The sequence below is a fragment of the Lissotriton vulgaris genome, chromosome 8, assembly GCF_964263255.1.
Source record: "Lissotriton vulgaris chromosome 8, aLisVul1.2, whole genome shotgun sequence".
Taxonomy (NCBI): Eukaryota; Metazoa; Chordata; class Amphibia; order Caudata; family Salamandridae; genus Lissotriton; species Lissotriton vulgaris.
The window spans coordinates 584,701,341-584,773,429 of record NC_141696.1 but is presented as its reverse complement, the minus strand read 5'-3'; positions in this window follow the sequence as shown (position 1 = coordinate 584,773,429).

Below are 72,089 nucleotides of genomic sequence, written 5' to 3'. Positions count from 1 at the left end.
GGGGTTGCCACGACGGATTTCCTGAAAAGCAAATGCAATCAAGATTAGAGTGTCCCAGCAGTGCTCCCAGACCACGAAACTCACCCACAAACAGACGGAACCCCCCCTAAGAGCACCTCAAAGGCAAACAAGTCATCAAAAACACACAAAAAATTCCGCCTGGCATTTGGCCCAAAACACTTGTATCCGGTATTAGAGCTTCCCAGCAATGGCCCCAGAGCCGTCAACCCAGGAGAAAACGAGTAGAAGACCCCCAAACAGCCAAAGAGCAAAAGAACAAAAATGGAGACTTAGTCAATTTTTCACAAATTTCCCAAATCACTCCGCGCACGCTCTGCAGCTAGGCCCTAACTCCCCTCTGCCACCATGGATTTGCTTCAAACCTCTTGCAAAGTAAAGTATATTTAGCCAGCAGTGCGCCCAGACCCCGAAACCCACCCACAAACACCAGGAAGCCCCCCAAACAGGCCCACGAAAACGCTACATTGAGCAAAATGTCAGAAATAGCCAAAAAAAAATTGGCCTGGATTTTGTCCCAACCACTTCTACCCGGTATTAGACCTTCCCAGGAATGCCCCAAGACCCGCCAACCCACCCACCAAGAAGCATAACACCCCCAAACAGGCCAAAAGCAAAATCTCATACTTGCAATATTTCTCGGCCTTCGGTCCAAACGCGCTGCGTAGCTAGGCCATAAGTCGGGGTTGCCACGACGGATTTCCAGAAAAGCAAATGCAATCAAGATTAGAGTGTCCCAGCAGTGCTCCCAGACCCCGAAACTCACCCACAAACACCAGGAAGCCCCCCAAACAGGCCCCCGAAAACTCTACATTGAGCAAAATGTCAGAAATAGCCAAAAACAAATCGGCCTGGATTTTGTCCCAACCACTTCTACCCAGTATTAGACCTTCCCAGGAATGCCCCAAGACCCGCCAACCCACCCGCCAAGAAGCATAACACCCCCAAACAGGTCAAAAGCAAAATCTCATACTTGCAATATTTCTCGGCCTTCGGTCCAAACGCGCTGCGTAGCTAGGCCATAAGTCGGGGTTGCCACAACGGATTTCCTGAAAAGCAAATGCAATCAAGATTAGAGTGTCCCAGCAGTGCTCCCAGACCACGAAACTCACCCACAAACACCAGGAAGGCCCCCAAACAGGCCCCCGAAAACGCTACATTGAGCAAAATGTCAGAAATAGCCCAAAAAGAAATCGGCCTGGATTTTGTCCCAACCACTTCTACCAGGTATTAGACCTTCCCAGGAATGCCCCAAGACCCGCCAACCCACCCGCCAAGAAGCATAACACCCCCAAACAGGCCAAAAGCAAAATCTCATACTTGCAATATTTCTCGGCCTTCGGTCCAAACGCGCTGCGTAGCTAGGCCATAAGTCGGGGTTGCCACGACGGATTTCCTGAAAAGCAAATGCAATCAAGATTAGAGTGTCCCAGCAGTGCTCCCAGACCACGAAACTCACCCACAAACACCAGGAAGCCCCCCAAACAGGCCCCCGAAAATGCTACATTGAGCAAAATGTCAGAAATAGCCCAAAAAAAAATTGGCCTGGATTTTGTCCCAACCACTTCTACCCGGTATTAGACCTTCCCAGGAATGCCCCAAGACCCGCCAACCCACCCGCCAAGAAGCATAACACCCCCAAACAGGCCAAAAGCAAAATCTCATACTTGCAATATTTCTCGGCCTTCGGTCCAAACGCGCTGCGTAGCTAGGCCATATGTCGGGGTTGCCACGACGGATTTCCTGAAAAGCAAATGCAATCAAGATTAGAGTGTCCCAGCAGTGCTCCCAGACCACGAAACTCACCCTGAAACAGACGGAAACCCCCCAAAGAGCACCTCAAAGGCAAGCAAGTCATCAAAACACAAAAAAATTCCGCCTGGGATTTGGTCCAAAACACTTTTATCCGGTATTAGAGCTTCCCAACAATGGTCCCAGAGCCGTCAACTCACCTGCAAAGAGGTACAACAACACCCCCACAAATGCTGAGTCTTTCTTCATTGGGCGTAAACCAGCCCTCTGGTTTCATGGAAATAGGAGTCTGGAGGAGGAGGATAGAGGAGCATGTTCTTCTGAACTTGTGAACCTGAGGAATGCAGACTGCGGCAACTTCAAATCAATTAGCAAACCAGTGAAGACAGTTCTGCTGATGGGCTTGATTTTGTGATTATCTGATTAAAGTTTGAAATATATTAACTGTGCACAACAAAGAAAGACAGACACACAGGAATAAAAGTGAATAAGGACGACAAAGAAAGTTATTGATTCGTTGTCTCATTTTCAGGGCTCTGTATCACAGTCCAGGAATAAGAATAAGGCTTCGTCATCATACTCTGCGAATTCAGGCAGGGTGAGCTCAGTGTCACCTGACAGAGTAGAAATTCCCTCATCTATGTTGCTGGCCACCTCCTCTTCATCCGGCACGCTTTCTCGTACTCTGAAATCTGGTGGTATGAGGTGCTGATTCATCTTGATCATTGTTAACCTCTCCACATTTTTGGGCGAGAGGCGGCTCGGTTTGGGAGTTACAATGCCACCAGCAGCACTGAAAACCCGTTCAGAAGACACGCTTGCGAGTGGGCAAGACAAGTAGTTTAAAGCCAGGTTGGTGAGCTGTGGCCACAATTCTTTTTTCCCATGCCAATACGCCAATGGGTCAGAATTAACATAGACCTCTGTTGAGTCATTCAGATAGTCCTTCACCATCGACTGAAGGTCCTCATCCAAGGTTCCTCCACTTCGCTTAGCTCTTGCTGTGCCTCTGACCTTTTGAGAACCAAACCCACGCAGAGCTAGCCAATCCTCTTCAGCCTCCAATGTTTCTGTTGTGTCTCGTGCAGATGATACGGTTGCCGGTGTCTTTAACGGCTGAGAGGTCACTTGTGCCACAGTCACAGGTGCAGAAGTGGATTGTTTTGACTGGGGATGGCCTGCTGATGTACTGCCATTTCCTTCAATTTCCAGCCGTTCTCTTTCAAACCTCTTGGCTGACAAGGCTAGCCAACGTTTGTACTTTGGAACATGTTCATCATCAAAAGGAAAGAATGCTTGGTCTGCCAGCGCCTTTTTGTAGCGTGGATCCAGAATAGTAACACAAATGTAATGCTCTTCTGAGTGGATCTTTTTAAGACGTTCATCACCTTGTAGGAGCTCTAATAATTTCTCAGCCAGAAGCAAAGAGTCTTGGTTTTTGTCATCGTCTGCAAACACAGAACACACCTCCTTCAGTTGGTCCTCCAGCATGTACAACAATGGGATAGCTTTTCCCAAGTTAGAGTCCTCCTTGCTGACTGCACGCGTGAAGAACTCAAAAGGACGAAGCATGCGTGTCAGGCTTTGAACTATGTTCCATTGCGCCGCACCCATCCTCAGCTCCTCTGTACCCTCTGTAAGGAAATATTGATCGAGTTCCATATACTGCTCATACAGACGCTCAAGCATGTAGAAGGTTGAGTTCCAACGTGTTACCACCTCCTGGATGAGTGCTTTCACTGGCATTTGACGCTGATATAGCAGGCTCCTCAGCTGCTTCCGGGCCTTAAAAGAATGGCTGAAATGCTTGCACATTTTTCGGCAGGTGTCCAATACACTGTACGCTGCACTGCCTTTATTACCCAAGAATTTTTGGACAACCAGGTTTATACAGTGCGCCAAACACGGCACTCTGAAATAGTCACCGTCCCTCATGGCCTTAACTATATTGTCAATTTTAGAAAAAAGAGAGTGCAACACCCTCAATAGCAAACAGTTATCTCAAAACTGCCCTTCATATAATCAATATTTGAGATTTATCTTGCGACATTTGTGTATTAATAATAATTAAACAGGTCACACACGATGAACCAATTCAGATGGCGTCCTGAAATTATCTAACTGAACCCATGGGATATATTTTACATATGTTCGGCTGAACATATTAAGTTTTAAAGCTAAGTAGCTGACCTGTTCCTATATCAGAAAACCAGCCTGACTCTATCCACTTGCAATCTATCGAATTAAGTTGGACACGAATAACTAAGTAAGAGTCGTGCCGCCAATCGTCTACCTGCTCTAAGTTTTAGTATACTGTCTTTACTGGAAATCTTACAACTTCGCATATATTTATTCACTCAAAATTTTTGTTGCACATTATACACTGTTATGTCTGCACCTCACGAATGACGGTCACCTGACGAAGGCCACAGGCCGAAACGCGCGTAGTGTTTTATTCCACCGCATTACCTACCTCGAGTTTTGTGCTCTGTTCCATCTTGTTACCTACTTCAGTGTTCCATCGACCTAATTTCATGTCTGTTCACTAAAATTCTTTTGTTTTATGTATGTGTCATATAACCATTTGGATGTTGTGTCTATACAATTAATATTATCTTATCACCAATAATTATTGTATGTTTATATATAAAAAAAGAGAGAAAAAAACTAGTTTTAGACATCAAAGAAAATAAATATAATAAAACTAAAATATAAAGGATAAAATATGTTGGTTGTTTATTAATACACAAATGTTGCAAGATAAATCTCAAATATTGATTATATGAAGGGCAGTTTTGAGATAACTGTTTGCTATTGAGGGTGTTGCACTCTCTTTTTTCTAAAATTGTTTACCTATTCCCTACATTTAGCAAACAAAGTATTTGTAGGGGTCCCCTGTTTTTCAAAAAGTCTTAACTATATTGGCGCCATTGTCCGTGGAAACATAACCAACCTGGCGTTTTAGTGGGGACAGCCACTTAAGGACCTTTGTCTTAAAGACATCCAAAATGTTATCTGCTGTGTGACGTTTCTCCAAACCAAACATGGCTAGTGTTGCATGTTTCCGAGCAGCTTTAAAAACAATGTCTGCGTCAAAACCTGCGTTTAGCTTTGCTTTAGCCCCTGAAAAAGAGACCCAGTGTGCAGTGATGCACATGTAATCAGCGCCTGCGCCACTGGTCCACATGTCTGTTGTCAGATGTATAGTGTGAACAGCACTCTTCTGCAAAGCTGCCCCAATCACCTTCAGAACATCTTCATGTAGTGCTGGAACCGCAACTCGGGCAAAATAGAACCAGCTAGGAACCTTCCATTTAGGGCAGAGCGCTGCCACTAATTCTAGAAAACCAACCCCTTCTACAAAAGAAAAAGGGAGAAGGTCCAGAGCTAGCATTTTAGCCAGCTTAGTGTTATACAGACGCGTCAGTGGGTGGTTGCGTTCATATTGCGCTTCTGTAAACAACATCTTTTTAATGTTGCCCTGGACCAAAGATTTACGGGATGATGATGATATCTTCGACCCAGTTACGCTCGCTGATGAACTTTTTCGCAATGGTGTATCACTCTCTCCCACACTCTTAGTGTGGCTCACATGGGGTGTGCTGCTGACAGGGGTACTGGGTGTAAGTGACAGGTTTGACACGTCTTCTTCCTCCTCGTCATCATCAGATGAAACATCATTACGTGCAATTCGGCCTTCATTGATCGCCTGTAGGTGCGCAAACCATTGGACAGCGTGCTTTCTTTCAAGATGACCTCTCTGGCCTCCGGTACCATAGTTGGAACCAAACTTACCACGACTAACTGCCAACTTACAAATGCTACAAATGGCGAGGTTTTCCTTTTTTGTGGAAACACTAAAGAAGTCCCAAACTGCGGACTTGAAATGTCTTTGGGGGCCGGAGGAGGCGGCGATACTGGTGGTGGTGGTCCTGCTGCTAATGCCAGATGAAGTGGAGGATGTGGATTGCCGAACTTCAGTACGTTTTGCACTTTCACCACCACGAATTGAGGTCGAGGTGGATGGAGGTCCCTTCTGGCGACTAAGAAATATGGAAGCGGTAGGTGTTGGTGTTCTAGTTAACTCCAATGATTGTGGTGTTTTTTCCATTGCCTCCTCGTCGACATCATCATCACGCTCAGCAGCTTCTCGGGATAGGGTCAAAATGTCTCTTTGCTGCATGCCCGGTGGGGTGTGAAAATTGAAGAAATTGATGTACATAGACAGCATTCATTCCCCTTCTTCTCCCACTCCTCTCCCTGTGAGCACCATGAATACCGTAAACTATTGACCGTATCACTCTGCCAGTAAAAGCCCCTACCCCTGTGCATATGTACAGCCAGTTTAGGCACCATGGCCTTTTTACCCATTAGGATCTCTGGTTTCCCCCCCTGCGCGTATCTTAACCCCCCCCCCCCCCTCTCTCATGCATAGACCATGAAGCCCTCTCCCTCTGCGCGACCCCGCTGTGAAAGGCAACTCTCCCCCTTGACTCGCACAAAACCCCCTATTCCTTCTTGGAGAGGCATCCTTCGCCTTAGCTGACGTAGCCCTCCCTAGCTGCACCTGACTACCCCCGCTCTCTCTCATATACAGGTCATAAGATCTCTCGCTCTCTGTGTGACTCTACCCTTGTGTCCACCCTGGCTACCCTTCCCTTCTCCTCACGTGGGCAAGTCATAAACCTTCTTCTTCTGCAAGACTCAGTCCTTGAGAGTCACGGCCGCGCCTGACCAACACCTCCTACCCTTCCATGAATGCCCCTCTGTTGATAAGCCTCCCCTCTGCGCTCGATTGTCCACACGGCATGAATACCACTCCTTTGATGACCCTTTCCCCCGAGTCCGGCTGACCACACATGTCCGAGGCCATCGCCTGGGCCAGGAGATACCATTTACTGCCCTTATTGTATGAAGTCACTCCTCTTCAAAGGATCCTCTATTGGTCTTAGCCACCCCACCCCCTGGGCTATGATCAGGCGTACACATCCTGCGAAACACTCAGCTGCGTGATTGCCCTCCCCTCTTATCAGCAGGTCAAGGGTCCCCATTGTGAATGTATGTGGGTAGGATCACCACGAGGATTATAGGATCACCACGAGGATTATAGGGATGTCTTTCTTTTGCGTCATACAGTCCTGATTGTGTTATCAAGTGTTCTGTAGGGTATAAAAGCAAGAGTCTCAGCTCACTTGTTAGAGCACCTCCCGAAAGACACTGTGTTTCGTGTCCGAAATGACTGGCTCTCCTCATGAGAAATAAACTCTGTTCTTGATTCCTGCTTCCAGCGCCCGTCTCTTTATTTTGGTAACTATTCAACATGGGAACTAAGAGGCGGTTTGCGCCAGCGGCCTGGGCATCGATAGGATTATGGGCTCGTTTTCTACAATTGGCGTCCCAACGCGGGGTCCATCAGTGACATGGGGTTCGGTAAGAGAGATCCAGACGAAGAAGTGAACATCTAAATGATCGGGGCATGCCTGCCTTGAGAGGGCCCTCGCCCGGCGGCCGATCGACAGAACTTCACCAATTCTGAACGGACCTCTCTTGAAGTAACCTATTGTCCTGACTGGAATCCCACAGGAATGCTACATGGAGTAAGAGAACGAATGGGCGCTGGAGGAGGAAGTCGGAGAACTGTCCGTATGGTCCGGTCCGGGTAAGATTAAGTAGGGCGTTTTTACGCCTGATTGGTAGGGTGGTTTTATCCACCTGATTGATTGATTGTTTGTATTGAAAATCGGTATTTGTATACCGAAATTGTTGGTATTGGTTCATTTAGCTTTGAGGGCTACTTGACATATTGGTTCTCTTCTGAGAACGAGACATTCTCTGTTTTCAAACAGCGGCGAATAGGAACGTCGTCCCTCTTTGCAGATAGAGAAGGGTAGGTAATGTAGACTTTTGTCCCCGGTATTAATCCGTCATGCCTACTTTTCTCCCCACTGAATTGTTTGAAGTCGATTAATAATCGATTGTTGTTCTTTGAGAATTGTTTGAAGTCGATTAATAATCGATTGTTGTTCTTTGAGATCTTCCCTGTCTACAAACTGAGACGAGTAGAAATATTCTGTCTTCCTTTTTGGATAGCGAAGGGCAGGTAATGCAGACATTTGTCCCCGTTGTAATCCGTCATGCCTGTTTTTCTCCCCACTGATTGGTTGGTTGCCTGGACATTGTTGTTCCAGGAATTGTTTCGTTTGAGGTATTTTCTGCCTGCAAACAACGTGGAATAGAAATATTCTATCTAGTCTTTGCAAGTAGTAAAGGGTAGGTTATGCCCCTTTGTGAATTCGTCAGTCCTACCCACTCCCCACTGTTTGGGGGGTAGCTCGCATGGACCGCCCAGGAGACTACCCTTATGGAGGACATATGCTCCCCGCTCATGGACCATTTAGTGGAGGTAGACCATCTGGTCCGTCCAGGAGGCTACCCTAGTAGATGGAAGTACATCGCTCGGTCTGTCCAGGATGATACCCTAATGAAGGAATATATGTCCCCCTTTTTGATCGATAATCTCGTTCCACCCCGGACCATTTATTGGAGGGAACTCGTCTGGTCCGTCCAGAGGTACCCCCTAGTGAAAAGGACACATAAAAATATGAAGTGATCACCGTTCCCTACTAACAGAAAGCTTTAGCTCGAAACACGCTAAGGAAGAGAAAGAAAAATAGAAAAAGAAATCAGGCTAAGTCAGTAACCCCCTGATGAGCTTTTGACTTCATTAAAAATAAGAAACATTAGAAATAGTTCGTAATAAGAAATATAAAATGGCGAAAAGTTTGGCAGCAAAAATAGCCACGAGGTAGCTAGGCTTCACTCCCTGTTCCTGCTCCCAACATGCCTGCCTCATTGCCCGCCACGCCCAAATAACGGTCACATGAAATAGAAACAATCCAATAGGTACCTACCCTCATTCCGGAAGCTCCCAAAGTGCAACAGGTCCGCGGTTACGCCCATCCGGAAGGCGAGGCCTCGAGGCACGAGGGGCTCGCCTGACCACGGTCGGGAGGAGATGATGTTGGGCAGGCGGTCCAAAGAATGGCAGAGTCCTCTCCTTCTCTCCTCTTCCGCTGCCCTGCAGGCCACGGGGGGGGGCTGTCTTGCCTCAGCCACCGACCACCCCCCCCTTCTGTCTCTCGCCTGGTCCGACCCACGAAGAAGGCCGAAGCCAAAGGCGAGAATGGCGACAAATCAAGTAGTCCCGCCACACGTCAAATTCCTGGATAGTTACAGGTAGTGCTGCCACATGTCGACGCCTGGACAGTTCCAGATAGTCCCGCCACATGTCAAGAGAAAAAGGGGGGCTGTCTTGCCTCAGCCGCCGACCACCCCCCATCTTCAATAGCCAGCACGGCCAATATCGAAACGACGGAGCCGAGTAACGGCGCGGGGTCGCTGGAAGGGGGAGGTGACGCGAACGAGCCTCCCCCACCTCCCTCCAGGTGGAGGCTTCCAGCGACACCCCAATGCTCTTACTTAAAGAGGGTCAACATCATAAAGCGGTCTTCTGCCCAGGACGGGCACACGCTCCATGCCTTCTCCCCTCAACCTTGAAGATTCTATAAGAGCCGGGGGGCACCCCGATCCCTCCGCATGGGTGCCCCCGCCCCCTTCACTGGGAACCACGACACCGGTGCAACTCCTGCCGGCACCAGCCTCGGATTGGAAATGGCTAAAAAGAAGCCACGGCACGGACTTGTTCAGTTCCGGAGGAACGCCAGGATGACCCGGTAGGAAAATTGTTGCCGCCCTTCCCACTCTTTGACTCATGGTCCATATTTGCTAAACTGTTAACCACATAGCACAAAACTTTTTGAACTACCAACGGAAAGTTCTGGGCCAACCACGCGAGACTAGAGACTTTCTGACTGTGCTGGAACTTGCCTGACCCCACCTAAAATGGCGCCGCCGCAAAATGAAACGTATTTGAATAAACTTTGTTGCACCCAGATTGCGCAGCTTGTTGTCCCGAGATCTATGTGCAGTTATTGGATAATGAAAGTAGATATGAAGAGCGTTGAGTATGTGCTTGGATAATGAATTGACTTAGGGTGGGTACTGATTATGATTTGGAAAATGAATTGGTGTAACTTAGATAACGAATGAGTATTGGATAAATGAATTTCTGAATTAATTGAAAATGAATTCTTGACATGCATCATGCTTGCTCTGTAAGGAAATTTTAATACGATTTTATTTGCACTGCTGCACTTTATGCAATGAACTGCCACCAATTTCGTTTATTAAAAGTATTTTGAAGAAGAAAGCATGGTCGTAGCAGTTGCATTAATGAGTTTTGGAATGCCTTACTACTGTGAGCGAAGAGTAAGTATGATGAAGGATGTAGATCAAAAGGGATCAGATATTTAGCAGCTACCTTATGTGCCACAAGCAGCCGGAAAAGTGTTTCAGATACCCTTAAAATGACACCACAGAAAATGCCACCTGACCGTCACCCTTGCACCCGATAAAGACGGTTACGACCAAGTAGCTCATGTAGATACTCAGATCGTCAATGATTATCTATCTGGCACCACTGGTCCCTCTGGGCTGAAATGCCGAGATGGCAAGGGAATGCAGTACGAGGAGATAGGGCGAGTATATGGTAGGTAAAAACATTTTCGAACTACTGCATGATGATGTGCTTTGAATGCTGCCCCCCCCCCCCACCCCTTCTTTTCCTCCCTCCTGCAGGTCACGTCAGAACGTCGGCTGAGGTGTGGAAGAGCGACGGTTGGACCACCGACGAAAAAGGGAAAGGGGGAATATGTGTTTAGTCGTTATAACGATAAGTTTTTAAAAGACGTAGGCTTAACATGACTGTTCCTCCTTAGGACATAGCGACTGAGAGGATAGACTGACATAGAAACTGGACAGGTACTGAATGACGAAAAATTGACTAGAAATGACGTGTTAAATAATGTAACTGGACGTTTGACTAGGTAGGGAAAGGACAAAGAAAAATTATACGGGTAAGGGTTGCCACGGCACCACCCGTCTAGGAAATTAGAAATGTTGCTGATGTTCAAAATGCACTACCCCCTTTCTCACACTCTTATAGATATAGCCAAGCTGTCCGACTGTTCTCCCGATCAATACTTGCCGTTGCCTCAGCCTGGAGAACTTCCCACCAAAGGAGGGAACAGAAAAATGGCTTAAGATCCAACCATGGGTAACTAGCATGACCTGGTTAATTACTGATCGACCAGCCGAGGTGTGAGTATTGGTAATTGGGAACGCTCGCAGGCGTGACAAGCGAGAAGGGAAAGGGGGGAAGGGTAGAAAGAGCTAAGCACGTAGATAAAACAGGATAGTAAAGATACGTAGGATATACATAAAAAATAGATCTTGTAGGCTAACAATTGTTTCCTGTCTTGTCGTGAATGTCTTGTATATGTGTAATACATGTGCCGTCTTCCCTGTCTGAGTTTGTGTGTGTATAATGTACGAATTTATGTCTTCCCTCTGTCTGTATCTGTGCGTTACCTGACCTTTGCTGTTCCGTGTCGTGAGCGCACTAAATGACCTATTTTTGTACACGTCTCTCTCTCTCTCTCTCTCTCTCTCTCTCCCTACATGTCATACGTGTACCGAATGGCTCGTTTAGATTGCGGACGACTCTCACTCTCTATGAGAGTCTCCCTATTCTCTCTCCCTCATTGGTAAAATTGTGCCCCACCGGCACCAGTCTGATTTGATACATATTGAACGCGAAGGTGTTCAGCGAAATTGACCGAAACTAAAATGATTGTATCTCGCCATATTACTGCCTCTCCTTTCTGCAAAAATGAATGAACTTGAATTGGCTGAGAAGGAAAGGACAGGTAAGACGACTAAAGTCCCCCAAATCTGGCCATTTATAGGGGAACTGTATGTCAATGGCACCTTATGTCTGTTTTTCAGAGACGAACGCCAACGTCCAGATTGAACCCCCAACGCCCGGATTGCCCCACCCCCCTTTTTGCACCCAAGCGCAAGCGCCCGAAGCATCCCCGCCCCATTTTTGATAAACCCCAATTGCTGTCCCGAATATAAAGTTGATGCAAATGAGTAGCTGTTGACCGTCGAGAAGACCCTGTTTTGCCTGACTCTCGATAATGGCACCCCCGCCCTGTTCGAAAAGGTTAGCCAGTCCTGATGGGAAATGCTCTGTAAAATGCTGAATATGATGTAATGCACAGTTGATGGGAACATCACTTGATTTATAAATAAGACGATGAATAGACCTGCCATGAACCCAGTAGGAATACTGACACATGCACTGCTTGGTAATGGACCTCTGACTGTGACCAATGAGCGTATCTCCCAAATACGTAGAATTAAGGGAGGAATTCACATGCGTAGATATCTTCTTTGCCATTTCACTGAAACCTTGTCTTGTACCTATTCAAAGATTCACGATCACCGAAGGAGATGGGTCAGAAGTGGCGTACAGCCTGGCTGCGGATCTTGGGACTCGTGTGACCTCGACCAAAGGTGGAGCCGCAGAGCAACAGGATACGGGACGAGACCGCAATTTCAACGTGGAAAATGAAAAACGGTGGGCCGCCTCGAAGTCTCCCCGCCTGCTAACCCACGTGTGCCTGGAGTCTCCGTCCCCCTTCCTTGAGCCCGATGGATGGGCCTGCCTGCTTGTTATCCTTTGCCCCCTTGGTCCCTTTTGTGTGTCCCAGGAACTCTGACCCAACTCCGCCCTCTCACCTATCGACTATTTGAACAACACTCACCCTCTTATCCACGTGACTTTTTGCCAAGGGAAAGAACAGCATCCCACTGGGAATAGGGTGCTGCCATAGAACTGTGGGTGCCGAGCATAAGGCGCCACCAACCGGATTGTTTAGGGAACAGGACTGTGGTCTAACAGCAGAGGACTGACCGCACCCTGCAACGCGTAAGGATAAGAACCGAGCTGGACCTATAGCTCCACCGCCGGTGCTCAACAGCGCCAACGAAAGTACTCGGACTAGAGCCTACCAGTGATGGCTCACTGACAAAAAGACACTGTGACGAAGAAATATTGTGTACTGAACTGAATTCCGCTCTCAACTACCTGGTCAAAACTGTTCATTGGTCACATTTTTTTAAGTCGGAAAGATTTTTTTTGCTATGTAGTGCGTTTAATTGTTAGGAACCCAATGAAAAACAATTTTCTATGTGCTGCATTCTGCCCATTACCTTAACTGTCTATGATTGTACGCCAAATGTTAGTATCGACAAAATGCTAATTCATCAACGATGCCTGTCTACCTGTAAACCGATCAATTGCAAATATGACTGCTGCTATGGAAAAAGGGGCGACTGTGAAAATTGAAGAAATTGATGTACATAGGCAGCATTCATTCCCCTTCTTCTCCCACTCCTCTCCCTGTGAGCATCATGAATACCGTAAACTATTGACCGTATCACTCTGCCAGTAAAAGCCCCTACCCCTGTGCATATGTACAGCCAGTTTAGGCACCATGGCCTTTTTACCCATTAGGATCTCTGGTTTCCCCCCCTGCGCGTATCTTAACCCCCCCCCCCTCTCTCATGCATAGACCATGAAGCCCTCTCCCTCTGCGCGACCCCGCTGTGAAAGGCAACTCTCCCCCTTGACTCGCACAAAACCCCCTATTCCTTCTTGGAGAGGCATCCTTCGCCTTAGCTGACATAGCCCTCCCTAGCTGCACCTGACTACCCCCGCTCTCTCTCATATACAGGTCATAAGATCTCTCGCTCTCTGTGTGACTCTACCCTTGTGTCCACCCTGGCTACCCCTCCCTTCTCCTCACGTGGGCAAGTCATAAACCTTCTTCTTCTGCAAGACTCAGTCCTTGAGAGTCACGGCCGCGCCTGACCAACACCTCCTACCCTTCCATGAATGCCCCTCTGTTGATAAGCCTCCCCTCTGCGCTCGATTGTCCACACGGCATGAATACCACTCCTTTGATGACCCTTTCCCCCGAGTCCGGCTGACCACACATGTCCGAGGCCATCGCCTGGGCCAGGAGATACCATTTACTGCCCTTATTGTATGAAGTCACTCCTCTTCAAAGGATCCTCTATTGGTCTTAGCCACCCCACCCCCTGGGCTATGATCAGGCGTACACATCCTGCGAAACACTCAGCTGCGTGATTGCCCTCCCCTCTTATCAGCAGGTCAAGGGTCCCCATTGTGAATGTATGTGGGTAGGATCACCACGAGGATTATAGGATCACCACGAGGATTATAGGGATGTCTTTCTTTTGCGTCATACAGTCCTGATTGTGTTATCAAGTGTTCTGTAGGGTATAAAAGCAAGAGTCTCAGCTCACTTGTTAGAGCACCTCCCGAAAGACACTGTGTTTCGTGTCCGAAATGACTGGCTCTCCTCATGAGAAATAAACTCTGTTCTTGATTCCTGCTTCCAGCGCCCGTCTCTTTATTTTGGTAACTATTCAACATGGGAACTAAGAGGCGGTTTGCGCCAGCGGCCTGGGCATCGATAGGATTATGGGCTCGTTTTCTACAGGGGCTGCAGTGACCTTTGTGATGACTGGCTCGTCGTCATCGTGAGAGGCTTCATCACCAGCAGTATCTGTCACTTCTTGTTGAGCCTCATCACAATCCATAGCTATGAGTTTTTCGACGACCTTCCTTTTACGCTTAGGTACCTTTGTCAGATCATGGTGTGCCTCACTGTCAGACCGCAGTTGTGGATGCCAAGACAGATCACTTGCATCAGAAGGAGGTGGGCTTGAAGAAGATGTAGACACCCCCCTTGATCTTTTCCTTGCTAGGGATGTGGAAGACACTGAATGATCATCAGGAGGAGTGGCTTCCAATACCTCGGCTTCATTGTCGATTTCCTGATGTGCCCCTACTTCGGGAGGAACAACTATTGTGGGCACTTGTGAACCTCCATGCACCTTTGCTTGCGCATCTCCTTTTGCTGCTTCTCCTTCCACATGTACTTGGGCTTGTACTTGCACATGTGGTTGTTGTTGCGGCTGTGGTTGTTCAACACTTGTCAGATGAGTTACAACAACCTGTGTTGATTCAGGGACATTGCTGCTACTTTCTTGCGATGAGCCAACATCACTGGTCGATGGTGATTGGAGAAGTACACTGACTGCCTCTGAAGCACTCAAGGGCTTTGACTTAAGTTGGCGTGGTGGTGGAGGCACTGAACCCAATGGAGCAGGGGTGCTGCTCCCAGCTTGGTCCCCAGCAGATCCTGCTGCTGCAGGCGTACTTTTTTTGCTCCCAAAAAACGTGGCGGCTGGCACACCAGCCTTCTTGGTAACTTGCTTCTTCTGCTCCTTACTAGCTACTTTCTTGCTAGAGGAGCTACGGAGAAATTTTTTTGGGGCCATCTTCTTCAGAGCAGGTCAGGCAGCAGGCCGCAGTTGCACGAATAGTAGAGTTGTCTGAGGCCAGGCGTGACGTCGCGTGACGTTATGCTGCACACACACACCGCTGCAGGACTTCTTCCTGGCACTGGTGGTTCTCTTGAGTCTTGTGCACCTAAAAACAATGGAAGACAGAGGAACATCAGTTCAGTTATACAGCACAAAAAAATCAAAATACACTGCAAAATCAGCACAATCCCATTCCATCCATGCCCTCCATGATGTTTAAGTTCAAGACAGCCCACAGAAAGACTAGGCCCATGCTAGACTCAAATACCCCTGGTGAAAAGGCCACAAGTACAGGCCCAAAAAACGAAAATCCCTGAAAAATCAGCACAATCCCAATCCATCCATGCCCTCCATGATGTTTAAGTTCAAGACAGCCCACAGAAAGACTAGGCCCATGCTAGACTCAAATACCCCTGGTGAAAAGGCCACAAGTACAGGCCCAAAAAACGAAAATCACTGAAAATCAGCACAATCCCAATCCATCCATGCCCTCCATGATGTTTACATTCAAGACAACCCACAGAAAGACTAGGCCCATGCAAAACTCACTACCCCTGGGCATAAAATAAATAAAGGTTGAAAAGTAGGCAAAATGGTTGCAGGCCTAACAACAAAGCCTGCATTCAAAATGGCCACTTGCCTGCCAGCACATGGCCAGTGCCTGTAGCTGCACTCAAAATGGCCACCAGCCACATGGCCTGTCCCTCCCCATGAACACCCCCAAAAATCGAAAAACACTGCAAAATCAGCACAATCCCATTCCATCCATGCCCTCCATGAAGTTTAAGTTCAAGACAGCCCACAGAAAGACTAGGCCCATGCTAGACTCAAATACCCCTGGTGAAAAGGCCACAAGTACAGGCCCAAAAAACGAAAATCACTGAAAAATCAGCACAATCCCAATCCATCCATGCCCTCCATGATGTTTAAATTCAAGACAACCCACAGAAAGACTAGGCCCATGCAAGACTCACTACCCCTGGGCATAAATAAAGGTTGAAAAGTAGGCAAAATGGTTGCAGGCCTAACAACAAAGCCTGCATTCAAAATGGCCACTTGCCTGCCAGCACATGGCCAGTGCCCGTAGCTGCACTCAAAATGGCCACCAGCCACATGGCCTGTCCCTCCCCATGAACACCCCTAAAAATCGAAAAACACTACAAAATCAGCACAATCCCATTCCATCCATGCCCTCCATGATGTTTAAGTTCAAGAAAGCCCACAGAAAGACTAGGCCCATGTTAGACTCAAATACCCCTGGTGAAAAGGCCACAAGTACAGGCCCAAAAAACGAAAATCACTGAAAAATCAGCACAATCCCAATCCATCCATGCCCTCCATGATGTTTAAGTTCAAGACAGCCCACAGAAAGACTAGGCCCATGCTATACTCAAATACCCCTGGTGAAAAGGCCACAAGTACAGGCTCAAAAAACGAAAATCACTGAAAATCAGCACAATCCCAATCTATCCATACCCTCCATGATGTTTACATTCAAGACAACCCACAGAAAGACTAGGCCCATGCAAGACTCACTACCCCTGGGCATAAAATAAATAAAGGTTGAAAAGTAGGCAAAATGGTTGCAGGCCTAACAACAAAGCCTGCATTCAAAATGGCCACTTGCCTGCCAGCACATGGCCAGTGCCTGTAGCTGCACTCAAAATGGCCACCAGCCACATGGCCTGTCCCTCCCCATGAACACCCCCAAAAATCGAAAAACACTGCAAAATTAGCACAATCCCATTCCATCCATGCCCTCCATGATGTTTAAGTTCAAGACAGCCCACAGAAAGACTAGGCGCATGCTAGACTCAAATACCCCTGGTGAAAAGGCCAGAAGTACAGGCCCAAAAAACGAAAATCACTGAAAAATCAGCACAATCCCAATCCATCCATGCCCTCCATGATGTTTAAGTTCAAGACAGCCCACAGAAAGACTAGGCCCATGCTAGACTCAAATACCCCTGGTGAAAAGGCCACAAGTACAGGCCCAAAAAACGAAAATCACTGAAAAATCAGCACAATCCCAATCCATCCATGCCCTCCATGATGTTTACATTCAAGACAACCCACAGAAAGACTAGGCCCATGCAAGACTCACTACCCCTGGGCATAAAATAAATAAAGGTTGAAAAGTAGGCAAAATGGTTGCAGGCCTAACAACAAAGCCTGCATTCAAAATGGCCACTTGCCTGCCAGCACATGGCCAGTGCCTGTAGCTGCACTCAAAATGGCCACCAGCCACATGGCCTGTCCCTCCCCATGAACACCCCCAAAAATCGAAAAACACTGCAAAATCAGCACAATCCCATTCCATCCATGCCCTCCATGATGTTTAAGTTCAAACTAGCCCACAGAAAGACTAGGCCCATGCTAGACTCAAATACCCCTGGTGAAAAGGCCACAAGTACAGCCCCAAAAAACGAAAATCACTGAAAGATCTGCACAATCCCAATCCATCCATGGCCTCCATGATGTTTAAGTTCAAGACAACCCACAGAAAGACTCAGTCCACCCACCACTGAGTACCCCTGGGCAAAAGGCCCCAAAACAGCCCAAAAATCGAAAATTCCAAAATTTTAGTTGCAGCAACTGTAATGCCCCAAACAAACTTACTTGTAAAATTTCTAATCCAACAGTGATCAAAAGAAAGTCAAAAAGGCCTCAAATCCAAATATCCAGCAGCATCCACAAAAAGTAATCCTTCCAGCTCCAGATCCAAATGAAAAGTGACCAGGAGATGGACAAAGCACTGGGAGGAGCCTGCTGAACAGGAACAGGAAGTTGAAGACTGTGGGGCACTTCCTTCCTCCCACCCCCCTCCCCCCCTCCCCAAAATGGACTCCTCGCTAAAAAAGTGCAGGCAAATGTCAACCTAAGGAGTTATTCAGATAAAAATCATCATTTCAAGAAGGTTTATGCTGCTTGCTGGTGGATTTCTTGTGCAGAATTGCAAATTTTCTATTTTCGCTTGTGCGAGATTCTTGCTGCTCGCCGCATCTCAAATCTCGCAATTGCGAAGTACCGCGAGACGTGATCTCGCCGTGCTCGCGTTGACAAACTATCGCTCGCAAGCCGCGATGACGTAATCGCGCTCGCCAATTCCCGCGGGATCACACAGCAAGATCCAAAATGGCGCAGCACTCGCAAACTATCGAGAAAAACAACCCGGCAAACGATGATAAACGCCGCGCGCCGCAAAAATTGTATCACCAACGCCGCGCGCCGCAAAATAAATCCGCTGCGTGCGAATTTGCGGATTTTGCGGGAAATTCGCAAATCTCGCGGATTGCGGATTTCCCGAAAATCCGCAAAATCCGCGAGCGTAACGGATTTTCCGCCCATGCTTAGTTGATTCTCGAAAGCGTCCACTGAGCCTTGAAGATTCGACAAAAGTCTTTGGGGCCCCCGACTCCCGCAGGCTTCTGGTGGGGAGCGGCTGCCATGATTGCTCGTGGAATGGCCACGACTGAGATACAAGATGGTGGTGCTCTCATGCTAACGCCAGCTTCAGTCTGAAACATCCAGAAAAAATGTAGACTACCAATTCGATCAGTTCCGGTAGCGCCCCAACGTGACCCGGTAGGGAAGAACTTGCCCTCCCCTCTTTGACTGATGGTTCTTGTTGCCTGTCCCTTCTGTTGTCATTTAACAGAACTTTTTAGACTGCTGAAAGGGGTTGTGTTCCGACCGCTGGTTGGTGGAGACATTTTGACTATATTCTGGACCTACGTTGTCGCGTAATGCGTTATATGACACGCCGCGTTAGCGCACCCGGAAGTACTCCAGTGCGCGAAGCGCAGCTTCCCGGAAGGGATCCGGGGCGTGGCGCGCAGCGCGTAACGTAAGCATAACAGGTCATGTGACTTGTTAATAAAACTTTTCATTGGTTCATTTTACTTTTGTTATACTAATGATGAAAGGCTTGGTCATATGACCTAAAAATTACGCTTTTTATTGCTTTCGAACATTATTTTTTCTTAAACATATATGTTATAATGTTCCAGGCTAATGTATTTTCCCGGAAAATTTACAACTGTCCTGCAAGTAAAATATATTCCTTTTTCTAGCAAAAGGGCGTTTCTTCGTCCCATGACGGAGCCGTTGAGCAAAAGATGCTCGGACTGCTGTCTTAGTCGCCGATACGCCCGAATATCAGATTCTTATCGATCACTTTATGTTGCAGGAGTAAAAAACACAACAGCCCTTGACCATTTATCTTTACTGCGTTCCTGCGTATTATACCTTTTATCCGTCATGTAATTGGACTGCTTTATTTCACTTGCCTTTTACTGATTCGAAAACAGTGACTAAAATTAAAAACTTTACCAATGTAAATACTACTACCATGTTTTGTTTTAAAAACCTTTATTGTGAAAATGTCAGTATACAAATACGGGCCTATAACCACGTGGGCCGGCCAAGGAGCAAACTGGAATCATATATGATGAGGAGACATTTACACTGTAGAGGAACGCAATGAGCGGGCCATTAGGTTGCAAGAACTAAGGTGTCTAACAGTTGCGGAATCGGTGGACGTACATTTTGTAATTAAAATACGACAGGGCCACTTACAATAAAATTATCTAGATATACATTTGCGGGCAAGTACCATGCGTGACGTTAATTTGAACTTTCAATAGTACAGTAATCAATAACACATCAGAACTTAATATCAATAGGGATGTCGAAATATTCAATCAATTCTCATTCCCGCCCGCCATGTGCTTCAAAACTGCATACGTATCTCGTGATATCAAGGTTGTGCAACCAGTACACAACAAGGAGGTACGAGTCCCATTTATACCGGCGCCATTTTGGGGGAGGCCGGGCAGGTCCAGGATATAGTCAAAATATCTCCACCAACCAGCGGTCGGACCAGAACCCCTTTCGGCAGTCAAAAAAGGTTCAGTTAAATGACAACAGAAGACATAGGCAACAAGACCAGCAGTCAAAAGAGGGGAGGGCAAGATCTAAAGCCATTGTTCTACAAACTCTCAAGCAGACTTGGATGGAAAAATCCTGAAGAATGTACAAACTGAAAACCATTTTTTGTCTGTATAGCATCACCAGCAACGCTTGAGTCAGCTTTGTGTGAAGCCGCCATTTTGATTCAATCAATAGCGTCCCCCTGCACACATTTAGGGACCTGGTCGTGTCTAAAGGTTAAACGGATTGTGGGACAAGATGCAGAAAGGAAAAGGAAAAAAGTTCCGCCGGACCATGGAACTTTCGGCGCAGCATTGTAGGATGGCCACACCAGGGCGGCAACTTGCTAGACACCACCTCGGTGCTATCCAGATCTCGGCGCGTTGCGCTTCCTTCGGCCTACTGTAGCCGCAAGTGCGGACGCAACTCAGCTGGATAGCGAGTGAAACACCAAGGGGCGCCCCACTGCAGCCGAGGAGCCTCCATCTTGGGGGCGACGCACAGCATCACATTGCTTTCTCAAACAGCCCCCACTGACTGACGCGACCTCACAGGCCAACGGGGCGCCCCACGCCGAATTTCGGCGCAGCATTGTAGGATGGCCACACCAGTGCGGCAATTTGCTGGACACCACCTCGGTGCCATCCGGATCTTGGCGCGTTGTGCTGCCTTCGGCCTACTGTAGCAGCAAGTGCGGGCGCAACTCTGCTGGACGGCGAGTGAAAAGATAAGGGGCGCCGCACTGCACATCAGGTGCCTCCACCTGGGGAGGCGAGAGAGGCCAGTTTGCGCCACCTCCCCCCCCCCCAGGCACCCCACGCCGACTTTCGGCGCAGCATTGTAGGATGGCCACACCAGTGCGGCAACTTGCTGGACACCACCTCGGTGCCATCCGGATCTCGGCGCGTTGTGCTGCCTTCGGCCTATTCGCACATCGGTCTGCTACTGACGCCGCCTCACGTGCCAACGGATTTTCTACGCTTTTTATAGCAGCGCGTAACGTAGGCATAACAGGTCATGTGACTTCTTTATAAAACTTTTCATTGGTTCATTTTACTTTTGGTTTCCTAATGATGGAAGGCTTGATCATATGACCTAAAAATATCACTTTTCATTGGATTAAAACATTTTTTTTTCCCAAACGATGAAAGCCCCACCTTGTTTCTAGATGTTTCAGACTAAAGCTGGCGTCAGCCTGAGAGCACCACCATCTCGTGGCTCCGTCGTGGTCATTCCGCGAGCAATCATGGCAGCCGCTCCCCACTGGAAGCCTGCAGGAGTCGGAGCCCCCAAGACTTTTGTAAAATCTTCAAGGCTCAGGGGACGTCCGAGTTCCAAGGTGTCCCAGGGCCATGTTAGTGGACCAGGCCCAAATCCGAAGAGCCGTCTGCCATTTTAAGACTCCTGTGGCAGCCGCCTATCGCTGCACCGCAAGAGTGGGTGCAACTCAACTACATGGTGAGCGAGACGCTGAAGCCGCAAGAGCGGGCGAGAAACAGCTGAATGGCGGATGAGGCACAGTGTAGCAAAAGCGGGCGGAATGGCCACTGAAACGGTAAAGGGGCGCCCCAGTACAGCCGACGAGCCTCCACCTGGGGAGACCCGTTCACGCCGCCTCCCCCAAACCCCCCCCCCCCCCCCCGGGGCGCCCCACGCCGTTTTTCCGAGCAGCATTGTAGGATGCCAAAACCAGTGCGACAACTTACTGGACATCACCTGGATGCCATCCACATCTCAGCGCATTCTGCTGCCTTGGCACTATTCGCACAACAGACCGCTACTGACGAGGCCTCCCCGCGCACCCCCCGGGACACCCCACGCCGTTTTTCGGAGCTGCCTTGTAGGATACCAAAAACCAGTGCGGCACCCAGGTAACATCACCTGGGTGCCCTCCAGAACTCAGCACGTTGTGCTGCCTTGGGACTATTCGCACAAAACACAGCTACTGACCATTGTTGCTTCTTTTTTCAAAAAATTTTTTAAATGTATTTACTGTTTTTGTTGCGTTCTATATATTTAAAAGTTATTAAAGTGTTATAATCCTACTTTGTTGGAGTACTATATATTTATAATGTGACACATAATTGTAAAAACTTTGATGTACAAAGAGGCATCCCTGGAATCTTCCGCTTCAGGCTCGGTCCCACACACCCTCACAGTGAGAATCCCCTCCCCAAGCACAATACAGGATGGTTATCAGATAGTAGGAACGCGTGTGGTGTGACAGATCTACTGTAACTCCTTTGAAGAGGGGTGATTCTCTACAGCTGGGGCCATAAACTACATCTGCAGGGCTAGGTGATAGCCTGGGACTGGCCTGAACAATCGGACACAGAGGAAGAAGAGTGTCAGAGGGTGCGGTAGTAAATAGGGTGAAAGGGTGGTGTTGGGCGGGCACAGGGTGTGATTCTCAGGGAAGAGCAGCGCACATGGGAGGAGGTTTCTGGCCCATGCATGAGAGAGAGAGAGCGGGGGTTGACCAGTGCGTGGGGGAGATGCTTGCGAGGGTGAGGAGCCATGCTGAGGATCGGCGGCGTGCAGAGAGTGGGTCTGGTCAAGGCATCTAAAATGGCTGCCGTGCTCAACAAAAGTGTGGCATTGCAAAAAAGACAAGATGGCGCAGACAATGTTTATCAATAAGGATTAATTTATAACAATTATTTAAAACAAAATATTTACTCGCAGTGACAAAATGGCGGTCAACACTTCCTGATTTCCATCGAATCGAACGTTAACAGACGTCACGCAACAAAAAAAAAACGCTCACGCACAGCCGCTGGAAGACATGTATCAACATATATGAGCCTCCTCAGCCACCCTCAGAAAACAAAAGGGGTCAGGATACGTCTCCCGTACCCCCTTATACCTAGTAAGTTAATGAAATCGAAACACAAAATGGCGAATTCACGTTTCGCTACCAGTTTGCGAACCGAGAAGGGCTTCTACCTCGAAAAATCAAATTTTTATTATTTGCCCCACGGGACCCTTTAATAACCCCAACATCATTCCTAGGGGTCAAGAGAGGTCTACCTAGCCCCCTTTCATTAAATTCCCCCTTCGTTTTTCTCCTCTTGTCTCTCGATCCTACCGACAGACAAGATGGCGGCCGCACCGGACTGTTTAGAATGTTGACAGACACCGGAGAGCCAATCAGCTTCGCTACGCAAAGCTCCGTTACGCGAAAAGTACGCGATCTGGGACGCTGTCACAGATATACCTGTTTTTTAAACGTTAATTTCTCAAAATCCACTGGAGCACATATATTGAGACCCAGCAAAGGCACATCGGGCTAACAGTCCCTATAATTTTGCCAAGTTTCGTGCAAATCCATTTAGCCGTTAATTTGCGAACCGAGAAACGCTTCTACCGTGAAAAATCACATTTTTAAAATTTTCCCCACGGGACCCTTTAATACCCCCAACATCATTCCTAGGGGGTCAAGAGGGGTCTACCTTGCCCCCTTTCATTAAATTCCCCCTTCGTTTTTCACCTCTTCTTGTCTCTCGATCCCACCGAGAGACAAGATGGCGGCCGCTCCAGACTGTTTAGAATGTTGACAGACACCGGAGAGCCAATCAGCATCGCTTCGCAAAGCTCCGTGACGCGAAAAGTACGCGATCTGGAGCGCTACCTGGGACGCTGTCACAGATATATAAATTTTTTAAAACGTTAATTTCTCAAAATCCACTGGAGCACATTTATTGAGACCCAGCAAAGGCACATCGGGCTAACAGTCCCTACAATTTTGCCAAGTTTGGTGCAAATCCATTCAGCCGTTCGAGCTAAAAGTGAGGCCAAACGCCCTATGGAAATTAACATGGGAAAAACGTGTTTTGGGACCCCCCTTTTTTCCTGGCCCCCCCTTGACGAAACCCCCCCAAATTTTCAAGGGCTGCTCAGAAACAAAATGTGCCATTTTCCTGAAAATTTCAGCCGATTCCGTCCACAAACGCCAAAGTTATCAGACATAGAATTTTCAAAAGTCCCATAGGAAAAAAATCCTAACTATATATACCTACTGGCTATCGCCAGTAGGTAATATATATATATATATATATATATATATATATATATATATATATATATATATATATATATATATATATATATATACATATATATATATATATGTATATATATATATATATATATATATATATATATATATATATATATATATATATATATATTCACTGAAAAAACCATAGGTTATAGACCATATATAGTTAGGAATTCGCATTTACAAAACCTTATTTTACTCACACAAAACTATTGAAATTCCATATATAGTTAGTTGCACTAACTATATATCGCGCACCCGCAATCCACTGCTGATGATGTCACATATTACATCATTCATGACATGGTCAGTGACATCACTGATGACATCACTGATGACATCTCAAATGACATCACTGATGACATCTCAAATGACATCACTGATGACATCACTGATGACATCTCATTTGACATTACTGATCACATCACTGATGATATCATTCATGTGATAATACGATTAACCTCTTCAGACTCTAATATAACCTTAGATACAATCAGTGTAAACAGACACTCACAGACTGTCACTCATCCATGGAGTTACTCACACACCTAGTCAGTCATGCAAAGAATCAATCACACCTCCATTTCCTCAACTATACAGTTATACAAACTTTACTTATTCAAACATATACTAGCACATATTTACTCTCTTATACAATCGCTGATACAAGTTCACAATGATCCATACAGCCACTCACACATTCACTGGCTCTTATGCACAGTTATTTATATATGTCAACTCTCACATGTACTGTGTTTTACATATGTACTTACTTTGACATGTAGCACTGAGATATTCATTCACTCACCAATACACTCATGCACACAGTCAACCGCCCATACAGCTGTTTCCACATGCACTTTTGAAACCATACATCTAGTGAATCAACTGCTCACACATCTATGCACAGAGTCATACACCTCCCAGCCACCCACACACACACTCAGTCTCCTATACAAATACTTGGGCAACCAATCAATAACCCATATAGTTACTCATATAGCTACTTATCAACACATGCAACAGTTTACAGAACAACAGACATAATGATGCACAAATTAAGACAGTTTAGTCACTAACCCATGCACTCAGTGAGACACATTTAATCACTCACTCATACAGTCAGTCATGCACCTACTAAATCCTTCATCCAGACACTTATACATCCACTCATTCTTCAATATGTAAGACATATTTTAACTTTACAGAAACATACAGTCACTGGATGTTGTCATCAGTGATGTCATCAGTGATGTCATTTGAGATGTCATCAGTGATGTCATCAGTGATGTCACTGACCATGTCATGAATGATGTAATATGTGACATCATCAGCAGTGGATTGCGGGTGCGCGATATATAGTTAGTGCAACTAACTATATATGGAATTTCAATGGTTTTGTGTGAGTAGAATAAGGTTTTGTAAATGCGAATTCCTAACTATATATGGTCTATAACCTATGTTTTTTTCAGTGAATTTTCAAGGTTTTGTAAATGCTAATTCCTAACTATATATGGTCTATAACCTATGGTTTTTTCAGTGAATTTTCAAGGTTTTGTAAATGCTAATTCCTAACTGTATATGGTCTATAACCTATGGTTTTTTCAGTGAATATATATATATACATACATATATAAACATATATCATCTGTATATCTATATAAATACAAACATAAATGCATGCATACATATACTTATATGCATACAGATGCATGTTATTTACATGAAAGTTGAACAAGCACTAATAAAAGCAAAGCTAAAAAGCCACCTCATTACAAACAGAATGGCTTTAACTTAAACGAGGGCGAGATCTATTGCATTTTCAATGCTTGTTTACTTTGGTTCCATCAAGAAGGCATTCAGATGTGTCACACATTTGCCATAAATTCTGAATGTTAGCACTCTAGTTGCACATTAGATCACTGTAGTAAAGCTACTGCTCACCAGGGACGTCTGCTGCTGGTATTCAAAGTGCATGTTTCAGTCTGCATGTCAGAATTTTTTTAATGAAATAGAAGAGGATTTGAGAAGTCACTCAAAATGATCCCTAATTTTTCTTTCTGAAGCACTAATCATACTTTCTATGGCAAAATTAACCCCCTCATGTTGTTTCTTTTTAAATTGAGTGTTTTCAGACTTACCACTTCATTCCAATCAAGATGGCTTCTGGTGTGCCATACTTTTGTCATAAGTAAGACTGTTAGCGCTCTAGTTGTTCTTTAGAACACTCTGGGACATTCTGTCATTGGGCTATACTTGGGGTACATCTGGGTGATATTTGGGCTACATTTAGGCTCTTTTGTCTCTGGTGGCCATCTTGGGAGACTGTATGTCAGAATTTTTTAATGAAATTGAAGAGGGTTTGAGAAGTCACTCAAAATGTGCCCTAATTTTTCTTTCTGCAGCACTAATCATAATTCGTATGGCAAAATATACCCCCTCATTTTGTTCCTTTTTAAATTAAATGTTTTAAGAGTTACCACTTTATTCCAATCAAGATGGCTTCAGGTGTGCCATACCTTTGTAATAAGTAGGACTGTTAGCGCTCTAGTTGTTCTTTTGAACACTCTGGGACATTCTGTCATTGGGCTATACTTGGGCTACATCTGGGTGATATTTGGGCTACATTTGGGCTCTTTTGTCTCTGGTGGCCATTTTGGGAGACTGCATGTCAGAATTTTTTAATGAAATAGAAGAGGATTTGAAAAGTCACTCAAAATGTGCCCTAATTTTTCTTTCTGCAGCACTAATAATACCTTCTATTGCATAATATACCCCCTCATTTTGTTCCTTTTTAAATTAAATGTTTTAAGAGTTACCAATTTATTCCCATCACGATGGCTCCAGGTGTGCTATACCTTTGTAATAAGTAGGACTGTTAGAGCTCTAGTTGTTCTTTAGAACACTCTGGGACATTCTGTCATTGGGCTATACTTGGGCTACATCTGGGTGATATTTGGGCTACATTTGGGCTCTTTTGTCTCTGGTGGCCATTTTGGGAGACTGCATGTCAGAATGTTTTAATGAAATAGAAAAGGATTTGAGAAGTCACTCAAAATGTGCCCTAATTTTTCATTCTGCAGCACTAATCATACTTTCTATGGCAAAATATACCCCCTCATGTTGTTTCTTTTTAAATTAAATGTTTTAAGAGTTACCACTTTATTCCAATCAAGATGGCTTCAGGTGTGCCATACCTTTGTAATAAGTAGGACTGTTAGCGCTCTAGTTGTTCTTTAGAACACTCTGGGACATTCTGTCATTGGGCTATACTTGGGCTACATCTGGGTGATATTTGGGCTACATTTGGGCTCTTTTGTCTCTGGTGGCCATTTTGGGAGACTGCATGTCAGAATGTTTTAATGAAATAGAAAAGGATTTGAGAAGTCACTCAAAATGTGCCCTAATTTTTCATTCTGCAGCACTAATCATACTTTCTATGGCAAAATATACCCCCTCATGTTGTTTCTTTTTAAATTAAATGTTTTAAGAGTTACCACTTTATTCCAAACAAGATGGCTTCAGGTGTGCCATACCTTTGTAATAAGTAGGACTGTTAGCGCTCTAGTTGTTCTTTAGAACACTCTAGGAGGCTGCAGTAGAACACAAAGGAATCAACTGACAGTCTCTGTCCTTGTTGGATGTACATGTTTTACTGAGAATGTCAGACTTCATTTTCACATGACTGAGAAAGATAATGTGAATTTACAGAAAATATGCTTTCAGTTTAGCTTATAGATCCCCTTCCAAACCACTGTGGGAAAATCATGAGATATTAGTTTTCTTTCAAACAATATTCATGATATCACAGCAGAAGGTTTTTTCACATGGTAAAATCACCTTAGAACCCACCACAATTCCTAAAACGAGTATGGTACCATCAACAAAGCATGGGCGGTAAATCCGTTACGCTCGCGGATTTTGCGGATTTTGGGGAAATCCGCAATCCGCGAGATTTGCGAATTTCCCGCAAAATCCGCAAATTCACACGCAGCGGATTTTTTTTGCGGCGCGCGGCGTTGGTGATACAATTTTTGCGGCGCGCGGCGTTTATCATCGTTTGCCGGGTTGTTTTTCTCGATAGTTTGCGAGTGCTGCGCCATTTTGGATCTTGCTGTGTGATCCCGCGGGAATTGGCGAGCGCGATTACGTCATCGCGGCTTGCGAGCGATAGTTTGTCAACGCGAGTACGGCGAGATCACTTTCGAGAACGCTTTCGAGAATGTCTGCCCTAGCAGACAAGCGTCCGAGTTCCAAGGTGTCCCATGGCCATTTTAGTGGACCACGCCCAAATCTGAAGAGACGGACGCCATTTTGAGAGTCCTGTGGCAGCCGCCTATAGTTGCATCGCAAGAGCGGGAGCAACTCAACTACATGGTGAGCGAGACGCTGTAGTCGCAAGAGCGGGCAGTAAACAGCTGAATGGCGGAAGAGGCACAGTGTAGCAAAAGCGGGCGGAATGGCAACTGAAACGGTAAAGGGGCGCCCCACTACAGCGTGTCTTCAGGTCAAACGGGTTGTGGGATAAGGTCCAGAATGGAAGAGTCATCAAAAGGCAAAAAGTTCCGCCGGACCCCGGGAGCCGGCCGCCTATGTCGGGGGCGATCTTAGGCCACGCCAGGGCAACACGACTTGGGGAGGGGGCAGAAGTCAAGCGCACCCTCCCAGTCCGCGCCACCACACCGTATGTTGAAAATCTGAAGCCATCGTTCTACAAACTCTCAACCAGCCTTGGATGAAAAATCTTGAAGAATGTACAAACTGAAAACCAGTTTTTGTTTGCATAGCATCAGCAGCAACGCTTGCTATCAGAATGCATGAGTTTCATGCTCGATCGATTGAGCTAGCCGGATCAGGCAACAAAAAGTATAAAATAGTTATGTAAATAGTTATTTAATAAAATGTTTTACCCTGTTACTTTGCTGGTGTGTTGTATATATTTATAATATTTGCATAGAGTTTATCGTTATTTTGGGCGGGGTGGGTGGCGGAGCCGAGCTGTCTTGCAGCCATCATGGTGTGGAGCTAAGTTCATCTCACTAGTTTCGTATTTCTCATGAGGGGTTGTTCTTAATGTTTCTATTTTAGCGAGGTCAAAAACAGATCCCATTAGTGGCCTACTGATTTTGCTCGATTCCTTTTGTTTTTTTAAACTATTTTTCACTATCTGCAAAGACTAAACAGAGTATTGCGACTCTGTGCTTGTTTGTAAATACAGAATGAACCAAAGAGAACCAATTCTAAAACAGTAAATGCTTGGATAGCAATCAATCAAATAGAGAGAGAAGCAGGCACGACGGATTACAACGGGGGCAAAGGCCTGCGTTAACTACCCTTCACTATCTGCAAAGAGAGAGTACTGCTAAGAGAAAAGAGGGGGGGGGGGCAGCGTTCAAAGCACATCAGCGTGCATAAACACGAAAATGTTTTTACCTATCATGTACTTGACATTTGACAGCATTTGATATTTGGTATTACAAAACCATTGAAATTCACAGAAAAAAACCATAGGTTTTAGGCCATATATAGTTAGGGATTTGCATTTACAAAACCTTATTTTACTCGCATAAAACCATTGAAATTTCATATATAGTTAGTTGCACTAACTATATATCGCGCACCCGCAATCCACTGCTGATGATGTCACATATGACATCATTCATGACATGGTCAGTGACATCACTGATGACATCACTGATGACATCATCCAGTGACTGTATGATTCTGTAAAGTTAAAATATGTCTTACATATTGAAGAATGAGTGGATGTATAAGTGTCTGGATGAAGGATTTAGTAAGTGCATGACTGACTGTATGAGAGAGTGATTAAATGTGTCTCACTGAGAGCATGGGTTAGTGACTAAACTGTTTTAATTTGTGCATCATTATATCTGCTGTTCTGTAAACTGCTGCATGTGTTGATCAGTAGCTATATGATTAACTATATGGGTTATTGATTGGTTGCCCAAGTATTTGTATGGGAGAGTGAGTGTGTATGTGGGTGGCTGGGAGGTGTGTGACTCTGTGCATACATGTGTGAACAGTTTTTTCACTAGATCTATGGGTTCAAAACTGCATGTGGAAACAGCTGTATGGGTGGTTGACTGTGTGCATGAGTGTATTGGTGAGTGAATGGATATCTCAGTGCTACATGTCAAAGTAAGTACATATGTAAAACACAGTACATGTGAGAGTTCACATATATAAATTACTGTGTATAAGAGCTAGTGAATGTGTGAGTGGCTGCATGGATCATTGAAAACTTGTATCAGTGATTGTATAAGAGAGTAAATATGTGTTAGAATATGTTTGAATAAGTAAGGTGTGTATAACTGTATAGTTGAGCAACTGGAGGTGTGATTGATTCTTTGCATGACTGACTAGGTGTGTGAGTAACTCCATGGATTAGTGACAGTATGTGAGTGTCTGTTTACACTGAGTGTATCTAAGGTTATATTAGAGTCTGAAGAGGTTCATCGTATTATCACATGAATGATGTCATCAGTGATGTGATCAGTAATGTCAAATGAGATGTCATCAGTGATGTTATCAGTGATATCATTTGAGATGTCATCAGTGATGTCATCAGTGATGTCATTTGAGATGTCATCAGTGATGTCATCAGTGATGTCATTTGAGATGTCATCAGTGATGTCATCAGTGATGTCACTGACCATGTCATGAATGATGTAATATGTGACATCATCAGCAGTGGATTGCGGGTGCGCGATATATAGTTAGTGCAACTAACTATATATGAAATTTCAATGGTTTTATGCGAGTAAAATAAGGTTTTGTAAATGCAAATCCCTAACTATATATGGCCTAAAACCTATGGTTTTTTCTGTGAATATATATATATATAACCTACTGGCAGCCGCCTGTAGGTAGTTATAGTTAGCACCTACTTTCCATTGGAAATCCAAGACATTCTATTTGGAATAACTTTGGCACTGGTGGACGAATCTTTGCAAATTTCTCTAAGAAATTGGCCTGCTCTGCTCCGCTCCTTCCCTGAAAGTTTGGGGGTGATTCAACAAGTGGGGGCGAGAAAAAAGGAGGGTCCCAAAACATGTTTTCCCCATGCAATTTTCCATAGGGACCTTTTGCCAGGGCTACAGCCCGAACGGCTGAACGGAATTACACCAAATTTGGCAGATAGGTAGATTTCGTTTTGCAGATTGTGCTTTTTGTTAAATGGTGTAAATCCGTTAAGTAGTTCCTGAGAGAATCAAAAGTAAAATCATAGCGATATCTAGAGACGGAGAACAGTACGAGTACCTTCCCGAGCACGAGCTGCATGCTGATTGGCTGTCAACTGTCTGTCAACACTCGAAACCAGGAAGTGTTGGCAGCCATCTTGTGCCTCGGTATAAAAGAAAGCAGTGAAAAAAACATGCAAAACATGCAAAGGGGGCAGGGTAGAAACACCCTGACCCTCTAGGCCTGCTCAGAGGGTCCCACAAGGACCCCCAAGGCCAAAACAAATGTATTTTTTTTTTAAATCGCGGGATACGCGTATGTTACGCGTACCCTGACGATCCCCCCAAAAAATTAAGGCACCACTCTGCAAACACGCCCCTGGCGCGTCTGCAGAGGGGGAAATAATTCCCCTTGAATACTGGGGCTCTCTGGAGGTCAAGAAGCCCACCAAGAACCTCCAGTATGCGCCAGGGGGCTGCCTTGCAGAGAGGTGTAAAGAGGACATGCCCTTTTTTACATCTCTCTGCAACGCAGCCCCCTGGCACCTACTGGAGGTTCCTGGTGGGCTAGTTGGCCCCAGGGACCCTCAGTATGCAAGGGGAATTTATTCCCCCTCTGAAAACGCACCAGGGGGCTGCGTTGCAGAGAGGTGTAAAAAGGGGCATGGCCTAATTACACCTCTCTGCAACGCAGCCCCCTGGCGCATACTGGAGGTTCCTGGTGGGCTAGTTGGTCCCCAGGGACCCCCAGTATGCAAGGGGAATTAGTTCCCCCTCTGCAAACGTGCCAGGGGGCTGCGTTGCAGAGAGGTGTAATGAGGTCACGCCCCATTTTAAACCTCTCTGCAATGAAGCCCCCTGGCACATACTGGAGGTTTCTGGTGGGCTAGTTGGCCCCCAGGGACCCCCAGTATGCAAGGGGAATTAATTCCCCCTCTACAAATGCGCCAGGGGGCTGCGTTGCGGAGAGGTGTAAAAAGGGGCATGGCCTCATTACACCTCTCTGCAACGCAGCCCCCTGGTGCATACTGGAGGTTTCTGGTGGGCTTGTTGGCCCCCAGGGACCCCCAGTATGCAAGGGGAATTAATTCCCCCTCTACAAACGTGCCAGGGGGCTGCGTTGCAGAGAGGTGTAATGAGGTCACGCCCCTTTTTACACCTCTCTGCAACGCAGCCCCCTGGCACATACTGGAGGTTTCTGGTGGGCTAGTTGGCCCCCAGGGACCCCCAGTATGCAAGGGGAATTAATTCCCCCTCTGCAAACACTCCAGGGGGCAGCGTTGCGATTTCCTTCCAAAGGCTAACATTGACTGGTTTCATGTGGAAATTTTTCTAAGTGTGGTGTTTTGGAACTTAAAAAAATTCCTCAAAAATCAGTCGAACTACGAATTCCAATTTACTCACCTGTTATCAGGAGCTACCTCAGTGCTGCATCCTTCAGCTCACTACTATTCCTGAAAAGTAAATTTAACTGTACTTACCAGTAACTTGAATTTCCTTCCATAGGATATTATTGCCTGCTATATAAAATATATATAAATTAAAAAAATATTAAATTAAAAAAATTACAATTTTGAAATTTTAAAAAACATTTTTATTTCAATTTATATTAAAAATATGTAATGTAATTTAAAAAATAAAATATCTAAAAAGAAATACTTTAAAACAATGTAGTAAATTAGTATAAAAAATATAACAATTAATACATTTAAAAATTATCATTTACAAAACCTTTAAAATTCACTGAAAAAACCATAGGTTTCAGCCACGTTATAGTTAGGAATTAGCATTTAAAAAACCTTGCAAATTCACTGAAAAAACCATAGGTTGCACACATGTTATAGTTAGCTGGACATTTCACTCATACAAAACTATTGAAATTCCCCAGTTATAGTTAGTTCAGCTAACTATAACTCGCGCGCCCGCAATCCACTGCTGATGACGTCACATATTACATCACTCATGACATGGTCAGTGACATCACTCATGACATCACTGATGACAAATTAATCGAAGTCTACCAGGGCCTGTCGGTGAGTAGTGTATAGCATTTTATAAAACCTCCTGAATGCAGCTAGTATGTCCGAGGAATTAGTATGGGTAAAACCGTCCTCGTCCCCAATTTCAAGCACAGTGTTAGCGAAATGGGGAGGTCGTATAGTAGAGGCCAAGGCCCGCCCTGGTCTGTCTCCCTCGCCATAGCGGCAAGCTGTGTGGTATTTCCCTCTAAATTTACATTCAAGCTCCGCGGTTTCCTGATAGTCTGTGAGCAGTGTGCGCAACTGCACCTGTAATGCAGGAGAAGGCGTGGCTTGAATGGCTGCCTCAGTCTGTTTTATATCTAATCCCAACTTTTGGAGCGTATTACAAATGTCTTTCAGTTCTCCAACACTTTTAGCCAGACAGATTCCTCGCATAGTGACTTTAAAAGCCTCCCATATTGTAGAATATTCCGGGACTGAACCTTTGTTGTGGAGGAAAAAGTCAGTTATCTCCTGCTCCAGCTCATCTTTAAAAACTGGGTCAATCAGCATCTGTGGATTAAGTCACCAGGAAAGGTATGGGGGTTCAGCTTGCTGCGGGGTGGGAGACAGCTACACAGTAGAGTGGTCCGAGTATGTGCGGGGGAGATATGAGGTATGTAATGCCCAGGTCACTAGGCCCCTGTCGATCAGCCAATAATCTATACGCGACCAAGAGGAGTGAGCAGTGGAGTAGCAAGATCCCTGACGAGTTAGCGGGCAATTAAGTCTCCAAGGGTCTATCAGGTCCTGATCTTCCACAATGTTTTTTAGAGTAAGGTGTGCAGCAGTATAGTGGTGTGGTTGTGGATGTGACCGATCTAGGTGCGGGTGAATAGTGACGTTAAAACACCCCCCCCCCATATCCACTGTGTACTGCCAATATCCTGAATTTTACCCCACAATATCCAAAAGAACTCCGGGTCGTCCGTGTTTTGGCCATAGCACAACGCCAGTGTGACAGTTTGTGCAAAGAGCCTGCCCCACAATAGGTTGTATCGACCTTGCGGGTCTGAGTAGGAGCCAATGGGGGTTTATGGGAGGGTACGCTTTACAAGGATTGCAGTTCCCCGAGAGTACGAGGAGTAGCATGAGAATCCCCTTTGGCTTGTCCTCTCCACCATGAGGACCGCCAAGAATTCCTCCCTGCCGAATAGGGCTATGATCAAGCGATCTTCGTACGTCTCTATTTTCCCAGTGGCCGTTGATTCTGCCACCCCTAGAATCTGGAGGTTGTTTCTCCTCGAGCGCGATTCCAACTCCTCATTCTTGGCTGCTATTATTTTCAACACTTTGTCCATTTCAAGGGTGCGGCTGGTGATAGCGCTGGTCGCGTCTTCCAGGTCTGATATAATAACCCTCTCAGGCCCAGTTAGACGGTTGTCGTCTTTTTCAACCTTTTGTGGAAGTCCATCCATTTTAGGTGACATAAAATCCATTTTGGATTCTATCAATGTGAGGCTCGGGTGCATAATCAGCAGTAGTTCCTTCAAGTCTGCTGTGGACATGGCCGGAGACTCCGCATGATCATTGTCCGGTTCAGTCTGTGAGCGGGGGGTCTTTCAGGTGTCGAAAGTAATTTTCGACTGCCTACCCGTCAGGCTTCCCCATGCTCAGTTGTCTGGTGAATCTCCGGCTGAGTCAGGGTCGGAGAGGGCCCGTGTTGCTCTCTAGTTAGAAGCAGCCTGTAATCTGCGGCACAGGCCAGTTGTGCCAAGCAGACAATCAGCAGGGAGGGGTAGGCCTAACGGCTCACGGATGGCACCCACTTTAGTTATTATCGGCAGTGCTGCCCCCCGGAATCCCAAAGGAGCAAAGCTCCCACGTAGCATATATGAGCAGCCTTGGTGTCCAGCTGAGAGGGGCAAATTCTGGAATGGCAGATGCAGGGATGGTCCCCATGCTACATCATCAGGCCTCCACAGTCAGCAGGGTGCATGCAGGCCTCCAGAATTCTTACCCCCAACAGCCCAGCACACAGTTCCACACAGCAGGACCGTCGAAGAATGTGGACAATTAGGGGGCAGTAGCGCACAGGCCGAGGCTGGCTTCCCTCGCAGGTCTCAGTTAATATAGCACTCCCAAGGTGGAGTACTCTGGCTAAGGTGGACTCACCGCCCAGACCGGGTGATATCAGATTCGATCCTCGTGGGGGGAGGCCCTCCCCAGGGGCCAGAGCAAAGGGCGAGGTGCGCAGACCCTGCAGTTCTAATAATGCAGAGGGACCCTCAGCGAGCCGGGCAGACTCACCGCAACACCAGCGGGGCCGCAGCGAGGCGTGATGGGCACGGGCCTCCAATGATGCAGGCGTAGCCAAGTAGAGATGGTAGAGGAACCTCTTGAGTGTACGGACAGCCGCGCAGCATGCCTCGCGTTGCCGTGGCTCCAATCTCCAACGCCGCAGATTGTGTCAGGGATCCTCCCAGCAGGCCACGATCATCCCCGCAGGCCTGCAGGAGGGGGGCGGCAGCACCGTCAATGGGCACAATCCGCAAAGCTGCAGCCTCTGACACCCGGTTTCAGCATCCAGCAACCATATTTTGCAGGTCAGTCCAGGCAGCGCGATTCGCCACAATTTCAAGAAGCGGGGTCAGGGAGTGCAAATGATGAATTGTGTAGCAAGGGTGGCTCGAACATCAGATAGTTTAGGTTCACTATGGCCACCGAAGGGCAGCAGGTTTCAGGGAATCGCCATTGTTGCATTATGTGCCAGGATGGTGAGGATTAACGGCAGATTTCTTCCCTGAACTGCAAGAGCTTAACGTAGGTGCGGCCATCTTGCTTGGCGCCCTCTAGCGCCCCGTGAGTATATATATAAATATATATCAATTCCAACTCTCGACCTTCCTTTCAGTCAAGAACACACAAATGCCTATTTCTTGGAAAATAGCCTTTATTCCAGTGAAAAGGCAACAAAACTCAACGCGTTTCGGGACTCTCCACCCTTGCTCACGAGTGAAAGTGTTTCAATCTCAATTGGCTTTAAATGAACATGTGATAGTTTTTTAAAATAGTCATAGAAAGCAGACTAGCGCTGCAAAAACATAAAGTGAGTTGATCAAAAACGGAAAGAACAGAAATTTCTCATTGCCATTAATTCAACTGCAAAAATAGTTTACATTTATACTCAATCTCTTAACTTTGAGTTCAGCTTATGTCATTGATTTTCATCATGTTACTCACAAGGTGTTTTTTTTATAAATTCCCTTTCAACCAAACTTATCCAGCATTTCGCAAGAAACATCATCAGTGGATTTATGCAAAGGTAATAATTTTATCTTAAGTTCGTAATCCGAATCTTAGAAACCAATAATACTTTCTCTGCTCGAGATTTATAGGTGTCTTGCCCCAGTGGGCTAACAATGCACAAACCAAATTGTGTTAACAAAATATAAGATATAAACTGCCCTAATGGGCTGACAAACTTAACACCCTTGTGGATTTTAATCCTACAATATTCATTTATTTATTTATTTTTCATTTTTTATTGGTTCAGTTCAAAGCCAGATATACAAAACATTAAATCATAGCCGGACATCATATATACGGACTTATGTTGCAGATATACACGAAACCAAGAAAAACAATAAAGAAACAATACAGGGAGCAATACCATCATATACAGTCAAACAAAGTTCATTCCAACAGGCCTAAATGGTCTATCATTGCCTGCCAAATTTTACCCCCCCCTTTGCATTTTCCTAAGTGATTTAATACGATAAAGGTTATATTCTAAATAAAAAACATTATAGAACTTTGCCCGCCACATTTCATATACAGGTGCTTCTGGTTTCAACCACATTGAAGAAATACATAAGCGAGCTACAGCCATAGCCATAAATAAAAGATATCTATTTGCATGATAACCTAGAAAGAGATCGGTTTCATTAGATAGACCAAAGATAATCAACTCTCTGGAAATAACCACTTTGCAGTTTGTAATATGTGACAAGAATTTTTCAATAGATGTAAAAAAGGGTTTTAACACTGAACAATCAGAAAAAATATGCACAATATCCGCCTGAACAGATAGACACCTATAACATTTCCCATTATAAGCATTACCCCATTTCAACATTTTTAAAGGTGTATGACAAAGATTAAATAAAGTTTTATAATGCTGTGAGTATAAATTGGCAGACAAAATAATTTTAGCAGCCGTATAGATTGAATCTTGAAAGGGTACTACAGAAGTACCCAATCTGATACACCATTTAGACTCCTGTGACCCCATGTCGTTCTGCTGTATATTCAACAAATACTTATATAAAGTCCCTATTCGCAATGGCTTTTTAAGTATTTCCATAAAGTCATTTGGACATAGCGGTATAATATTTGGATGTTTAATAATAAAGTCGCGTAATTGTAAATACTTAAAAAAATCATGCTGCGAAACAGTATATATATCTTTTAACTCCTGAAATGAAGCAATTGTACCATCTTTAACCATAGAGCCAAGAAATACCATGCCTTTTTCCCCCCATGTACACATCGTACGATCCCAAAATATTGGAGGAAACAATTCTATAGAGTTACCGGAGTATAAAAATGTATGCGTCCTAAGGAAATAAGCTTCCGAATTGATCGCCATCCTTTAAAGGCAGACAATACTAATTTGAATCTAGTTCTTTTGTAATAACTAGGTTCTAAAAAGCAAAGCAGCATTTGTCGTGATTGAGGGCCAAGTAAGAGAGAAAAAATATCAGGGCTCTCAAATGTAGGTGGAGTCCCCCCAATCACAAAATATTTATTATTCTGCATAAGACAAGCCAAATAATATAATGCAAAATTTGGAACCCCCCATCCACCACGTAGAATTGGAAGTGTCATAAATTTGGAAGCCCTACGCGCAGATTTCCAACCCCATAAAAATATATCAACTATAGATTGTAATTTCTTCTGTTGTAGTACAGGTATCTCCAAAGGTACCGACCGAAAATAGTACAACACTTTAGGCAAAATAGACATTTTTAAGACATTGCGTCTCCCAACCAGCGACAAATGTAAGATTTCGAGTTTCTCCAGCTGATTTTTAACAGATTGCAATATATCTGTCCAGTTCACCATAACTAGCTCTTGAAGCGATAGCCTTGTTTTATTGCCAAGGTATTTAGCCTCCGGGGTAACCCGACAGTCATTAGGGCAGAGTCCTGTTGAGCAGATAACCTGCGTTTTCTGAATATTAAGCTTATACCCCGACACATTACCAAATTCGTTAGTTACATTTTCAATTTCGCATAATGCTGATTCTGGATCAGATGTTATGACGGCAACGTCATCAGCATAAGCTAATACACGTATACTGCCCCCTGGTAACACCATAGATTGTATGTGTTGAGATGACACCAGCATCTGTAAGAGTGGTTCGATGTACATGGCAAACAACAGTGGCGAGTATGGACACCTCTGCTGTGTACCCCGAGTGATATTAACAGCTGCTGATTCCTGGCCTGACAAACAAATCTTGGCCCTGGGACGTACGTACATAACCTGTATAGCATATATAAATCGATGTCCAAATCCCATTTTTTCCAAAATTGCCCATAAAAATGCCCATGCAACGCGATCGAACGCCTTTTCGGCGTCTAAAAACACCAAACCAACGTTCGTACGAGTTACAGCAGCGTAGTTCAAAGCTGCAATAACACGATGTATATGATTGATCGTATCATGGCCTGGAAGGAAACCATGTTGTTGCTCAGAGACTAATGCCGGGACAACTTGAATCAGCCGGTTCGCAAGGATTTTAGAATATAGTTTTGCATCTACATTAATAAGTAAAATAGGTCGGTAAGACCCAGGAAGATGCAAAGGCTTAACTTTTTTTAAAAATACGACTATGCTTGCATCATCCCATGATGGAGGGGGGTGTCCAGCTTGGGCATCAATAAATGTCGCCAGCATATCAGCTTTAATAATGGGAAATAGCACATGATATATCTCTAGAGGAAGTTTATCAGGGCCAGTAGCTTTCCCCAAAGCCAATTCTTTAAGTGCAGTCTCAAGCTCTTGCAAGTAATTGGTGCCTCTAGCTCTTCTTTATGTATAGAATCTAGCTGAGATAGATCAAATTTATCAACAAACTGACCAATTAAATCAAAAGAAAGGTCTTCTTGGGTATAGAGGTCTGTGTAATAGTCATGAAATACCTGGAGAATACCCTCCGATGACTCAACTAGAATACCTTGACTATTTTCTATGGATGTTATACGCTGTGCAGTCTGGCGCCCCCGCATTCTTTGAGCTAAACATCTTCCCACAGTCTCCCCATACTCATATCTCTCAGCACGATGAATTTTACATTGTCGTGCTATATCTTGACTCCACGCCCCATTAATCTTTGCCTTGCATCTTGCAACTTTATCTTGTGAGGCACTACTATCCTGATGCAAACTAATATCATGTGTCAATTCGCGCTCTGCATTTATTAGATCATGTAGAAGTTGCTCAGTTATGTTTTTTAGTTTATGTTGTAGAGTCCAGCCATAGCTACATGTTTCACCACGTAATCCTGCCTTAAAACAGTCCCATACCATTGCATGAGAGGCAGAGCCCCTATTAAGATCCAAAAACTGTTGGGCCCAGTCTAGAACTTGACGCACATAGGTTTCATCCAAGAGAAGTTTCTTATTAAATGAGAAAGATCGTTGCATACGCTGGGTTTTAAGCAGAGGCATGTCTATTACAATCGGAGCATGATCAGATGTAATACGTGGCATTACAGACATTCAAGAGCCTTCCGCCAAATGGCTAGGTAAAAAGATGTAGTCTAAGCGCACAGATTTTTTATGAGATCAAGAAAAAAAAGTGAAGCCTGGATCGCTCGGATTTGCCAAGGGCCACCCGTCAATCAGCCCATGTTGAAGCAATAATTGCCGTAGCTCTCTGAATACCTTCAGCTTCCTACCTACATAACCACTAAATTTCAAGTCCCAAGTATTGAGCTCACCGTGAATATTAAAATCACCAAGTAAGAATAGCGGTGTACCCCAAAGAGCCAGCTCCACGTTCAAAAACTCTAACACTGCAGTATCATCAATATTGGATCCATATACCGTGCATATCGGAGTTACAACATTGTATCCCCATTGGTTTTTCTTTTAGCACTTGCACTGTACTGCATAGCTCATCCTTTAATGATTTAGATCTTTTATAGGTTATTTGGGGATATGTTTCAACATATTCCGAAATGTCTGGATCCGTCTGAAGGACCGGCCAGAATTTTCTCAGGCTGCGTTTTACTATGAAGGCTTGACTGCTGTATGTGGTAATGAACTGTGTCTTACTCTTCTCTAAGTCATCCTTCTTTACATCTTTTTCTACCAGCAGTGAATCTCTACTTCTTTCTGAGACTATCGTTTTTGCTCTATTTATAGTTTTCTGTGTGTAGCCTCTAGCTAAGAAACTCTCAGTCATGGTTTCTTCTTCTTCTGCAAAACTTTGGGCCGTGCTACAGTTTCTTTTGGCTCTAAGGAGCTCACCTACTGGGATACTTTGTATCAGTGAGCTCTCGTGGCAGCTACATGCGTGTAGCAGACTGTTGCCTGCTGTAGCTTTTCTAAAAAGGAGACTTTCCAACCGGTTATTCTCAACTTTCAACCTTAAATCTAAGAAATCCAAACTGTCCTCTGCCACGAAACATAAGTAACAGGAAAGTCAGCTAAAAGACTGTTATGGGACAAACTGTGGAGAGCTCTGAAGAGTGAACAGAATAAGTGGTTGGAAGCCACTACAATGCAGAAATATATTGATGTGTCAAGAGTCCCGAGGGGTCTACGAATCTTCATTATGCCAACCTTCCATAACCCAGACCTAGACCCGGAGTTGATCACAAACTGGGCTGAAAACAATCACCAATGCACCACCAACATGTTGAAGATGCTGGTGCAATGTCCTTCGAAAGATGTTGAGAGGTTGAATAAAGAAATCGAAGAATACAGTGGTGAATTGAAGGGTGTGTGTAGTGAAGATGAATTCAATAAGGAAATGCAGAGAATGGAAACTAGTCTTAACAAAATCGAAAAATACATAAAAGTAAAGAAACAAAGAAAATTCCAAAGGGACTTGGTTGACTACCAAAAAGGTCAAATAATAACATTCGCAAAAAAATATGATAAAATGAGAACCACAATGCAAACAGTAAGTTCTGCCAATGTGACCACATCAAGACAGATAGAAGAAGTAGATGCACATACAACTATTGAAACCTCAACAGAAGGCAGTTTAATGAGTGGAAGTGAAACTTCCAACATATAAGGATTTACTGGGGTAAAAACCAGCGTTTTAACGGAGTTCAATATGGTTATGAAAGGGAGAGAAACCAACAACAGGCAACCGTTTCAAAATCGAGGAAGAGGAAACAGAGGAGGCAAAAACAAGAATACCTCAAGTATGGGAGAACTAGGAAGCCCCATGGGAAGAAGAACGAGGGGCCAACTGAAGGCGAAATAATGGATAAACAAACCATCATCAACCTCTCACACAGGAAACTCACCACGTATGAGGTAGAACTTTTATCTACGGGGTTAAGTTTTTGTCCCTCTAAAACTTTTAATTTCACCCAAAGTAGAATTGACTTATTTTTTTCACTAGGAAGTTACGAATTAGAAAATGGTTTGCCACTAAGGTAACAGATGTCAGTGTAACACCTAGAGAAAGGCCCAGCAGTATAAGCATGTCTGAGGCAGAATTGGAGCATTCCTTGAAGGTTTTAGCGAAGGAAGCTGAGGACGCCAGTGGTCCTTATGAAAGATTTGAAACAGTGGGCATACCATTGAATTTAAGCACGAATAGTGGATTTAAGCCTAAATCCACTTTCCTTCCACAATTAAAGAATGATGTCATTGATGTGTTTGAGAGAGGGATGAGCAAAGAGCTACAATTAATCACCAACAATAAGAAATTCAGAGGCTGGAATAATATAAGTATCCAGCAGAGAAAAGCCCTATCGAATTTAAGAAATGACAACACAATAGTAATAAAAAAATCCGACAAGGGAGGTAATGTAGTTGTAAAGTCAAGAATAAACTACATACAGGAGGGACTGAGACAACTGTCAGACCTTACAAAATACTGCAGAAGCAATCGAATGGAATATGAAGGATCATTGAAATTATTCCATACATTGCTCTCAGAGTGGAAAACAAAGGGACTCATAGAATTGGAATAATTCAAATTCTTAGAATGTAAATCCCCCAAAATTCCAGCCTTATATCTTCTTCTGAAGATCCATAAAGACCGAGATAATCCACCAGGGAGACCGATTGTCTCCTCAATAGGGAGTTGTCTTGAGAATGCATCAAGATATGTAAATGTTTAATTACATAGCTTGGTGCAGAGTCTGCCATCCTATATAAAAGATTCAGGAGCCTTCCTTACATTTTTAAGAACGTTGGAATGGGAGGAGTGTTATACTCTCCTATCCCTAGATGTGGTTGGTTTATACACCTGTATCCCGCACAAACTGGGTCTGGCAGCATGCAAACATTTCCTGTCTCAAAGATCAATATCATATCTTCACCACACACAAATGTTATTGAAAATCATGGAATTCTGTCTGACCCAAAACTTCTTCCTCTTCGATTGTAAGATCTATCGACAGATCCTCGGTACTTCCATGGGGACTTGCTTTGCGCCTTGCTTTGCGGGTCTGTTCATGGGGTACTGGGAGGAGGAAGTAGTATACAGATCATCAATGTACAAGGAGAAGGTTATAAAATGGGTCAGGTACATTGATGATATTTTTGTTGTGTGGTCAGGTACAAAGGTAGAAGCACAGAGTTTTGTAGACGAGTTGAACATCAATGACTTCAACCTTAAATTCACGAGCCAGTGGGCAGAGGACAGTTTGGATGTCTTAGATTTAAGGTTGAAAGTTGAGAATAACCGGTTGGAAAATATCCTTTTTAGAAAAGCTACAGCAGGCAACAGTCTGCTACACACACGTAGCTGCCATGAGAGCTCACTGATACAAAGTATCCCAGTAGGTGAGCTCCTTAGAGCCAAAAGAAACTGTAGCACGGCCCAAAGTTTTGCAGAAGAAGAAGAAACCATGACTGAGAGATTCTTAGCTAGAGGCTACACACAGAAAACTATAAATAGAGCACAAACAATAGTCTCAGAAAGAAGTAGAGATTCACTGCTAGTAGAAAAAGATGTAAAGAAGGATGACTTAGAGAAGAGTAAGACACAGTTCATTACCACATACAGCAGTCAAGCCTTCATGGTAAAACGCAGCCTGAGAAAATTCTGGCTGGTCCTTCAGACGGATCCAGACATTGCGGAATATGTTGAAACATATCCCCAAATAACCTTTAAAAGATCTAAATAATTAAAGGATGAGCTATGCAGTGCAGTGCAAGTGGTAAAAGAAAAACCAATGGGGATACAAGGTTTTTTCCCCTGTAGAAGCTGCAAAGCATGCAAACATAGCAAAAACTGCAAGGAGGTAAAACTGTCGCCAAATACTGAACCCTTCAGAATACAAGAACATACATCATGTAACACCGACTTCGCAGTGTATGCTTTGTTCTGCCCTTGTGAGAAGGCCTACATAGGCAGTACTATACATAAGGTAAAAATCAGGATCTTAGAACACTTGAGAGCTATTAAGAATTGCGATAAATCATACCCAATTGCAAGACATTTTTATACAGAATATAACCAAAACACAAATCTATTGAGATTTTGTGTTTTGGATATGGTGAAACATGATGAGAGAGGAGGGAACAGAATACAAAAATTATGTAGGCTGGAGTCAAGATTCATTATCAAATACCAGACGGTAGCCCCGATAGGCCATAACTGTGACGAAGAGTTAGAAACCCACTTAGGATGAAATATCCATATGGGGAATTAAGTGTCATTAACTCTGTGCACATTTTATCTAAGAGGGTATGGGAATTTGTAAGAAAACTGTAAAATTAATATGAATATCGGAAATTTTGCTGCAGAGGAATGTAAATGATCTAAAATTCTAAAGAAAACCTGGAAATTTAAAAGATGAGTGTCAATGGACTGTTTCCCAGAAGAGCCTCCGCATTTTTGTACTGTGAAAGTGTCTATCGCTAAGAATACTATTTTAATATGAATTCTTGATAGTCTCTTATAACCTACAGGTTATCTTTTTAAATCACAAAGGGTGTTTGTTGAAACTTATGAGGTGTTATTTTGTTTATTTTCTTAGATACTGACGGAGAGCGCAAGATGAAGAAAATACTATAATAGCCTGCATTAAAATCAAGAAAGAGAGTTACATACTTTAAATGAATATTGTAGGATTAAAATCCACAAGGGTGTTAAGTTTGTTAGCCCATTTGGGCAGTTTATATCTTATATTTTGTTAACACAATTTGGTTTGTGCATTGTCAGCCCACTGGGGCAAGACACCTATAAATCTGAAGCAGAGAAAGTATTATTGGCTTCTAAGATTCGGATTACAAACTTAAGATAAGACCTTTGCATAAATCCACTGATGATGTTTCCTGCGAAATGCTGGATAAAGTTTGGTTGAAAGGGAATTTATAAAAAAACACCTTGTGAGTAACATGATGAAAATCAATGACATAAGCTGAACTCAAAGTAAAGAGATTGAGTATAATTGGTAAATTATTTTTGCAGTCGAATTAATGGCAATGAGAAATTTCTGTTCGTTCCGTTTTTGATCAACTCACTTTATGTTTTTGCAGCGCTAGTCTGCTTTCTATGACTGTTTTAAAAAACTATCACATGTTCATTTAAAGCCAATTGAGATTGAAACACTTTCACTCATGAGCAAGGGAGGAGAGTCCCGAAACGCGTCGAGTTTTGTTGCTTTTTCACTGGAATAAAGGCTATTTTCCAAGAAATAAGCGTTCATGTGTTCTAGACTGAAAGGGAAGGTCGAGAGTTGGAATTGATTTGTAGGTTCGCGACCTACACACGAACCGCTTTCAACAAGTGGCTTAAACAGAGCGGAGCTCGGCGGCCGCCAAGCCATTTGGAGTTTGGATATATATATATATATATATATATATTCACTGAAAAAACCATAGGTTTCACACCAGTTATAGTTAGTTGGAAATTTTACTTGCATAAAACCATTGAAATTTCCACGTTATAGTTAGTTGGACTCACTATAACTTGCGCGTGCAATGCACTGCTGATGGCGTCACATATTACATCATTTATGACATGGTCAGTGACATCACTCATGACATCACTGATGACATCTCAAATGACATCACTGATGACAACATCCTTGTGACAAAGTGGCAGACCTCCTATCAGCATAAAATAACTTTTGACACACACATTCAAAAATAGAAACTAACATTTTCTTAAAAAAGGAGAAACCAATACCAATTACAACAACTTATTAGGTAATTCCAACATCTACATACACATCCACTCATTCACCAACAGTTCTATATAGTCACTCATGCATGTACTTGCTCATCATATGTACTCATACACCTATACATCCTGTTACACACTAATACTCATCCATATAGTTACTCACACACAAATTCACACATGCAAATAAACTATTAAAAAAACATTTACTTGATTATACTGCTATATACACACCACTACACATACTTCTACAGAAACGGAAACATATTTACTCTCTTAAACAATCAATTATAAAAACACATACTCACTAACCCACCCATACACACAATCATCCACCCATACAGTCTTGCACACATGCTGTCTTCAAAATACATACAAATAGTGAGTCACTCATTCATGCATCTGTGCTATAAGTAATATCCCCCACCAAACCATACAGACACTGATACTGATACTCAAAAAAACAACTAACAACCCATATACACACTCATGTAGCTACTCACCAACCCATGCAGCCACTTATACACAAAGTGAGACACAGATACAGATATTTAAATATTCAAACATTACTCGCAAATATATGTTTTCACTAATATACATTTAATAAGTTAGTTAACCAATCAATTTTACACAAAAAAACATCCATTCAGACATTTATTTACCCATTTATTCTTCCATCAACCTTTAGATATACATGTATAAAAAATATTTATTTTTTAGAAAGATACACATTCACTGGATGATGTCATCAGTGATGTCATTTGAGATGTCATGAGTGATGTCATGAGTGATGTCACTGACCATGTCATGAGTGATGTAATATGTGACGTCATCAGCAGTGCATTGCACGTGCAAGTTATAGTGAGTCCAACTAACTATAACGTGGGAATTTCAATGGTTTTATGCGAGTAAAATTTCCACCTAACTATAACTGGTGTGAAACCTATGGTTTTTTCAGTGAATTTAATAGGTTTTTTAAATGCTAATTCCTAACTATAACTGGTGAGAAATCTATGGTTTTTCAGTGAATATATATATTACCTACTGGCGGTAGCCAGTAGGTATATATAGTTAGGACTAGTTTCCATAGGAAATCCCCAACATTCTATTGGGAATAACTTTGGCGCTGGTTGATGAATCTTCGCAGTTTGGGGGGGATTCGTCAAGTGGGGGCTGAGAAAAAAGGGGGGTCCCAAAACGTGTTTTCCCCATGTTAATTTCCATAGGACCTTTAGACTCAGCTACAGCCCGAACGGCTGAACGGAATTATTTGAAATTTGGTAAAATGGAAGAGACTGGTTCGCAGATTACGCTTTTCTTTAAATGGTGTAAATCCGTCCAGTATTTGCTGAGAAAATTGCATTTAAAATCAATTATATATCTATAAGCGCGCACGCGTGCGCGCACTGTCCCCGCCTGCCTGCCTGAAATGGCGCCGCCGCGCTGCCCGCGGCGACCCGGAAGTGCTGAGGCCGGCCAGCCAATCCCAGCGCGGCCGGCTGGAAATGCCCGCCCCCACCGCGAGGGGGAAGAAGGAGGATGGCGGCTGACTCTGCAGGGCTCCCGTGATGGGAGGGAGCCCTGCCACCTGTAAGAAAAGCGTCATCTGCGGCTGACTGCCCAGCTGACTGCCCAGCTCGTTTTTGTCCCCGCCTGCCTGCCTGAAATCGGGCCGCCGCGCTGCCTGCGGTGACCTGGAAGTGCTGGGGCCAGCCGGCCAATCCCAGCGCGGCCGGCCGGCAATGCCCGCCCCCGCCCTTCATCAAGGCTCGGCTCGGTCCGCTTCGGGAGCAGGTCAGCCCAGGGAGGTCCGGTGCCTGCCACGGAGGGAGCGCTGGCCGCCTCCCTCTGGTGTGGACCCAAATACACACATCCGGTTTTAGACACAGCGCTCGATTAGCCAATGACGAACCCTTATGCTTCCGGTTCACCAGTTTTAAATAACAAACACCGGGTTCAATGTAGATTCCGATGAATGCGGTAACAGATGAAAGATGCTATCGTAATTACACAAGTAAGTGCTAGCAATAAGCTTACGCGACATCCCATCCGTGCTTTGACCGTGTAGTTTAAAAATGTATATGCATAGCCTATTTGAGTTACATGTTATATTGATCTGATGGTTATATTACAAAGTGCCCTCGAACCGAGCCTGGTAGATACCCGGATCTTGCACCTCCGACGATGTCAGCTATTACTTTCTAGTTTTGCTGTATCTGACTCAGCCTAACTTGTAATGCGCTTGGTAGATAGAAATTTCTGCGAACAATCGGATAGGTATAATGTGTGGTGTTCTTAAATTCATCATGGTTTAGACCCGTGTTTCGCAATTACGACAACGTGAGCTACCGTCTTCTAATGTTTTAGTGTCTGAGTAAATCTCCACTTGTTGTGCATATACAGGATATCCATTTTACTTAATCTTAAGCATGTATAACTTGAGCTAACTGGTTGGACTGCTCTAACCAAATTACCATAGATTTGGTCATTAGCTTTCTAAAAATTCCATATTTTTTTACAGTGTTGATCAATACATTGTATCAAACACGACTTGAAATCCAGTTTAAAGTAGCGGCCATATTATTTGACATTTAAGGTAGGCTTTTTTGAATGAAAAATAATAAACAGACCGCGTTGCATACATGATAAAGAATGAAATTTTAAAATATCCCTTCAATAATTTTCGTCCACAGTTGTCACTAAATTCTACTTCGTTCGCCGTTCACTAACTTCTAAACACGGCTCTTTCCAAAGATTTCAGGTGACAAAACGAATTTTTTAAGTGGATTTAATTGATAGTAGTGTGAGTTCACACTCACTATTACAAACTGCAAAGTAGCACTCAGAGGTTGCAATTGTTTTATTTCTCCTCTTTTTAAACTGTGTTTAGATGAAGTATATAGAGATTGATCCTATGTTATCAGATGAAAACGAATGTTCATTTTTTAACTATGTTTTCGTTCAATGACTGTTTCCCAAGCTTTACCAGGAAGGGGTAACTGTTTGGAGTGTATTAGATATCCAAGTAACTACTTGACACATAGAGATTTCTATGTTTTTTATGTCTTTCAATGTGTACATGACTTAAGAAATTTTATTATATTTTGTTTCTAATTTCAATTCATTGTTTTTAATAGGGAGTCTTTTCAGCATTGAATTACTTAGTCCTGATGATGGTCTACATGATGCAAACTCTTTAGATCGAAACGTCGACACCTACATCATCTCCCAACTAGTTGCATTGGCACAAACCTACGACCATTTTTTATTAATCAATTTTGGTTGTTTGTTATAATTCACAAGGAGTTGATGTATTCTGTTATGAACTGTAGAGCATTTAATATTCATCTCTGTTCATGACCACTGCTTGAATTAATTTCTGTACTCGTCTCCCCAATTTGAAATTCCTCATATAAAAAAATTTTTTTTGAATATATTTCTAATCTCTGTGTGTTCCATTCCCTACCTTCCATTGATTCATTTCACTTATGTATTAAGATTGTTATCCTGTGGATACACCCGAGTTTGTTACATTGATACAACTCATAACTTAGATCGAATATTCTTTGAAATAAATCCCTTGTAGCACACTTTGACCTCAACTATATAAGTGCCCAAGCCTACAAGGGTTGATTGGGTTTCCCCTGTCTATAATACATTCCCTCTGGTGCTGGCAGCGGAGCGCGGTCAGAGCACTTTTTTAATATCTTGCCGTGCGGATTCTCTGGTAAGCCCTTCTTCGCACTATCAAATGCGGGTGCCGGCGTTTGCCGGCTGTGTAGGCGGCAGCTGGGGCACCAGAGCGGTGGTCTATGCGGGAATCCGGGGCTGGGTTCTGGATTGCCCCTTCGGCGGCATTGCGGCGTTTCGTGGACAGAGCGGATGCAGCTGGTGGAGCTGCCGCATCAAAGTGAAGCCGCTTCTGAGCAGACGCGTGGAGCGAAGATCAGCAGGGTGAAGCAGCGTCGGTAACTTCTCTAGAATCCCGCTCCATGAGGTAGGAAAGAAGGCCAATTTTGTAACTGCAGATGGATTACTTCATCGATCCTCTGGATGCAAGGCTTTTGCGCCGGCAGGGTTTCCAGGCGGGGAGAAGCGCTGTAACCAGATCACTCGGCCAGTGTGGCGGCTGCCATCTTCTTACCCGCACCTCCCTATGAGTTCTGCTCCCATCACCAAATCACCACTTATCACCCATCTAGGGTACATTGAACATGTCCCCACCACGCATCGGAAATTTTTATCCTTTTGTCTAGTGTTGGCTAAAGGGCGGGTGGGCTGTATATGGGGCCGCAGCTGTGGATTTAAGTTTAAGGAATGGCTGGGAGACATGAGCCTTTGGCAAGATCAGCTTTGTGCATATGCTGAACTACCCCCCTACTCCTCATGCCCCCGTGACATCTGGGGCCAAAGGCAGACATACCTACAGATGGGGCATGAAACTTACACACTTTGCATGCACCAAGCATGTTGTGCTCCCTCTGCGGAGAGCTCCGCTGGAGGTGCCCCCCCCTCTTGTTTCCCGAGAGGGATCCTTCCTGAATTTCTGAGTATATGGATGATTTTCATAATATTTGTACAGCTTGCCCTTGCATTTTATATATGTTCATAGTTCTCGCTGACAATGTATATTTGTCCTGCCTGATGTTTTGCCATTTGCTCCTTCCACTACAAACGCATATTTGATGTATATTCTTCAATATTGCTTATAGTTTGGCTGCATTCCTACTTTACCTGCTGATGTATTGATTGTATTACATTGACGAATTTTGAATAAAAAAAGGTGAGCCGTGGACATCTAGTCGCATGAGGCTGGGTCAAAGTAAAAAAAAAATATTGTCGTGGACGGCGGGTAAATTCGATGTTAACAAGAAATTATTGGTAATTTTATATATATATATATATATATATATATATATATATATATATATATATATATATATATATATATATATATATATATATATATATATATATATATATATATATATATATTAGCTTTTAAAAAACCAATGAAATTCACTGAAAACACCATAGGCTATAGACTATATATAGTTAGGAATTAGTCTTTAAAAAACCTTGGAAATTCACTGAAAAAACCATAGGTTTTAGGCCTTATATAGTTAGGAATTAACATATAAAAAACCATTGAAATTCCTCCTATATAGTTAGCTGGACATTTTATTGATATAAAACCAATGAAATTCGACATATAGTTAGTTGCACTAACTGTATATTTCACGCATCCGCAATCCAATGCTGATGATGTCACATATTACATCATTCATGACATGGTCAGTGACATCACTGATGACATCACTGATGACAGCTCATTTAACATCAATAATCACACCACTGATGATATACCTCATGTGTAATACAATGCACCTCCTTACACTCTAATATAACCTCTGTTACACCTAGTGTAAAATACAGAGTATCATTTTTGAAACTATTGACACACCAATACCATTTACTACATACCCACTCACTGATTCCTACGTCTACATGCACATTCATTCATTCACCCATAAGGTCACTCGTACATACTGTCACTCATCATTGCAACACTATCATATGCACTCATACACCTATGCAGACACTCACACACTGCCACTCATCCATGGAGTTACTCGCACACCTACTCAGTCCTGTAAAGAATCAATCACACTTTGATTTCTTCATCTATACAGTTAAACACAGAACAGCTTACATTTTCACAGATATACTAACACATACTTACTCACTTATACAATCAAATCCTTCATCCATACTCTTATACATCCTCTCATTCTTCAATATGTAAAACATATTTAAACTTTACAAAAACACACAGACACTGGATGATGTCATCAGTGATGTCTCTGACCATGTCATGAATGATGTAATATGTGACATCATCAGCATTGGATTGCGGATGCGCAAAATATATAGTTAGTGCAACTAACTATATGTCGAATTTCATTGGTTTTATATCAATAAAATGTCCAGCTAACTATATAGGAGGAATTTCAATGGTTTTTTATATGTTAATTCCTAACTATATAAGGCCTAAAACCTATGGCTTTTTCAGTGAATATATATTAATATATATATATATATATATATATATATATATATATATATATATATATATATATATATATATATATATATATATTCACTGAAAAAACCATAGGTTTCACACCAGTTATAGTTAGCTGGAAACTTTACTGATATAAAACCATTGAAATTCCCACGTTATAGTTAGTTGGACTCACTATAACTTGCACGTGTAATGCACTGATGACACCATCCAGTGAATGTGTGTCTTTCAGATAAATAAATATGTTTTATATATGTATGTTAAGGACGATGGAAGAATATTTGTTTAAATTATTGTCTTAATGGATGTTTTTAAAAAAAAAATGATTGGATATCTGCCTTTTTAAGTTTATCTTAGTGAATGCATATATTAGCGAGGGAAAGTAGGTCAGTCTCTCTGTCATCAGTGATGTCATGAGTGATGTCACTGACCATGTCATGAGTGATGTAATATGTGATGTCATCAGCAGTGCATTACACGTGCAAGTTATAGTGAGTCCAACTAACTATAACGTGGGAATTTCAATGGTTTTATATCAGTAAAATTTCCAGCTAACTATAACTGGTGTGAAACCTATGGTTTTTTCAGTGAATTTAATAGGTTTTTTAAATGCTAATTCCTAACTATAACTGGTGTGAAACCTATGGTTTTTTCAGTGAATTTCATAGGTTTTTAAATGCTAATTCCTTTCTATATCGAGTTTCTAACCTTTTTTTTTTTTTTTACAATTTGCTTTTTATTATTCATTTTTTTTTATATAATTATTTTTTTTTGCGCTCTGGGTGCGCGCTCCGGGAAGCTTTCAGCTAAGCTCTCCGGTAAGCTTTCCGCTGAGCTCACCTGAAAGCACACCCAAAGCGCTACTGTCGTTCGTGAAAAAAAATATGAATGAAAAGTTCATAATAATGCAAAACATTTCGTACCATACAAATTAAATCAGTTTTTTTTTATAAGGAAAATGATTATGCATTTCTGTAAAAGTTTGATGACGTCACTTCGGCGCGCAACGTAAGTGCCCTCGGAAGCGCCTACGTTCGCGCCGCGTAAAAGCACCCAGAAGCGCCTACGATCGCGCCACGTTTGCGCCCCGGAAGCGCCTACGATCGCGCTGCGTAAACGCACCCGGAAGTGCTCCGGAGCGCGCAGCGTAAATGCGTCGGGTCATGTGACCCTAAAATAACACTTTTTATTGGTTGCTAACAGTTTTTTTTACAATGAATGAAATCCCCACCCATTTCCTTCACTTCTTCTTTCACTTTTGTGACTGAAAGACCTGTTTTTTGCACCTGGATCTTTCGTGATTTACCATGGCTGCCAGAGAATCCAGCAATGAGGATGAACCTGAGTTCATCAATGAAGAGCCTCCTACCCCAAAGGTGAAGGAACATTTCATATGGAAATTTTTTAAGATTCCCGCTGACCAGAAGAAGGTGAATGCACCAAAAGTGGATTGCAGGATCTGCAAACAGGTCCTGTCACGGGGTGACCCCCCCAAAAAAGTACTCTTTTGGGAACTTTACGATGATCCGACATGTGGAGAGGAGGCACCCCCAGAATTTTGCCCGGGAAAGTGTCAGGGCTCTGGCACAAGAGGTTCCCAGAGATGGGGCCTCTACATCAACCGGAGGAGCAACTTCTTCTGGGAGAGGGCAATCGCAGGAGCAGGTGCCAAACATACAACCTGCTTTTAACCATGGTGTCCTCAGATGCAGATACTGCAATCAACTGCTTACCTTTGGAGAACAAAGTGTCCAGCTCATGGTTTGAGCATTAGAAAACCATCGCTGCCCTTTCCACCCCTAATTTTTTTTGTTCTTTTTGCTCCTGTTGAGCAGTTTCCATTCCCTGTTTTTGTTCCTCTTCAGTTAAAAGAAGAAAACCAAAAGTTCTTTTCAGAACTACCTCCAATTCTCATCAAAGAGCTATATTCTTAAAAAAATGAAGAGTAAGTGAAATATAGTGCATTGATAATTGAAAGGAGAATGAGTAAGAAAGAACAGAAAGGTATGAGAGGAAAAAAGAAGTGAAGTAGGAGGACTGAAAGAAGGTGAGTGTTAGAAAAGAAAGTTATGAGAAGAAGAGTGAATATGGGGAATGTTGATATTCAAAGAAAATGTTGAAAAGGAGGGGTGTGGAAGGGTAAGAAAAGATGCATTGCTGGAGTTGAAGGTAGAAGGCCTCATTTATGAAGCCATGCGTCACTTTAACGCCACCAAAGCATCACTTTTTGTGACACAACATTCCAATAAAAAATGCACCTTATTTATTCATATTTGCAAAGTGGTGTTCCTTGGTAAATACATCACTTTGTAAACCCCTGTGCCACATTATTCCTACGTCAGGTGTAATGTATGCAAAAGGGACGTATTGACGCAAGAAAGGGTCGTAGAGGTGACACAGTGAATAAACTGGAGGCCTCATTTCTGAAAAGTGACGCATCGCTACGTGAAAACAGCGATGCGTCACTTTTCTGGACGCACTCCTTATGACATTCCAGATATGTCATATTTAATATATGACTAATCAATTCGCAAGGAGTTACAGATATGTCAGTATTTCTGACGTATCTGTAAACACAAAAGTAACGCATTGCTGGAGTGCGTCACAAAAGTGACGCAACTCCAGTAATGTGTCCTTTCACATGGAAAAAGCACCATGTGAAAGGTCTGCTGTGAAGCAGGCGCAAGATTTTGACGCAACAGCATCCTAAAAGTGACGCACTGAAATCTCAAAGATTTCACTGCGTCGCTATTACAAAGCTTTTTGCGGGGGAACACCCCCTCTGCATGCATTATACCTGACGCAGATATAATGTGGCGCAGGATTTTAAAAAGTGACCCATCTACCTAGATGCGTCACTTTTTAAATATAGAGCAACGAGACGCATTTTTTTACACCACTGGTACGATGCGTCACTTTTCTGTGCACACTCCTTATGACATTCCAGATATGCCATATTTAATTTATGACTTATCAATTCGCAAGGAGTTACAGATATGTCAATATTTCTGACGTATCTGTAAACACAAAAGTCACGCATTGCTGGAGTGCATCACAAAAGTGACGCAACTCCAGTAATGTGTCCTTTCACATGGAAAAAGCACCATGTGAAAGGTCTGCTGTGAAGCAGGCGCAAGATTTTGACGCAACAGCATCCTAAAAGTGACGCAGTGAAATCTCAAAGATTTCACTGCGTCGCTATTACAAAGCTTTTTGCGGGGGAACACCCCCTCTGCATGCATTATACCTGACGCAGATATAATGTGGCGCAGGATTTTAAAAAGTGACCCATCTACCTAGATGCGTCACTTTTTAAATAAAGCGCAACGAGGCACATTTTTTACACCACTGGTACAATGCGTCACTTTTTTGTGCGCACTCCTTATGACATTCCAGATATGTCATATTTAATGTATGAGGAATCATGTCGCAAGGAGTTACAGATATGTCAGTATTTCTGACGTATCTGTAAACACAAAAGTAACGCATTGCTGGAGTGCGTCACAAAAGTGACGCAACTCCAGTAATGGGTCCTTTCACATGGAAAAAGCACCATGTGAAAGGTCTGCTGTGAAGCAGGTGCAAGATTTTGACGCAACAGCATCCTAAAAGTGACGCATTGAAATCTCAAAGATTTCACTGCGTCGCTATTACAAAGCTTTTTGCGGGGGAACACCCCCTCTGCATGCATTATACCTGACGCAGATATAATGTGGCGCAGGATTTTAAAAAGTGACCCATCTACCTAGATGCGTCACTTTTTAAATATAGCGCAACAAGGCGCATTTTTTTACACCACTGGTGCGATGCGTCACTTTTCTGTGCGCACTCCTTATGACATTCCAAGTAACGCATTGCTGGAGTGCGTCACAAAAGTGACGCAACTCCAGTAATGTGTCCTTTCACATGGAAAAAGCACCATGTGAAAGGTCTGCTGTGAAGCAGGCGCAAGATTTTGACGCAACAGCATCCTAAAAGTGACGCAGTGAAATCTCAAAGATTTCACTGCGTCGTTATTACCAAGCTTTTTGCGGGGGAACACCCCCTCTGCATGCATTATACCTGACGCTATTTTTAAAAAGTGACGCATCTAGGTACATGGGTCACTTTTTTAAACTCTGCGCCACATTATATCTGCCTCAGGTATAATGTATGCAGAGGGGGCATTCCCCCGCAAAAAGCTTGGTAATAACGACGTACTGAAATCTATGAGATTTCTCTGCGTCACTTTTAGGATGCTGTTGCGTCAAAATCTTGCGCCTGCCTCGCGTCACTTTTATGTTTACAGATATGTCAGAAATGCTGACGTATCTGTAACTCCGTGCAACATGATTCGTCATACATTAAATATGACACATCTGGAATGTCATAAGGAGTGCGCACAGAAAAGTGACGCATCGCACCAGCAGTGTAAAAAAATGTGCCTCGTTGCACTATATTTAAAAAGTGATGCATCTAGATAGATGCGTCACTTTTTTAATATAGCGTAACAATGCGCATTTTTTTACACCGCTGGTGCGTCACAAAAATTGACGCACAGGCGGCGCAAAACTGGCAGCGCAAGGCCTTCATAAATATGGTCCTGGATTTTCCCCGTGCTTCGCTCCCCGGTGCGCGTACCATGCGCTTCCCCCGCGCAAAACGAAAAAAAAAAAAAATGTAATGCCCCGCAGGACCCTATTTTAGCCCCCACATCAAACCTAGGGGGTCAGAGGGGGTCTACTCTTCCCCCTTATGGTCATTTGCCCCTTTTTTTTTTCAAACCCCTTGTGTCTTGATTTTACCGAGACACAAGATGGCGGCCGCTCCAGACTGTTTAGAATGTTTACAGACACCCAAGAGCCAATCAGCTTTCTGCGCGCAAGTCGCGTGTCGCGCCAGGAGCGCACTCCGGTGCGCGCACCGGAGAGCGCCTATAGATATATATATTTTTATGAACCTAAATTACTCAAAATCCACTTGAGCACATATCTTGAGACATAGCAAAGGCACATCGGGTTACCAGTCCCTACAATTTTGCCAAGTTTGGTGGAAATCCATTCAGCCGTTGGAGCTAAAAGTGAAATCGACCGCCCTATGGAAATTAACATGGGGAAAACGCGTTTTGGGACCCCCCTTTTATCTCGGCCCCCGCTTGACGTATCCCCCCCAAACTTTCAAGGAAGAACCGGAGCTCGACGAGGCCATTTTCAGGAAATTTTCAGGCAGATTCGTCAACCGGTGCCAAAGTTATTCCAAATAGAATTTTGAGATTTAACATTGAAAAAAATCCTAACTATAACTACCTACTGGCGACCGCCAGTAGGTAATATATATATATATATATATATGTATGTATGTATGTATGCATGTATGTATGTATGTATGTATATATATATATATATATATATATATATATATATATATATATATATATATATATATATATATATATATATATATATATATATTACCTACTGGCGGTCGCCAGTAGGTATATATAGTTAGGATTTTTTCTCTATGGAACTTTTGAAATTTCTATGTCTAATAACTTTTGCGTTTGTGGACGGAATCGGCTGAAATTTTCAGGAAAATGGCACATTTTGTTTCTGAGCAGCCCCAGAAAATTTGGGGGGGGTTCCGTCAAGGGGGGGCCAAGAAAAAAGGGGGGTCCCAAAACACGTTTTTCCCATTCATTTTTCCATAGGGCCTTTGGCCTCACTTTTAGCTCGAACGGCTGAATGGATTTACACTAAACTTGGCAAAATTATAGGGACTGTTAGCCCGATGTACCTTTGCTGGGTCTCAATATATGTGCTCCAGTGGATTTTGAGAAATTAACGTTCAAAACAAGATGTGCAAATCCTCCGTGAAGCTCAACGGTGCAAAAACCGAAATTATGCTTCTGGGCAACAAATGGTCTGCCATCCCCCCCGCGGTTTGGCCGGACGCCTTTGGTGAGATACCCACACCAAAGACAGAAATCAAAACGCTAGGTGTCTGGCTGGAACCGAACCTCACCATGAAGACCCAGGCCACCAAGACCGCTGGAACATGTTTTGGCCTCCTGCGGTCAATCCGCAAAATTCTCCCTCTCCTCCCCCCCTGTCCAGGAAACTTCTGGTTCAAGGGCTCATCTTAGCCCGGCTTGACTACAGTAACGCCGTCTACCTCGGCGCTCCGGAATTCACCTTGGCCAAACTCCAACGGGCACAAAACGCCGCGGCAAGGCTCATTATGAACCTCCCTCCCAGAGCCTCTGCCAAACCGGCCCTCAAGGCTCTGCACTGGCTCCCTGTCCACCAGCGAGTAGAGTTTAAAGCCATGTGCACCAGCCACAAACTCATCAATGGTGCCGGCCCGGCCGCCCTGAAAGACCTGGTCGCCCCCTACAAAGCCCCAAGAACACTTCGATCTGACGACGAACATCTGGCCATCGTCCCAAAATTTAAGAAGGCTCGCACCGGTGGCCGTCGCTTTTCGGTAAAAGCCTCTGCAGGCTGGAACGCACTTCCCTGCAATTTGCGCCTGGAACCCTGCCACGCCCTCTTCCGGAAAAAACTAAAAACCTTTTTATTCCCTAAATAGCCTTCCGGTCCTTTCTTCTCCTGGTTTTTTACAACTCTATAGCGCGGGGATGCCTACGGGTCACCAGGCGCTCTATAAATTTATAAATAATAATAATAATAATAATATATCTGTAACAGCACTCCGGGCTGCGCTCCGGTCCGCTTACTTTTCGCGAAACGGAACTTTGCGATGCGAAGCTGATTGGCTCCCCGGTGTCTGTCAACATTCTAAACAGTCCGGAGCGGCCGCCATCTTATCTCTCGGTAGGATCGAGAGAGAAGAAGAGGTGAAAAACGAAGGGGGAATTTAATGAAAGGGGGCAAGGTATACCCCTCTTGACCCCCTAGGAATGTTGTTGGGGTTATTAAAGGGTCCCGTGGGGAAAATAAAAAAAAAATTATTTTTCACGGTAGAAGCGCTTCCCGGGCCGCGAACTGGGCCGCAAACTGGTAGCGAAACGTGAATTCGCCATTTTGTGCTTCGTTTTAATTAAATTACTAGGTATAAGGGGGTGCGGGAGACGTATCCTAATCCCTTATGTTTTCTGAGGGTGGCTGAGGAGGCTCATATATGTTGATATATGTCTTCCAGCGGCTGTGCGTGCGCCATCTTGTCTCTCGGTAGGATCGAGAGAGAAGAAGAGGTGAAAAACGAAGGGGGAATTTAATGAAAGGGGGCAAGGTATTCCCCTCTTGACCCCCTAGGAATGATGTTGGGGTTATTAAAGGGTCCCGTGGGGAAAAAAAATTGATTTTTCACGGTAGAAGCGCTTCCCGGGCCGCAAACTGGTAGCGAAACGGGAATTCGCCATTTTGTGTTTTGTTTTAATTAAATTACTAGGTATAAGGGGGTGCGGGAGACGTATCCTGATCCCTTATGTTTTCTGAGGGTGGCTGAGGAGGCTCATATATGTTGATACATGTCTTCCAGCGGCTGTGCGTGAGCTTTTTTTTTTTTTGCTGCGTGACGTCTGTTAACGTTCGATTCGATGGAAATCAGGAAGTGTTGACCGCCAATTTGTCAGTGCGATAAAATATTTTGTTATAAATGAATCCTTATTGATAAACATTGTCTGCGCCATCTTGCCTTTTTTCCAATGCCACAATTTTGTCGTGCACGGCAGCCATTTTAGATGCCAGGACGGTCCCAGGCTATCACCTAGCCCTGCGGATGTAGTTTATGGCCCCAGCTGTAGAGAATCCAGACATGCCAACCCTCCCGATTCAGGCGTGAGACTACTGATTTCAGTGCTAGTCTCCCGCCTCCCGATTTCTGCAAGCAAAAACCCGGGGGCATATTACCAACAACTAGCGATAATTTTTGTCTCTAACTTGTTTAGAGACAAAAATTATCGCCGCACATCGGCGATTTTTATCGCAGATAAACCTTGCTATTAGCAAGGTTTATCGCAAATGCGATAAAAAACGGCCGCAATGCATGAATATCGCTGAAAAGTCAGTGATATTCATGCATTATCGAGCAAATGCTCTTAGCCATGTTATCCACATCCCATTGGATAACATGGCTAAGAACTGCTCAGGGCAGGTGTTAGCTTTTGGAGATATTCGCGCTTAGCGCGAATATCTCCAAAAGTTGGTAATAGGAGATAGCGATGTTAGGGACTGTTTCCAGTCGCTAACATCTTGGCACGCCCACTTTGCATGTCATTAGTGATAAATATCACTGACATGCAAAGCGGGGCCCAAGATGGTCGCTATCTCCTTTTAGCTGTCACTAACTGGTGTTAGCGACAGCTTGGTATTAGGGAGATAATTTTATCTCCGCTTTCTTGGCTTTTAAAGCCAAAAAAGCGGAGATAAACCCCCTTGATAATATGCCCCACGATTCCTCTGGGGTTTCAGGTGACAGGGCTTGGTATTGTGTTACGTGGTAATTCTTCCAGGAAACGTCAGAGGGTCGATGCAGGGGTTCTAGAAGGGGTGATAAACCATTTAAGCCTCATGAACAAGCGCATGGGCTTTTAAAGATCTGTGAAGTACTCGGGGCGGCGGTGTGTGTGTGTCCTCTTTCAGGAGCGGGCGGGGGGGGGCACTGCCAGCAACTTGCCAGGCCAGGCAGTGTTCAACACTTGCATCACCCTTTCTCTGCCTGCTATTGCGCTCCATGCTTCGGAAAGGTAAGAAAAAGAACGTGCATTTGAGTTTGAAATGTCCGATCCTGTAGCAGTACACTTGCAAAGCCCACACATGACAATAACCCGATTCAAGGCCCCATTCACCCGATTTTTTAAAAATATATAGCACTCCAACAAAGTAGGATTATAAAACTTTATTAACTTTTAAATATAACGAACGCAACAAAAACTGTAAATACATTTAAACATTTTTTGACAAAAAAAAGCAACAATGGTCAGAAGCTGTCTTTTGTGCGAATAGTCCCAAGGCAGCACAACGTGCTGAGTTCTGGACGGCACCCAGGTGATGTCACCTGGGTGCCGCACTGGTTTTTGGTTTCCTACAATACAGCTCAGAAAAACAGCGTGGGGCGTCCCGGGTGGTGCGGGGGGAGGCCTCGTCAGTAGCGGTCTGTTGTGCGAATAGTCCCAAGGCAGCAGAACGCGCTGAGATGTGGATGGCACCCAGGTGATGTCCAGTAAACTGCCGCACTGGTTTTGGTATCCTACAATGCAGCTCCGAAAATTGGCGTGGGGCGGCCCGGGGGAGCGTGGGGGAGGCGGCGTGAACGGGCCTCCCCAGGTGGCGGCCATCCAGCTGAGTTGCGCCCGCTCTTGCGGCTACAGCGTCTCGCTCACCATGTAGTTGACTTCCGCCCAGTCTTGCAGTGCAACGATAGGCGGCTGCCACAGGACTCTTAAAATGGCGGACGGCTCTTCGGATTTGGGCCTGGTCCACTAAAATGGCCCTGGGACACTTTGGAACTCGGACGCTTGTCTGCTAGGTCTTGGACCCCATTCTCGAAAGCATCCCCTGAGCCTTGAAGATTCTACAAAAGTCTTGGGGGCCCCCGACTCCTGCAGGCTTCCGGTGGGGAGCGGCTGCCATGATTGCTTGCGGAATGACCATGACGGAGCCACGAGATGGTGGTGCTCTCATGCTGACGCCAGCTTCAGTCTGAAACATCCAGAAACAAGGTGGGGCTTTCATCGTTTGGGAAAAAAAAAGATTTTAATCCAATGAAAAGTGTTATTTTTAGGTCATATGATCAAGCCTTCCATCATTAGGAAACCAAAAGTAAAATGAACCAATGAAAAGTTTTATAAACAAGTCACATGACCTGTTATGCGGCATAGGGCTATAAAAAGCGTAGAAAATCCGTTGGCACGTGAGGCGGCGTCAGTAGCGGACCGATGTGCGAATAGGCCGAAGGCAGCACAACGCGCCAAGATCCGGATGGCACCGAGGTGGTGTCCAGCAAGTTGCCGCACTGGTGTGGCCATCCTACAATGCTGCGCCGAAAGTCGGCGTGGGGCGCCCCGTTGGCCTGTGAGGTCGCGTCAGTCAGTGGGGGCTGTTTGAGGATCTGACTGCATTGGAAAGCAATGTGATGCTGTGCGTCGCCCCCAAGATGGAGGCTCCTCGGCTGCAGTGGGGTGCCCCTTGGTGTTTCACTCGCTATCCAGCTGAGTTGCGTCCGCACTTGCGGCTACAGTAGGCCGAAGGAAGCACAACACACCGAGATCTAGATGGCACTGAGGTGGTGTGCGTCGCCCCCAAGATGGAGGCTCCTCGGCTGCAGTGGGGCGCCACTTTGTGTTTCACTCGCTATCCAGCTGAGTTGCGTCCGCACTTGCGGCTACAGTAGGCCGAAGGCAGCACAACGCGCCGAGATCTGGATGGCACCGAGGTGGTGTCCAGCAAGTTGCCGCACTGGTGTGGCCATCCTACAATGCTGCGCCGAAAGTCGGCGTGGGGTGCCCCGTTGGCCTGTGAGGTGGTGTCAGTAGCGGACCGATGTGTGAATAGGCCGGAACCAGCACAAGGCGCCAAGATCCGGATGGCACCGAGGTGGTGTCATAGTTGAGAGTTCTGAGCAGCGCTTGTAACACTGTCTGAAGCTTATTTGCACCTGCTGCAGTTTCACTATTGCCCTGGTGTGGCCAAAGATTGCCCATGACATAGGCGGCCGGCTCCCGGGGTCCAGCGGAACTTTTTTCCTTTTCCTTTCTGCATCTTGTCCCACAATTCGTTTGACCTGAAGACACAACCAGGTCCCTGAATGTGTGCAGGGTGACGCTATTGATTGAATCAAAATGGCGGATTCACACAAAGCTGACTCAAGCGTTGCTGCTGATGCTATACAGACAAAAACTGGTTTTCAGTTTGTACATTCTTCAGGATTTTTCCATCCAAGGCTGGTTGAGAGTTTGTAGAACAATGGCTTCAGATCTTGCCCTCCCCTCTTTTGACTGATGGTTCTTGTTGCCTATCTCTTCTGTTGTCATTTAACTGAACCTTTTTTGACTGCCGAAAGGGGTTCTGGTCCGACCGCTGGTTGGTGGAGACATTTTGACTATATCCTGGACCTGTCCGACCTCGCCCAAAATGGCGCCGGTATAAATGGGACTCGTAACTCCTTGTTGTGTACTGGTTGCACAACCTTGATATCACAAGATACGTATGCAGTTTTGAAGCACATGGCGGGCGGGGACGAGAATTGATTGAATATTTCGACATCCCTATTGATATTAAGTTCTGATGTGTTATTGATTACTGTACTATTGAAAGTTCGAGTTAACGTCACCCATGGTACTTGCCTGCAAATGTATATCTAGATAATTTTATTGTAAGTGGCCCTGTCGTATTTTAATTACAAAATGTACGTCCACCGATTCGGCAAATGTTAGACACCTTAGTTCTTGCAACCTAATGGCCCGCTCGTTACGTTCCTCTACAGTGTAAATGTCTCCTCATCATATATGATTCCAGTTTGCTCCGTGGCTGACCCACGTGGTTATAGGCTCGTATTTGTATACTGACATTTTCACAATAAAGGTTTTTAAAACAAAACATGGTAGTAGTATTTACATTGGTAAAGTTTTTAATTTTAGTCACTGTTTTCGAATCAGTAAAAGGCAAGTGAAATAAAGCAGTCCAATTACATGACGGATAAAAGGTATAATACGCAGGAACGCAGTAAAGATAAATGGTCAAGGGCTGTTGTGTTTTCTACTCCTGCAACATAAAGTGATCGATAAGAATCTGATATTCAGGCGTATCGGCGACTAAGACAGCAGGCCGAGCCTCTTTTGCTCAACGGCTCCGTCATGGGACGAAGAAACGCCCTTTTTCTAGAAAAAGGAATATATTTTACTTGCAGGACAGTTGTAAATTTTCCTGGAAAGTACATTAGCCTGGAACATTATAACATATATGTTTAAGAAAAAATAATGTTCGAAAGCAATAAAAAGCATAATTTTTAGGTCATATGACCAAGCCTTTCATCATTAGAATAACAAAAGTAAAATGAACCAATGAAAAGTTTTAATAACAAGTCACATGACCTGTTATGCTTACGTTACGATCTGCGCGCCGCGCCCCAGATCGCTTCCGGGAAGCTGCGCTTCGCGCACCGGAGCACTTCCGGGTGCTCTAACGCGGCGTGTCATATAACGCATTACGCGACAACGTAGGTCCAGAATATAGTCAAAATGTCTCCACCAACCAGCGGTCGGAACACAACCCCTTTCAGCAGTCTAAAAAGTTCTGTTAAATGACATACAGAAGGGACAGGCAACAAGAACCATCAGTCAAAGAGGGGAGGGCAAGTTCTTCTCTACTGGGTCACGTTGGGGCGCTACCGGAACTGATCGAATTGGTAGTCTACAGTGTTTCTGGATGTTTCAGACTGAAGCTGGTGTCAGCATGAGAGCACCACCATCTCGTAGCTCAGTCGTGGCCATTCCACGAGCAATCATGGCAGCCGCTCCCCACCAGAAGCCTGCGGGAGTCGGGTGCCCCCAAGACTTTTGTAGAATCTTCAAGGCTGAGGGGACGCTTTCGAGAATGGGGCCCAAGCCCTAGCAGACAAGCGTCCGAGTTCCAAGGTGTCCCAGGGCCATTTTAGTGGACCACGCCCAAATCTGAAGAGCCGGCCGCCATTTTGAGAGTCCTGTGGCAGCCGCCTATCGCTGCATCGCAAGAGCGGGAGCAACTCAACTACATGGTGAGCGAGATGCTGTAGTCCCAAGAGCGGGCGGTAAACAGCTGAATGGCGGAAGAGGCACAGTGTAGCAAAAGCGGGCGGAATGGCAACTGAAACGGTAAAGGGGCGCCCCACTACAGCGTGTCTTCAGGTCAAACGGATTGTGGGACAAGGTCCAGAATGGAAGAGCCATCAAAAGGCAAAAAGTTCCGCCGGACCCCAGGAGCCGGCCGCCTATGTCGGGGGCGATCTTAGGCCACACCAGGGCAACACGACTTGGGGAGGGGGCAGGAGCCAAGCGCCCCCTCCCAGTCCGCGCCACCAGACCGTATGTTGAAAATCTGAAGCCATCGTTCTACAAACTCTCAACCAGCCTTGGATGGAAAAATCTTGAAGAATGTACAAACTGAAAACCAGTTTTTGTCTGCATAGCATCAGCAGCAACGCTTGCTATCAGAGTGCATGAGTTTCATGCTCGATTGATTGAGCTAGCCGGATCAGGCAACAAAAAGTATAAAATAGTTATGTAAATAGTTATTTAATAAAATGTTTTACCCTGTTACTTTGCTGGTGTGTTGTATATATTTATAATATTTGCAGAGAGTTTATCGTTATTTTGGGCGGGGTCTGTGGCGGAGCCGAGCTGTCTTGCAGCCATCATGGTGTGGAGCTCAGTTCATCTCACTAGTTTCGTATTTCTCATGAAGGGTTGTTCCTAATGTTTCTATTTTAGCGAGGTCAAAAAGAGATCCCATTAGTGGCCTACTGATTTTGCTCGATTACTTTTGTTTTTTTTACACGATTTTTCACTATCTGCAAAGACTAAACAGAGTATTGCGACTCTGTGCTTGTTTGTAAATAGAGAATGAACCAAAGAGAATCAATTCTAAAACAGTAAATGCTTGGATAACAATCAATCAAATGGAGAGACAAGCAGGCACGACGGATTACAACGGGGGCAAAGGCCTGCGTTAACTACCCTTCACTATCTGCAAAGATAGAGTACTTCTAAGAGAAAAGAGGGGGGGGGCAGCGTTCAAAGCACATCAGCGTGCATAAATACGAAAATGTTTTTACCTATCACGTACTTCACATTTGACAGCTTTTGATATTTTGCTATTAAAAAACCATTGAAATTCACTGAAAAAACCATAGGTTATAGACCATATATATAGTTAGGAATTAGCATTTACAAAACCTTGAAAATTCACTGAAAAAAACATAGTTTTTAGGCCATATATAGTTAGGGATTAGCATTTACAAAACCTTATTTTACTAGCACAAAACCATAGAAATTCCCATATATAGTTAGATGCAATAACTATATATCGCGCACCCGCAACCCACTGCTGATGATGTCACATATTACATCATTCATGACATGGTCAGTGACCTCACTGATGACATCACTGATGACTTCTCAAGTGACATCACTGATGACATCACTGATGACATCTCAAATGACATCACTGATGACATCACTGATGATATCTCAAATGACATTACTGATGACATCACTGATGACATCTCAATTGACATCACTGATCACATCACTGATGACATCTCATTTGACATCAATAATCACGTCACTGATGATATAATTGATGTGATAATACAATGCACCTCCTCACACTCTAAAATAACCTCCGTTACACCCAGTGTTAAATACAGAGTTTCATTTCTTGAACCACATACGCACTCACTGATTCCTACGTCTACACACACATTCACTCATTCACCCATACAATCACTCATACATACAGTCACTCATTATTACAACACTATCATATGCACTCATACACCTATGCAGACACTCAAACACTGCCACTCATCCATAGAGTTACTCACACACCTAGTCAGTCCTGTAAATACTCAATCACACTTCGATTTCCTCATCTATACAGTTAAACACAGAACACCTTATTTATTCAAACATATACTAACACATACTTACTCTCTTATACAATTACTGATACAAGTACACATTGGTGTGCACAGAGTCACACACCTCCCAGCCAGCCACACAAACACTCAGTCTTCCATACAAATACTTGGGCAACCAATCAATAACCCATATAGCCACTCATATAGCTACTGATCAAACCATGCAGCAGTTTGCACAACAACAGACATATTGATGCACACTTTCAGACAGTTTAGTCACTAATCCATGCATTCAGTAAGACACATTTATTCACTCACTCAGTCAGTCACGCACCTACTAAATCCTTCATCCAGACACTTATACATCCACTCATTCTTCAATATGTAAGACATATTTTAATTTTACAGAAACATACAGTCACTGGATGTTGTCATCAGTGATGTCATCAGTGATGTCATTTGAGATGTCATCAGTGATGTCACCAGTGATGTCACTGACCATGTCATGAATGATATAATACGTGACGTCATCAGCAGTGGGTTGCGGGTGCGCGATATATAGTTGTTGCATCTAATTATATATGCGAATTTCTATGGTTTTTTGCGAGTAAAATAAGGTTTTGTAAATGCTAATCCCTAACTATATACGGCCTAAAACCTATGGTTTTTTCAGTGAATATATATATATATATATATATATATATATATATATATATATATATATATATATATATATATATATATATATATATATATATATATATATATATATATATATATATATATATATTCCAACACAATCCAGTCTAAGAAAGTAAATAACTTTACTGGTGCCGTGGCCACGTTTCATAAACGGTCTTTATTTTTAGGCTTTCGGGCAAACCCGACGCGTTTCGCAGTTACCTCACTGCTTTGTCAAGGGTGATTCAATAAAGTGCAAAACAAACATTTAAAGGTGCAAGGTTCACACTCTGATAAACATAGTAAAAATACTTCCGTTTTTAGATTTCAAACAGAGTAAACAAAATTCATTTTCTTGATGCCCAGGAAATACATTCATTAATCAGACTATTTCTCATACATTCAGCCCTAGTGGGCAAATGTTGTTAACTAATTAATAATAGGTTAAAGAAACCAAAATTTATCAATTACACCTTTTAAGCTTGTGGTATTTCATCTCTACATGATGTAGCTCTAGTGGGCCCATTAACCATGATAATACACATCTATTCAGCCCAAGTGGGCTCATATTCCAAATACTAGCTTCCGGGCTTTCAAAATATAGTCTCTTTATGTTGTAGCCCTAGTGAGCAAATATTCACAACCTCTGGGCAAAGCATCTTTGGAAAATTATGTCTTTAATCTGTAAAGAAACAAACAGAAAACTTAACTTTAAAATTAGTTTGAACCTTGTGTGTCCAAAACCAATACAAACATAAGACTTTAAAATCAATTACAGATACTCAGTAAGCAGAAGGTGTGGAAACAGTACATGATTCATCTTAGGTGTATAGAAATCTCATTATCCACATTTAAACCATAAGGAATCACGGTGTTATATTTTATAATTATCTTTGACTCCAGTTTTCTCAATTCTAGTGTGCGATTCCCTCCTCTTTCTCTCAGGGGTATTGTGTAAAGCACACAGAATTTAAGCAAGTTAGGGTTTTGGTTATGTCTTTCAAAAAAGTGTCGAGCAACTGGGTATTGTTTATCATTTTTACTGATCGCCCGCAGATGTTCTAAGATGCGCAGTTTGGCTTTTTAATTGTACTACCTATATATAATAGGTCACATGGGCATTTCAAAGCATAAACGGCAAATTCTGTCTCACAGGATAGGTGTTTTAGTATTTGAAAAGCAGCAAGATCTTTGTTCAATTTTATAGTTTTGCAGTTCTGGCTGTATCGACAAGCTTTACATTTAGAGCATATATAGAAACCTTGTATTGGGTTTCTTTTTCTAATTTCTCTAATTTCACTCGTCATGAGTATATCCTTTAGTGATTTATTGCGTCTGAAAGTTATAGATGGCTGGTCAGACAAATTTTCTTTCAGATCCTCATCGGTTCTAAGAACCTCCCAGAACTTTCTCAGACTCCTACGTACCTCCCAAGCCTGGTTATGGTATGTAGTAATGAATCTCGTCTTGTTGTCACTGGACAATTCCTTTTCCTTGTGAACTAACAGGTCCTCTCTTTTCACTAGGGCAACTTTGTCAACTGCTGTTTGAATAGTTGAGTGACTATATCCCCTCTCCTTGAATCTTGTTGTCATCACTTGTTGTTCTATTGCAAAATCCTCGGGCGAGCTACAGTTACGTTTAGCCCGCAGCAATTCCCCGTAGGGAATGCTGTTGATCAGATTTTTAGGATGACAGCTCTGGGCCAACAATAAACTATTCCCAGCTGTCTTTTTTCTGTATAGCTTACTACAGATTACGTTCTTGTCGACATACAATTCTAGATCAAGGAATTCAATTTTCTTTTTGTTCATTTCACAAGTGAATTGCAAATTACATTCATTCTGATTCAGGTTACTTACAAACTCTTCTGCCTGTTGTTGGTCACCATCCCAGATGCAGAATACATCATCAATGTACCTTGCCCAGAGGACGACATGATCTTGATATTGATCGATCTTCCGGGCAACCTGCTCCTCCCACCAGCCGAGGTAAAGACCTGCAAAGCTGGGGGCGAAGCAGGTTCCCATCGCCGTCCCCTGGGTCTGTTTGTACAAAACTTTATTGAAAATGAAGAAATTATTCTTCAGGCATAGGGCAATCATTTCCAGTACCATCTCTGTATGTAACAAAAATGATAATGACCTTTTCCTCAGAAAATATCTACAAGCATCTACACCTGCTGCCTGGGGGATACTAGTGTAGAGACTGCAGACATCCAAACTCATAAGGAGATAACTGTCCTTCCATTCAATTCCATTAATTTTCTTCAAAAAGTCTCCCGTATCTTTAACATATGCCGGTAACCCCTGTACGTATGGTTGAAGAAAATAATCTACGTACTTCGATATGTTCTCAAATGCACTCCCCCTTGAAGATACTATAGGTCTCCCTGGTGGTATAGTGGCATGCTTATGGATTTTCGGCAAGAGATACTGAATGGGGATTTTAGGATCTTTGCATTGTAAAAACAAAAATTCATTTTGTTCTAGAATACCATCATCCCTCCAAGTTGACAATTTTTAGACACTTCATCGACAGTCTTATCATATTTCCTTCTAGTTGTCATTACATATTTGGTACAATCAGACAATTGTTTCAAGCCTTCATCCAAATACATTTGTAAAGGCCAGACCACCACGTTACCCCCCTTGTCAGCCTTTTTGATTACTAAATCCCTGCGATCTTCCAATGATTTAATAGCATGTCTCTGATTTTTCGACAGATTTTGTTTGCTCTTACAGCCCTTCTTCTCAATGTTTCTGAGGTCATTAATCATACCTCTTTCAAAACAATTGATCGCATCATTGTTGATTTGGGGAATAAAAGTGGATTTGGGCTTAAAATTGGTTGCACCACTCATACCAATGTCAATGCCTGTGTTTATAAGGTTCAAATAGGGATCGTCAATGAAATTCTCTGCATCGCCCAATTCATGTATCACATGTAATGTTTCTATGTCAGATACATCCAAATTAATTGGAGTTTGGTTAGAGTTGTTTGCTTGCCTATTATTATGATTGGCAAACCATTTTTTTAATTTCAACTTTCTAGTAAAATTAAAAAGGTCAATTCTGGTTTCTGTATAATTAAATTTGGAAGATGGGCAGAATGACAGTCCTTTAGCTAATACATCAAGTTCATCATCAGTCAATAAATAATTAGAGAGGTTTACCACAGTTTGATTCTTCATTTCTTTGATGCCTCTCTTCCCCTGGTCACCATTCCCACTGGGGTTCCTCCTGTACTGTTTGTGGCGTAATTCTTCCCTCTTACTCCTCTGCCTCCTCGACCACGTCCTCTTATTGGGCTTTCGCTGTTGACTTGGAGATTCTGGGCTCTTCCTTTTGTCATTAGCGTAACTTCTTTTAAAAAACGCTCTTTTACTCCCTCTGACGTGGACGCCGCATTAGAGGCTAGCTCTTGCTCTAGTGTACTATTTCCTGCCATTGAATTACTGCTCCCTTCCAATGCAGGTACATCTTCTGTATTTAAAGGTGATGATATCACTTGTTTACTTGGCTGCTGAGTATTTTTTCTCAGAACATCAAATTTTTTACTAAATGTCAGGATCTGTCCATTCTTATAATCAGCCTCATCTCGTTCAAATTTCGATAACTTCTTCAATTTAATTTCTTCCTCAATTTTCAACAGTTTTTTAGTGATTTTGCTCATTTCCACATCAAACTCATCTGCGGTATATAAGCCTTTTAATTTCTCCATTAATCCATCGATTTCCTCATTTAATTTCATGCATTCTTTTTCCACATACTTTATAAGTAATTTTAACATATTCCTGGAGCATTCTTCATTATTTTGCATCCATTCCTCAATCAAATCTGGGTCAGGATTCTGGAAGGTGGGAATCGTGTAAATACGTAGCCCTCGTGGTACTCGTCCGACATCCACATATTGTTGAAGGGCCATTGCTTCCCAACCCTTAGCTTGCTCTTTCTTTAATGATTTCCATAACGCATCCCATAGCTTGCGTTTTTCGTCAATTGCAACCGTCACATTACTTGTTGTTGCACCGGTGTTGTCTGTGTCCACAGATCTTGTAAACAGCTTCATCGCTGCTTCTTTCCGCTTACTGCTTCTTTCCGAAGCCATAATTACAGCGTTATTGCTTTGTACGCTAGAGTTTCCTTTTACCGTTTTCTCGGCTGCGCGATGGTATTTTCTCCTCGCAGCCAGTATTCCGTTTCCCCATTTTATTGTTACAAGGTGCTTGCAGGAAGATCGAGTCACTGCCCGTACACCCAGCCCTCCACAAACGCGGTGTAGACAAGCCCTCCGGCTTACCTTTACCGCTCGCAGAGTCAGATGTCCTTGGCGTCTCTCCTCGCTTTTACTCCTCCATTGCAGCACAGCGGGGCGGGCTCGGATTCAGTATTCAAGATCCCAGCGTAGTTTTGGAAGAAATCCAAGCCCCAAACACGGCGGGCAACACGGCAGGGAATGCCACTCCCACAAGATTCCAACACAATCCAGTCTAAGAAAGTAAATAACTTTACTGGTGCCGTGGCCACGTTTCATAAACGGTCTTTATTTTTAGGCTTTCGGGCAAACCCGACGCGTTTCGCAGTTACCTCACTGCTTTGTCAAGGGTGATTCAATAAAGTGCAATACAAACATTTAAAGGTGCAAGGTTCACACTCTGATAAACATAGTAAAAATACTTCAGTTTTTAGATTTCAAACAGAGTAAACAAAATTCATTTTCTTGATGCCCAGGAAATACATTCATTAATCAGACTATTTCTCATACATTCAGCCCTAGTGGGCAAATATTGTTAACTAATTAATAATAGGTGGGGCGTGGCTTGGACGCCGATCGGGATGGCGGCGTGAGCTCGCAGCTCCGCGCGGAATCCCGCTAATTCTCCTGTTTTCGGGACCCTAGGCGACCCGAAGACGACGTTCCTGCCCTCTGAAGTGTAAGGGGACAGCTGGGCACAATCGGAGAGTCGTTGGGGGACTGCTGGCCCCGAGAAGATCGAGAGAAGAGGCGGCCGAGGTGTTGCCGAGGGTGCGAAGAAAATGGCGGCGAGGAGGTCGGACGGCCCC